Genomic DNA, 60,948 nt, shown 5'->3' with positions numbered 1-60,948 from the left:
CACAGCAGTGCATTATGCCCTCCCTCCCCCACGGGTCTTTATTCACCACCTGCCCCTGTACCCCTACCCCCTTTCTCATTATCTGCCCCATCCCAATCCCATGGAGCCTCTGGAGCTCCAGGTCCATCCCTGGAATAATCTCCTCATTGTTATCATAGCATGTGCCTCTTAAATGTTGTGTTTGCATGTTATTCATGTTATGTATTGGAGCCAGGGATTTTGCCCGTGTGGAGTAATAACCGTGGTTCAGGTGTGGGTTTACGTGCCTCATTACACTAAATCAAAAGCACAGTTTGAGAGGGGTGAGGAGGGTCAGGGCTTCAGATTGAGCTATTATGCATCTTGCATTATATTGATGATGAATAATGTTGTGGAACAAAGAGCTGAGATCAATTTTTCATGTGCTGCTGCTGCTGCTGTCACAGCTGAAACAGTTGTCTGAATGCTGCGGCTGACATTGATTCCAACACTACACTCTGTGATGGCTGCTATTGCACCTATAACTGTCTCCACTTTGCAATATTAATGAAGTATTATCAGTCGTTAAAGTTTTATTTTATTATGCCCAATGTTAACATATGTTTCTGTGTTAAAATGTAACCGCTTTGCATGTGTCTTCATTACAGTTTCTGTCTTCCACAATGCCTTATTTTGTAACTGTGACACTGTGGGGAGACTAAAGGTGGGATTATCCTGGATTATCTTTAGGGATATATGGATTACCTCTACTAAATGTAATCTTCTGTGTATTGTAGCTATATTTTTGTTACTATGTAAAGGGGAATGGATGCCGTTTGTTTGCTTCTTCAAATAAATACTAAGTAATGTGGTTCCCAGCGTGTCCTTACAGACTATTGCAGACCTGCAACTGAATTGTTTTTTGTTTTGTTTGTTTTATTTTTCTTTAATGATAACACAGACACACAAAATACCAGAGGTTTAGGGATCATCTTTTATCTCTTTTTCCCTGTAATTACACTTGATTATTATTTTAATCCACGTATTGATGTTTGCGCTGTTGCTCATTTTTGCCCAAGTATCATCTCTATATTTTGGACATTTATCCCCCAACTATTCAATTTTGAATCCGCACAACCATCCGTCTGCATGATCCCCAGACACGGCAGGCTACACCAGCCAGCTGTTGGATTATTGCTACGGCACTATCTCATCGGGGAAGGCGTGTCACTCCCCGAATTACCCAGCGCCCCTTTGTCCTCGGTCGGTGCCCAGCCAGCGACACTCATGGCGGCTGCACCCGTCAGGCAGCGCTCCGGGCCAGGGGGACCCCGGGCGCAGCTCCCGCCCTGCTACTACGAAGGATACTTGGAGAAGCGAGGACCGAAAGAAAAGGTAGGTTCTCCCGGTGCAGATCAAGTGCCATGTTTTCGATGCATGCTGTGGGTAGCGGTGGTCAGTGTGGATGTGTATGCACCGCGCACCGGCTCATCTCCCATTCCCAGCGAGCTGTCAACTTATTGTGTTCGAATGGGCGAGGCGAGACTGCACTCTGGTGCTGGTGCGGATTGTTTCGCATAAAGGATCGCGGGTTTGTGCTGCTGTCTAGTCTGCTTTTGCAAGAATGTGACCGGGCAAGAATGCAGCAATTTATGAGCGAATCGCGATGTTTAAATCGTGGAAATCTCATGGCTGTCACAGCATTGCATGTCATTAAGTCATGACATGAAGGGTTTGCGGCTGTATCCAGGTATCTGTCACATACAGCATGTCTGTCAAGCCTTTTCATGGCTCAGAACTCAACGCCAACTCAGAAATGCTCAGTCAACTCTGATAGATTTGTTCTGACAGCCTGATCCCTAAAGTACATCTCAAATACAAAGTTGCATACAGTGGAACTGACAATATCCCTCAATAATTATTTAGCAGGTTATTTTTTTTATCTATATATAAGGTGACAAAGAATGGGATACCCTCCCCCCCCCCAGACCCACCCTCTCTCATTAGCCTCATTTCAATGCGATATAGACATGTAATGTGAGCCTGGCTCAGGTGCAGGGCATTGCACTGATCCATGGCCACAGATTGACAGCAGCTGTGGCTCACCCCTATCCATCTCTTGGGACAGGAAATGGGGGAGTGATCAAAAGGGAAATATCCATTACACAGATGTGGAAAAACAGCAGTGTTGTTGCCACAGCAGTGCATCCCCTTATTTTACATGTTTGGTTATGTCTGTGTGACAGGCATCCAGGCGACTGTGGACCTGCCTGTGTGGGAATTCTTTGTATTTCTTCAATAATGCCAAGGATGCTCATGTAAGTTCCACACCGTGTATGTTTGGGGGTTTTTTTGTTTTTTTTTTGCATTATAGTCTGTTGAAACATGTTTGTGTGTGTCACAGTATGTGGAGAAGCTGGACCTCGGTGGGTTTGTGTCCCTGAAGGACGACTGCAGCCGGGACAGAAACCTGGAGGCAGCCAGACTCATACTGCGCATGAAAGATGGAGAGACCAAACTCACAGTAATGCCCCTTAATTAAGTGTTCACTTTAATTAATTAAAGTGAACACTTTTTACATGGTGTGAAAGTGCCGTTGTTTTTTTCTAGGCACCAAACTTGGAATCAAGGGAGCTGTGGAAAGGGTTCCTCTACTCTGTTATAGATGTAAATATTCATCTTTTGCACTCCTGCATCCCTCTACTAATTTGCGTCTGTCTCTTGCTCTGTCTTATAAAATATTCTGTCCTGTGTCTCGATCACAGCTGAATGTCCCGTCCTGTCTCACGTTGCTGCCTGGCCAGCTACAGATGCTGAAGGAGGTGGTGGACAAAGAGAGGTCAAGGCGGAGAACTCGCACTCCCACACGCGCTCCTCCCTCGCCCCTCTCTGTGCCTTTAGTGGGGGAGATCCCACCGTGAGTTCTCCTCGTTGCTGTGTGGAGAGGATGCACAGCAGCATTTTTATTGTGTGTGCAGAATTACATTACTGTTATTTGTGTGTGGCATGCAGGTGTTTTCGCCCGGTGTCGCGAACAGAGGCTGAAGTCCTTCTAGAGAGACACCCAGACTGCGGCAACATGTTGCTCCGTCCAGGCAGAGATGGATGCTCACTGGCTGTCACTACTCGACAAGACCTCAACGGGTAAACCTCAACCTGCTGCACATCTGCACACCACAGCTGCAAATCTCACAGTGGAGACGCAACATTCACTGGAAACACTCACAAGCTTTCTGTTCCTCTCTTTCGCTGTAGGTCAGTGTTCAGACATTACCGTGTGACTCAGAGGGACCAAGGTGGATATGTTATTGATGTAGAAAATCCTGTAAGTGTATAATACACAGATCAAGTCTTATTATGATTGACTTATATTATTCACAGTTTCTAATGTGACTCTATCATGACTGTGTTTTACAGGAAAAACAGGATGCTTTAATTCATGGTATCTGCTGATAACGTACTGATAGCACTGCTGTCTTTCAGCAGATATAGTATCTGTGTGCCACACTGCTTGTGTCAGAATCAATGAAATGTAGATAACGTGAGTCCACAGTTTGCTGTAACAGATTGCAAAAACAGGATTTTATACCATTATTTAAAAGACTATTTTTAATATGGATCAGTCACATCATGATAGATCCCAGATCTGCTTAATAGTATTGACGCTGATACAAAAGTGGGCATATTGGATGGATGCATCGTGGTCATGTGGTTAAATATTTGAAAATATTGAACAAATTTGTTAAGTGGGAAGTCAAATATTCATAATATAATAATTAGCAATCAACAGTGTCTCAGCCTGTATGTAAAGGCCATTAACAAACCCGTTTGCAGCTTTGGGCACATAATACAGCAGGCTTCTTCTTCCAGATTCCCTGTGCTGACCTTCACGAGGTCATCGACGCTCTGGTAGAGAAGACAGCAGGGACTCTGCAGCCTTTCCTGCTGGAGGAGCCTTATGAAGAGAACATCAGTGAGGCCATCATGCAGCACACACATACTGTCACAAGACTCCTGTTTTATCTTCCTATGTGTCTCCCTGCAATGAGGCTAATTTCTCTTTGTGTCATCAGCATACGTGTCCGCCAATGATGAGAATGGAGAAAGGATCCTCCACACTGCCCCCTCCAGCCCCCTGCCAAGGGCTCCCGCCCTGCCTCCAAAACAAGGTTTGTCTCGGCCACACCAACCACACGCAGACAGCCGCAGCCAGACAGCGCTAATGATCACTGCTTTCGTTCTGGTGCAGATCGTTGGCCCAGCAGCCCCCTGTCCAGGTCCCCTGCCCCTGACCGCCGTATCCTGACCTCACCAGTGCCGGCCTCACCCACCAACCCAATGAGACGACTCATCCTCTCCCCTTCACCTCTCACACAGAGTGAGTACACTGCAGATCTCACCTGCTGCAGTCAGCCCTGATTTATTACCTGTTCTGTTTCAACTCAATGGGTCCGTCCAAATACCCACATGTGTAGTATTTGTGAGTAGCCAAGTGTCTTCTTGTGTAACATTATTTCCAGTAATTGCCACAGCGCCCAAGTGCCCATTGAGCATGTGTGAAGAGTTCTCTGGGACACTCTTTATTAATAAGCACATCACTTACGCTTCTTCATATCTACTGATTAATGTCCCGAAACCATAGGTGCATTATCCCCAATAACTGGACTGGTCTGGCGCTGTAGACCGTGGTGAATTGTGGGATACACTGGCCTCTGAAGTGGGCATCGAGCGGTGGGTTAAGTAGACAGTGTGTTTTTCCAACACGGGATGCCTGCTATGTGGCATGTGAACATGCACTTAAAGTGCTCCAGACCTCATGTGTAGATATTTGGATAGACCCAGTATGTTTCCTCTGTCTTCCCACAGCACTCAACGAGGAGCTCAAAATGAAGCTGGAGAAGAGACGAGCCAGTCAGGAGTGACCTCCTCCTGAGGGCAGGACTTGCCACAGCATACTCACTCTTCAGTGCCAAACCCCTTCTGGCCGCAGCTATGTATTCATCCTGTGCCTTCTACATGGAAGACGAGGGACTACAAACACCACCACTCTCTTGTAGGGGGATGCAAAATGCTCCTTTCATTCTTTTGGTCTTTGCTACATGGCTATTGGACTTAGATTATTAAATGGACTCTGATTAGCTCTGTAAGAGCAAGACTGGCTGGTTAACACACTGGATTATGTTTGTAAAACCTCATAAATTGCTGCCGGCTGTGTGGGGGTAATAGTCCATTCGTGCTTTGTCCAGCTGTTTACAAAGTGACTCTCAGCAAAAAGAATAATGCCAGTCCTTCAGACTAAAGTACACAAAAACATTGAATCCATATGACTGGCAGCTACCATCTATCAGAGCAGCGCCGAGTCATGCTGGACCACCAACTGAGCCTGATGTTTTCCTGTCTGAGCCCCTGAGAGCTGCAACACTGGACACTTAGAGCAAACAAACCACAGACTACCAAGATCAACAGCAGAGCGACACATTCTGACCTGAGACACCTGATCAGCTCTGATCAACTTCCAGCTCAGCAATTCTCTTCATTACATGTAACATGACTGGAAAAAAAAAAAATCAGCTGAAACTGAAAAGTGCACAATCTATGCCTGCTGCTCTCGAGTGCCATTTGTGATTGATAAGCCACCATTAATGTACTGTTGATTCAGTGACACTGCTGTGGCTCTTTTATGACTCAACTTTGATTGTACCGTTGGTGCTTATTTTAAAGTGTTTCCTTATCCTCTGCTACTGTGTACGTGTTGGTGCTATGACTCACCAGTGTTCAGACCTGCCTGGAAACTCCAGCTGATTTCTGTTCAAGAAAATCTATCTACTGTACTCACTGTATGTGAGGTCGCCCACTAGTGGAACGGCTGCCAAGTAAAGGGACAGAAGCCTTGGCAGCACTCGAAGCAGTCTGTGGGTGTGGACTCAAGTACTAAACACTTGGCATAGACTGTCCCTTTTATGTTGCAGACTGAACCTGGCAAAGACTTCTGGATTTTTAACAGTATCACACCACGCCCTACCTCTCTACCTTTCATGACAAAATTATCATTTATTACAGATGTCAAGGTGTTTCAACAATGAGTGATTTCACATGGGAATCTCATTTAGTGACAAATCTGTCAATCGGCCACTCCTTGCAGATTTGAAGTACCTGAGTGCTAGTGGCAAACTGTGATCAAGTGTCTTCTTCCAAAGTTTCTTGTATGTTTGTACTGTACACAATGTGTTGTGTCTACTTGATCACTGTCACAGAATAGTGTTTGTTAGATATCAAGGGCATTAAATTGTTTTGCATGGATGTGATTTGTCCTTGTTGTGAATTGATAGCTTGTGTTTTGTTTGTTTGTTTCCCAAGTGTCAGGTAGTGAAGACCCAGTCATTGATTGGTGATTCAGGAAACTGAAGGAGGACAGATAGACTAGAATAATCTGACCTGTTGCTTAAGATGACCCGCCATCAAGTCTTCATAGTGATGTGTGCCACAGAAAAATAGAGGAAGAGAGAAAAGGTGTCATGGTTGGCAAGAGTCCAACTGTTTGTTGCAGTTTATTGGAAACTTGAACCCAGTTTGAAATATCAGTCCCACACATTTCTCTTTTGTTTGTTAATCTGGAAAACTGCAACATGTATTTCTTATTGCAACAGCTAACCCGCCTTTCTGTTGTTTGTGTATTTTTCTTTTATTTTTCCTTTTGTCTATTTTTGATTTTTGAAATTTAAAATTTGAAAACAATATCAATAAAAAACAAACCAAAAAAAATCAAGAATGTGAGCTGGAAGGACTTGATGTCCACACATTAGACCCAAGATATGTTTGATGAGGCCTGCATAAGTATAAGAGAAGGACACAGGTGAACACATGTTCAATCCATTTGAATCCAATACTGTTTTATGCTAATAAATAATTTTGTGAAGCTCATATCAGGTTTTTGCTGATATTCTGCCATCGAGGTGTTGAATTTTGATTTTATCTGCTGGCCTTTTTTTGTTTGTTTGTTTGTTTGTTTTTTGGCTGCACTGTACCATAAACCTGTGCTAAAAATAACAAGCACCCGTGGATTGCATATTTTGTTATATCAACCACATACAACCTCTATAAAGTATGACCCAACATATCCATATATTTCATGATTAATATTAGTATCATTCGTTGTAAAATATAAAGTACGTTATATTTCTGTGCAGGTTAAACGTTATTATTATAAGTGATACGAGAACAATCAAAACATCCTTTCAACTGACACCATGCAGAACAGACAACTCCCACAACACACCACTAGGTAACGTTAGCCCATCACTCCTGTTTGAACATGCTGCTCAAGTTAGAGGAAAAAAAACAACCTGCCGTCCCACAAACTCTCTCCAGCTGCTTTTATTTTTCGCCTCGTCCATCTTGAATCAGCTGTGCTCTCAATCCCACAGATAAGAGTAAATCAGAACAACAAAACCTCAATCAGATCACAGATCAGCGCCTTCCGGCTTCTCGACGGCAGTTTGAAGGTGGTAGCAAGCAAAAAAAAAAAAAAAAAAACCTGCCGGAGCAGCAGCAGCCATTCAGGTCCGTGTCGCCGCGGGATGTGAACGCTGGGAGCTCCTCTACAATAACGGATGACCGCTGTGGCTTTGAGAGGACTGGGACAGGCAGAAAACGGGCTGCTGTGCCTCAGGAGAAGTCCCTTTTTTCCCGCGGTCTCTCAAGCGAACCTGCGGCGATGTCGCAGCTGCTTTAAAGGACTTTGTAAGCGAGCGCGAGCCCGAGTTTCTCATCTCCGCGCAAGTTGGGCGCGAGGGGTTCCCTGCACTTCTCAACCGTTTGTAAATACTACGAGTTAGCTTTACTACCAGCCGGTTAGTTAATGTAGAAGAGGTTCAGAAATAACGCTTCGACAGGTGTTTGGAGTATTTTAATGGAAGCGTCCACAGTCTTGGGCGTGTCGCTGAGCAGGTAAGTGATTAACTTTTGACAGCAGTGTTGACGGTTAACCTGCTCCAGTTTGTGCCCTTTGCCAGTACGTTTGTCCAGGAAGTTTGAACTTACTTACATGTAGTAGAAATAAGTTAAAATAACAAATTATACTCTAAATTAAGTTCAATCACTAGCTTACTCTTAAGTGGCCCCAAGCTGCTTTATTAACTCAATAACTGATTTGCTCGCTTAACTGTACTGCTTCAAGATAAACGTACACACACTTGTTCTTGCTAATGGACATTTGGCGCATAAGTATGGAAACTAAGGTGCGGTATGTGTGTTTGCGTGCGTGCGTGCGCGCGTGCTCTCGCGCTGTGGCCCCGGGGACAAATATGTGAAACATGTTATCAGGGCTGCATTCTCTGACATGCCGCAGCGCATCAGTAAAACACACCTCTGCTGGGGAAAGAGGCACCCAACACAGTACACACCCACTGTACAGGTTGTAGTAACACTGCTGGATGAAATCAGGGCCGCAACTAACCATCAACTAACCAGCAACTATTTTCTCCGTTAGTTGTCTCGACTGAACCCAAGATCACGTTCTAAAATGTCTTGTTTTGCCCACAACCCTAAGATATTCAGTTTTCTGTCATAGAGGGGTAAAAAAAACAACAACTAGAAAATATTAATATTTAAGAAGCTGAAATCATATTTTTTTTCTTCTAAAACTGCTTAAACTCCTTAATTATTAAAATTGACATTAAAGTTGGCAGTTAGTTTAACAGTTGACAACTGATTAATTGTTGCTGCTCTAGATAAAATCACAGAAATGCTGCGCTGTTGTTATGACAGCAAGTCAATTAAAAGAGAAGCAAGACAAGGCTACTTGTCCCTGTTCGTAGACTGAACTGGGTGAGGAGGAAATGGTCGGTCAAACCTCTGTGTTTCCTGTCACTGTGTGTGAAACAGCTTTCGCAACAAAGTTGGTGCAGGAGCTCCTCTTTCATCTGCACCAGCCGTTGGCACTCTCTGCGAATCTCTCATTGTGCGCTGTGTGTTTGGTGCTGTAAGACAGCTGAAGTTGATGTCCCTGCACCCTGCTGAATGCCTTTCACAGCCCTGCATTAACATCACTATGGCACTGACAGAATTACTGCCGCGCTGACTTTAGCTCACTCTGGCCCTTTCTGGCCACCCCTTCACTCTTCTGCTTTGTTTCTCTCACTTTGTTTTAAATGCACATCTTAATTTTTTTCTCCTTACTCTCATTTTTTACTTTTTGTTGTTTGGTGTTTTGATATACATATTTGAAGCGTCTTTTCTGTCAGGTCTCACATCCGGTGAATTGATTGTGATATCCATACAACCTTGTTTCTTTCAGCTCTCCTCGGCTTTGTTTCTTTGGTGTGCACCATCCATCTCACCATGGACAGCCTGCTGAGCGGGGCCAGTAAAGGGGCCAGTGCCCTTCAGTCAGCGCAGACCTCATCGCGTCATAGATGCCACTTGCTGTCTTTCCCCTTGTATGACTGACTTTCGGAAACAATAAAGCTTAAATTCCCTGAGCCTGAACAAAAGAGCCATGCGTCCACTGTTGGCCCTCAGTGTCTTTTGGCTGCTGCCGCTGGCCTTGACGCTGCAGGAAGACTCACCGCTGGATTGTGTCCCCCGCAGATCTGTGCCCTATCAGAGTGAGTGTTGCTATCTGTCTCGCATAACCTTGCCTTACAATGTGTCAACCCATGTTGGCTTCCCCACTCATTGGGAAACAGAGTTTAATCACCAGCGGTTGCTCAAATAATCAGAAATATTCCATCTCTAGGGGACAACGGTCACATGTTTCATGAAGAGGGAGTATTCAACTACTCCACCATGCTGCTGAGAGAAGATCTGGACCTGCTAGTGCTGGGTGCCAGGGAGGCAGTGTATGCTCTTGACCTCAACGACATCTCCAAAAAACTTGCCTCAGTAAGAAAACACTTGTTGTTAATGCCAATCCCACTGTTGAGCAACACCCATTAACTGTTAGTTTACTTTAAAAGTTTCTTATCAGAGCTTTCTTGGCCCAGGGCTAAGAAAACTTTAAGAGCAAGCTTGTGTAGGATGCCAGGTTCTCCGCCCTGGATCGAGCCTTACAGGCAGCACTTGTTTATGAGCTCACTGTTGTGGAGTTAGACCAGCTTTACTTTAAGTTATTTGCTGATTTCAACTGCAAGGACATTTTATCTGCTTCTATACACTAATACCTTCCTAACAACTGCTTTGTGTGTAAATGCTTAGAAGTGTTGTTTCGGGTACCCCAAAAGCTGAATGGTCAAGACAAATACCTCATATTACACAATGTCCCTGGCTCTATGTTTCCTGTCTCTGTCTACACTGTCTGTTAAATAAAGGCGTGGCAAGAGTGTGGTTTTTCTCCATTTCTACAAGAAAAAAACATTTCAAAACCATATGACGAAAATTGTATTTCACTTCCTTAGGTTAAGTGGGAAGTGACACAACAACAAAAAGATGAGTGTAGGAACAAAGGAAAAGATCCTGAGGTGGGTCCCTTCAGCGTCTGGTTTCTAAAATGTATTGCATATTGAGCAGATGTGGTCATTGCTTTTTAAAATGCATTTACAGATGGACTGCAAGAACTATATCAGGATCCTGCATAAGACAAAGGATAACAGGATGTATGTGTGTGGAACCAACGCTTTTGATCCTGAGTGTGATTACATGGTGAGACAAACTCAGAGCCACTCTGCTCGCTCGTTTCAGTCCATACACCACACTGTATGAATTGATACAATGTAGTTTGTTATGTCAAAATCAGTGTTTGTAAAATAACTAGGATTTAAATGTGCTTGTCTGTGCAGTCCTATGCAGATGGAAAGCTGACTCTTGAGAATAAAGCAGAGGATGGCAAAGGGAAATGTCCATTTGATCCTTTCCAGAGATATGCCTCCATCATGTTAGGTTAGTAGCAACTACATAACAAATAAGAAACAGAGGAGCATCGGTTAACAGAGCAGAACGTTTTCATGTGCATCTCTGTGCTGCTGTGTCTTGCCAGAAGACAACCTGTACTCAGCCACTTCAATGAACTTCCTGGGCTCTGAACCGGTCCTGATGCGCAGCTCTCCTACCTCCATACGCACTGAGTTCAAGAGCTCCTGGCTTCATGGTGAGCTTTGATAGTGTGTAACGTGTGTTTATGCCTCCGCATTGGCAACATGGCCGGAGGTATTGTGTTTTTGGGATGTTTGTAGTTAAAGACATCCAATTTTCATGAAGTGGTATCTCAGGAATTTCTTCAAATTTGACACAAACATTGACTTGTGCTCAAGGATGAAATGATTCAACTCTCCAGACTTGCAGATTGGTGGAGGAATACAATTGCAAGGTGGTATTTTTGGTCAAAAATTCATGTTTCTTCTCTCTATGCCAGAGCCCAACTTTGTTTCCATGGCTCAGATGCCTGAGAGTAATATTAGCGAGGTGGGAGATGATGACAAGGTTTACCTGTTCTTCAGCGAGACAGCTGTGGAGTGTGACTGCTACAACAAACTGGTGGTTTCCCGTGTGGCCCGTGTCTGCAAGGTGAAAGAGTTTATCATGCATGTACTTATGTGTTGTGGCTCCATTTCCCAAAACGACTATAACACAAAAGCAGAACTTCCTTAGTTGTGCTCATTCAGTCCTTTCCGCTGCCTGATTGTGCATCCCGTTTGTCTTCATGTTTTTCCACATGTCAGTGTGGTGTTAAAGTGTATTTCTGTGCCCACAGGGGGACGTTGGAGGTCAGAGGACCTTGCAGAAGAAATGGACATCCTTCCTGAAGGCCAGAATGGACTGTCCGGTGCTCGAGTCTCAGCTGCCGTACATTATACAGGACACTTACCGCTGGTGTGACCCCCAGCGGCACTGGAAGGAGTGTTTGTTCTTCGCTGTCTTCACACCACAGTCGTACGTTTGAATGAACAAATGTGTTTGTGTTAGAGGGAGGAGGGTCTGCTTTCTCTTTAATGGACTTTGGCCACACTACTTGGCTCACATTTTCTGCGTGTGTGTGTTTCAGGGACACATCGGACCTGTCTGCGGTGTGTGTGTACCGCGTATCTGACATCAGCAGAGTGTTTGCAGAGGGGAAGTACAAGAGCCCGGTCCCCGTAGAAACCTCTTTTGTTAAGTGGGTGATGTATAGCGGAGATGTCCCTGTCCCTCGGCCCGGAGCTGTGAGTCTGCCCACTATTCAACGCGTGTGTGCGTGTGTTGCAAACAAAGACAAAACTCAAAAGGCAACTCGTTAACGAGTGGCCCAGCAGGAAGCCGATTCCTTTTGTCTTCTGACTCTGTTGTTCTCTCTTTTCTCTCTCCTTCCCCTCTTCCCCCGCCAGTGTATAGACAACGAGGCTCGTAAAGAGGGCATAACTCAGACTCTGGACCTCCCAGACCGGACCCTTCAATTTATCAAAGATAGGCCCCTCATGGACCAGGCTATCCAGCCAATAGGAGAGAAGCCTCTACTGGTGCGAAGGGGAGCTACATTCACACGCATCATAGTTAACCAAGTGCAAGCCGCAGATGGCGAGAAGTACCATGTGATGTTCGTTGCCACAGGTGTGTGTGTTCGGGATTGCATCAGTGCAGCACTCTGCCACTTCCTGTTTATATTGTACTGCACTGCTTTTGCTAACATGACAACATCGGTGGTAAGCATTAAGACGTATGTGTCAGCACGTAAATATACTACATTTTTATGTTTTTATATGAAAAGAGGAAGGCACAATGCTGAAAGCAGTGAACTACGGTGGAGAGATGTTCATCATAGAGGAAATACAACTGTTCGAGCCTCCGGAGCCAATCAAGATTCTGAAGTTCTCTAATGTCACGGTAAGTTTAAACTCTATCTTAGATTAATCAAAATAAGAATCATCTTATTTTGTGTACCTGCCACCTTTTTTATTGTTTTTGCTGTGGTATTGAAAGAGACCACATTAGTTCATTGTGTATCTGTCACTGTCATTGCTGTGTGTTTGTGTGTGATGGACCCGTGGGGTACAGGGTCAGCTCTATGCAGGCTCAGACTACGGAGCAGCACAGATACCACTGGCCTCCTGTGAGAGGTCTTCATCCTGTATGGACTGTGTGCTATCCAGAGACCCATACTGTGGCTGGGATAAAGTTGTTGGGAAATGTGTTCTCCTCTCTAGTTCACAAAGGTAGGCAGCTGTCTCAACATGTAGAGCAAACCATGTTGATATCTGTTCTATCCAAACTTCAATTATTGTATCTTGTGCTTTAGGGAGCTAATCCAAAGTGTGAAAGAAGGCGATGCCTCTCTTTGCCCGGATGCTGGTGAGTTACTGCAAACTGTCACTTAGAGAACCTTAAGTTTGATCAGTGCATATTTATTTTTTGTCATTCAGAAGAAAAAACATTCTCAGTTTTAAACTTCAAAGAACTAGAATTGAGGGTGATTGTGGGTTGTTCAAAGGGACCTCTGTTTTATTTTCAGCTCCAGTTAAGCCTCTGAATCAGTCCATCTGGCCCGGAGGAAACCTGAAGCTCCGCTGCCCTTTGCCTTCCAGCCTGGCAAAAACCACCTGGGAGCGGGACGGCAGCCCTCTGACCCCTGCGACTCGCCTTCAGCTTCTCAGAGATGGACTGCTTATCCTCAATGCCTCAGACTCGGACACTGGTCAGTACCGCTGCCTGTCTGTGGAGCGCTCCAAAGCTGGCGAGTACACCACCACAGTGGCCGAGTACCAGGTTAGCATGGCCCCAGCAGGCTCTGGCACTGGGAATCAGATTCTTCCCCAGGCTCAGAGAGATGGCCCCTCTGTGGCCGGACTGCAGGCTGTAATTGTCCTCCTTGTCATTTGTCTTCTTGCCCTTTTGGCCTGGAACTTTTACAAAGGCCACCTACCCCTGCCTTGGAACTGCAGAAAGAAGAATAGAGAACAGTCCCAGGACCACAGGGGGCTGAACTCCAGTGCAACCCACCAAGAGGCACCGAGGCCTGCACCAGCAGAGGACAAGCCCCTGGTGTCAGGAAGAGACAACGGTACCAGTAATAACAACCACACCGTAGAGGAGGCGGGGCTCAGTGCTGCAGAGGAGGACAATGCCCCGAAAGTTAATCTTCCATCTCTGCAGTTTATTGATGACGAGTCAGAAATTTGAAAATGACGAGCGGATTCACTGCCACTGGAGTTTGGGAATGGCCCAAACCATGTGATTCAAGGCAGAATGGACTCATCAGTTCAGCTGTAATAGGAGCTGAAATCTCAGTTTATGGGAAATTTACAGCAAGTTGCTGAAACTTTGCTTGGAGAGACAAGCACAGTTTAACACACCAAAAGATTTTATAAAAGGGTTTTTTGTACAAGTATGAGACACACTTGACTTCCTGCTTCACATTTCTGTTATAGTACAATTGTGTGTACATTTAAAAAGTAGATTTCAGTTTCCTACGAATGGGTGTAAAGCCCATTTTAGATTGAATTATCTTGCAAAGATGGGTATGATTTTCACAGGGAATGTACAATAACCGAAATCGAGCCATTTTACTTTTAACTCCTAGCTTTTATTGTATTAAACCTTTTCTACCTGCTCGTTGTGTTCTGGTGTATTCAATGTTGTCAACAGGGTTCACTACTTTTCTGCAAGACTGGACTTGCAAAGAATGTAAAGAACAGATGTGAAACTTAATGTGCCTGCACTCATCATTGTATGATCGTCTTTGGGGATGACAGCTGTTTTTTTTTTTCTGTAGATGAACCAAGTTTCAGATGTTCAACTGTTGTGTTAAACTCTGTAATTCTAAAGTAACAGGTTTTAAACTGGGGTTCAGAAAAGCATCGACCAGTAGCAGCTTGCAAATAGTAAAAAGTGGAAAAAAAAACCTTTAATGTGTAATTTTCAGACTACATTACAGTTGACTTTTTCAGACAGAAGTAGAGTGATTTGAAGCTTTAACAAACTGCTTTTTGGTCTGGAGAGCAGCTAAAAACAATGCATCAAAGCACACTGACTGCACAGCCTATATAATATACCATGAACCCAGTGACTGGGCTCTTGGTACATCTTGGTATGTGGCCTCTATCTCCTGTAGCGGTACCTCTTGAAGTGGAACCACAGCTGGAAGATGCCATTGGCAAACTGACAGCGGAAGCCGTGTCGGTGCGAGTACTCCCACTCTCTGTTTACAATCTTAAAGGCAATGTCCTCGTACGGAGGGCCCGCATGGAACCTTAAAATGCCAAAGTCCTTGTTGTCAGGACTGGGCTCTAGGAAGTACTGTGGGGTGGAACGCTTGTCGATCAGGTCCGGGTAAAAGATGTTGAACTTGTAACCCTGGACGATCTTGGGGGGAGGGTTGTCGAAGTCATAATGTGTCTGGTTGTATTTGTTCCACTCGAAGCCCGTGTGGACCCTGTTGAAGAAGCGGGGTTTCCTGGGACGGTATTTGTCCGCCCAGAGGTACATTTTCCCCGTGACAGGAAACTCCACACTGAACTGGGCCTCATCGTTGCCCATGCCCTCTCTGGCACGCCGTACGAAGGCGTCCTCTGCGCTCTCGTTGGCATCACCTGATACAGAAGTCAAAGAAGCAACAGTGAGTTTCGAGGAGAAATATGCGTCACTTATAAATCAACACATTTTTTTACATCAACGATTGGTTTCATCAAGATGAGACAGAATGTGCTACTTTTACACATTATTTGTAACTGATATCAAAGCTCTGTGTGTGTGTGTGTGTGTGTGTGTGTGTGTGTGTTTTAATAATCTCATACCAGTAACTTGTAGCTGTCTGCGTGCTAACTGCAGCCTGTGTGTGTCCTCTTCCGGCGTGATCGTGTGCGAGTCCAGCGGCAGCTCAGAGGACGTGAGCAGCGTGGGACTGTAGCGACCGGAGTCGTACTCAGCCTGGCTTTGCTGGATCAAATCCTCCTCCGTCAACACGGCCTCCACCACCTCGCCTTTCTCCTCGTCATCCTTCTTGTCACCCTTCTCTCCTCCATCCTCATCTTGGTCATCTGCTGTGAGTGTTGATGGACCTGCCTCCTCCTCCGCGTCCTCTTCTGTGTCTCTGCTCTTGTGTTTTGTGGAGGAGGCTGAAGACTGGCCAGGCTCTTCTGATATCGTCTCCCTTGTTTGCTCTTCTGCTCTCTCCCTGATGTGACAAAAACATTTGGGTTTTAAGTTTTCTCTAAAAGACAAGTCCATATATTGCAGGTATTTTACATATTTTTGCAGTTATAATACACAAATCCTCAAAAGAAACACAGAAGTGAGAATAAACATAGTGTGAAGTGAAATTTGAACCCCAGGTCAGCGTGCCTGAAAACATATGCAGTAACTGATGGAACCACCTCGTCCCACGGTTTCAGGATGTTTGTGGTTTCTCAGGTAACTTACTCATCGTCGTCACTCTCCGGCTCCTCTTTGATGATGGGGAACAAAGGTTCACTCTCCACTCCTTGTTCCTGTTTCAGCTTGAACAGCTTCTGACGCAGCACATCCTGATGGCGCTCTCTCAACCTGAGACATGAAATCAGTTTTACACACACATTTCCACCGTCTATCCAGATAAATCACGAGCCACAGAAGCACAATAAGGATTCCCACTTTTGTACCTTGCTCTGGCCATGTAGACTCTGACTTGCTGCAGCAGACTCTCCCAGTAACCGATATCGAGATTGGACCCTCCAGCCCGAATCTTCGACTCGATGTTCAGGTGCAGTGCCTGCAACTGGCTGTAGGTCTTTCCTTTAAACACCATCTGTACATCTGTGCTCACAGCTGTGTTGATGCCCTCACGACGATCACCTGCCAATCAAAAAGATTGCACTGAAGATCAAAAGGAGAATGTGATTGAGCAGAGCTTCCAATTGAACATATAGAATGACAGACACACACACACGTACGAGATGAATTATGTGACTTCATGTGTAAAAACAAAGCAGGACGCAAAGAGAAACTGAGTACAGAACTGCTTCAGTGATGCTGATAACAGTTCAATGTATTGAGACTCTGGGACCCACAGGTGCTCATTTGAGTAGGTACCAAATACAATTTGTGTTTTTGACTAATTGCAGTATTTAACTGATGATATATAGTCATAATTAATGTCAGACTACAAATGTCACATTGTCACATTTATTTGTATGATTTGTTCTTGTTATCAGGGAAATAAATAGAGTATATGCATACCTAGCAACATCTAGTGATGCTGTAAGAGGAAAATGATGTACCTGGTCCTTTCCCAGAGGCCTCCAGTTTTCTCAGTTTGCTGATCTCGTCCTCGGTGATGGTCGTCATGTCTCTCCAGAAGTCCACGTTCTTCCCTTGCTCCAACTCCATGTACACCTACCAGCACAACAATACTCACGCAGTGAACAATCCATGGATGGACTTCATTTGAAGGATAAGAGGTGATTCAGACTGTCATCTTTCAGCGAGGTGATCACCAAACATACTCACTCACATTTCAGCAAGTGGTCCAATTGCTAGCTAAGTGAGCCAACACGACTCACAATCAGTTTGTTCATTTTAAAATGGCATGTTTTACTGTGTGCGAGTTCATATTTCCAAGATATTTTACAAGACTATAAAAAAAGCTGCACTGTTTTTAAGTTCTTACTGGTTACTCCCTGACTACATCCTGTGTGACTGCAGCTATTCTAAACTAGTCATCCAGCTTTTACACTTGAACATAACCACACCTTAATATCCTCCAGCAGGTCATCCATGTCGGTGACTGTCAGCCCGTTGAGGAAAGTATAAGGCTCGTGCATCTCCACAGCAAGATCGTCGTCTTCTGCACTGATGTACTTTGCCAGTAGGTCAATAGGCTTCGCACGACCATCGCGGATTCTAATCTTAGACCTGGAAACACAGCACACACAATATTGTCAGACAGTGCAGATATATATTAAAGAACAGTTCTAACAGCCTGGAACTTAACTTACAATTACAATACCACAACAGAAATCCTCTGTGACATGATTAGAGGAGGCTGACCGGGGGGACATGCAGTAACTGTTGATGCACACTCACCTCAGTTTGGCCTGATGCAGATGGAAGTTGTCTTCCTGTTCAGCCCAGGTCTTAAAATGCTCTGCCTCCTTCTCCCTCTGCAGCATCTCCAGCTCCGTCTCTCTCATGGCCTTTTCCCGCTCCCTCTCCAGACGCAGCTGTTTTACCTTTACACACAAAAGTCAGTATGATTAATGGAAGGGCTGCTACTCATAACTCTGGACAATTATACTGCCAGTGCCAACAAATCAAAATGTCCCCACAGCTCATACCTTCTGCAGCTCTCTGCGGTTCTCCTCCTGAATACATTTATTCCGCTCTTTAAGCTCTTTTTCTCCGAGATGGCCGATGCCTTTCTTATCCAACGCCTGAAAAAACACACAAAACAAGAATCTTGGATGACTTTCAATACTCAAAGCCAGATTATGACAAAAACTAATCAGAAATTTGCACATTTTGAATTGATTTGATAATAGAAACTCAGGAAACTGCTCTTCAACTCACCTTCTGCCATTTGAATGTGCCTAATAAGTTGTTGTCACCAAAGGGATTGTCTGCGTTGGTGTATCCCATGTACTCCTCACTCCAGCCCATCTTTTCTCTCCTTTTCTTCTCCTTTGCTTCCTTCTTTGCCAGTCTTCTGGCCCTCTTCTCCTCTGGCGTTTCCAGAGCTTTCATCATCTCCCTCTGGTTTTTCTTGTCCTCCTTTTCTTTGGCTGCACGGCTCAAATGTTCGGAGCCTGAGCTTTCAGATGACTCCGGTGAACTGGAGCGTTGCCTCCCCCTGTCTCTGACAGCCCCCTCTCTGCCTCTCGCACTCCTCCCTTCCTCCCTGTCTTCACTCCTCTTCCTCTGCTCTCGGCTTTTGTCTCTGTCTGATTTTCTTTCCCTGTCTCTGCTGTTGCTCTTCCACCTCTCTCTGTCTCGCTCCCTCCTCTGTCTGTCTCTGACTGGACTCCCCCTGTCAGGACTTCTCTGTCTCCTCCTTTCTCTGTCACTGCTTCCATCACGGGAGTCAGAGCTGTGCTGGGACCTTCCCCTTCTACCCTCTCGAGACGTTCCCCTGCGATTCTCTGTTTCCTTTCTCCTCCTCCTCACTTTGGGATCATCTGAATCAGAGCTGAGACAAAAAAAAAGGGCTTTACTACGTTTTTGCTCCTGGATGGGCAACCAAAGGAATACATTTATTATTTACTCTCCAGCAAGAATGACCGTGAATGTCAGTGAACTGCATCGACAGGCTATGTAATGCTACTATTTTATACATTTCAAGTGGTTTATTAATTGTTTTATAGGACTGAGGACATTGAATTGAGCTCAACTGCACGATGGGGTGGTATGCCTGTCGAAGTGCTTGAGTTGTGGAAGTGTAATTATGTACATGTTGTTTCACAAAATATTCAAGGCACCAAGAATACAGTGGAGCACATGGACAGGTTTATTTTACTTTCCATATGTACTGTTAAGTTCACATATGAACACGGGTTCTAAATTCATCAACTCGTCATGTGGCCACCATAGCTATTACAGGCCGAATCGAGCCGTAAAACTTGTCAAGCGTCCCAGCAGCCATACCAACCAAGTAGTACCAGAAAGCAGAGACATTTACCTTGATGACCGACCCCTCGATCTGGTCCTGGACCGCTGTGGTCCTCGCCTCCTGTCGCTCTCCGAACCGCTCCTGGATCCTGACCGTTGCCTGTGTTGAGGCCGACGTCGGCCAGGAGAGCCGTGGCTGGAGTCTCTGCTGCGAGACCGTCCCCGTCCACGGGCAGCTCTTTTCTTGTCCGCAGACCGACTGCGGCCTCTCCTTTCTTCCGGGGATCGAGACCTGCTGACTTTGGACCTGTTTCGCCGATCATAGCTCCGACTTCTGGACCTAGAGCGGGACCGACGTCGTGACTTCGAACCCATCACGAATTTTCTGTTCCTATGGGGTCCGAAGCGCACTCTGTCGCGTAAATAAGAGGTAACAACGAAAACTGCTGCTGTCCTCGCAGTTAAAAGTATATTGAGTATTTGTAAAATATTTGATTAAGTAAAGGAACATTAATGTCGGCCTAAAACACCAACCTTTATTAAAATAAATTAATTATCTGGTTTCAGAAATAACCAATTGTTCAGGCAGCAGAAAGCTGGTTTATATGGGCTTTCTACAAAACCGCGCACATTTACGACGTCACAACTATAGCTCCAGAAAAATAAGACAAAATACAAATAAATACTGTTTGCTTCACTGAGGTTATTATATGAATGACACGGGTCATCCTAAACTAAATTAACATAATAGAGATTTATTACTGTGCTCAAATATTTTTTGAGCGAAAATAGGTCAGAGCTGCTCTTCAGAAACACAAACAATATTCGCGTTTTCGTGACGTCAGGCAACTGGCAAATGTAGTTGTCTGAATTCACTCTTAAGCCATTTTTAAAAAAAATAATCGCCGAAACGTAACCAATTCCTCCTTGTTTATCTTTTCCGTGTATGATCAGGAAATTGTGTTCGTTATAGTTTGGCTTCGTGATCACTTTCGATGTTTAAAGCCATGTTTACAGGTGAAAAGTGGACTACAAATTCCAGACAACACACGGCGCCATTGCCTGTGTTGAGGCTGGAGGGGACTCCTTTCAGCAACATTCCTCTTTACCCAGCCTTCTGTTAGGGCGATAGCGACTACGTTTCTGACTTTATCGGTAGGGTTTCTGTTGGCTAGCATTTTAGATCAGTAGTTGTGTTTTCATGCCCAATCTGGCCCTCGTAGGGAGATAGAAACTATTCGCGCGACCGTAAACTCAGCTTCAGCTTGTAGAGCTTGTTAGCTAGCTTACTTAGCCAGCAGCTACCAGTAGATTTGCGGCTTATATCCGTGGCTGCCCTGTCAGGTAGATCAACTAAAGCCCGAGGCGCTGGTCAGCCACAATGGTTTGGTCAGTTCACCAGTTCCTGAATACTGACACTGGTAAATAATTCATCTGATTCGGGGACAGATCAACGCAACCTTTGTTTGACTTGTGCGCAGCCTGGCTGGTTTGGCCTGTTTCATTGTCTTCGAACATCGAAAACACACAAGTTGTTTTTCAGCGTCTGGAGGTTGTTTGGCTGTTTAGGCGAACTCAGTCAGCTGTCGACTCCAGATCATCCTCAAAGCCACCTGGTCCAGTATGGCGCAACACGACCACTCTCATGTAGCCAGTTCACAGAAAGCACTTATGTTGGAAATGAAGAGCCTTCAGGAGCAGCCTGTCGAGGGATTCAAAATAACACTGGTGGACGAGGCTGACATGTACAACTGGGAAGTGGCCATTTTCGGACCTCCAAACACTCACTATGAAGGGGGGTATTTTAAGGTAAGGATACAGTAGAATAACTAGTCCATCAAGGAAGAAAATTGTCTTTTGGTACATCAGGCAGTGTATTTTTATTTATTTATTTTTTAGCAGATCCATAGTCATACAAACATAATCAACACGAGAAACTAGGTTTACTGCACTACTTGTATGACCCCATTATATGCAATGAGTAACAATCAAGCCTTTCAGTAAAAATATGTCATACAGTACATTTATAAAACATGACCTTTTTTGTGCTCCAGGCTCGGATTAAGTTCCCTATAGACTACCCGTACTCCCCACCTGCCTTCAGGTTCCTCACCAAGATGTGGCACCCCAACATCTATGAGGTGAAGTATCACCCTGACTCCCTATATGTCTAATATTCAGTGTAATGCATTTTCTTTCATTTATCACCATATTTAATATATTTAGATGTCTTTAGGTGGTGATACGATGACAGTGACAGATCTGACAGTGAAATGAGTCCATTTCTCCTGTTTTCAGAATGGAGATGTGTGTATTTCTATATTGCACCCTCCAGTGGACGACCCGCAGAGCGGAGAGCTGCCTTCAGAGAGATGGAATCCCACCCAGAACGTCCGGTTAGCACTGTCCCTCATTATCCCTCCTCACATGTCTCTCCTTTCTCGGCACCTTCCTTCTATGTCTTCTCTCAAACACAGTTGATCTTATAACATGACATTGGTCTTCAGTGGAGTCTCCTCAAAAGTTCTCAGAAACTAACACTGAGTTCATATCCAGGCATTCAGCACCAAACATGTTATGAGGTTTTGGGGTAGTGAGTAATTAATTATTTCGTCCTTGTTCTTGAAAAAACTTGTGGGTTATAGACCTTTTTTTCGCAGCAGTCTTACTGACTTACCACAGGAGCAAAAGCACAGATGTATGGCATAAACGATGGCTACTTACAGTATAACGCTGTTGGGAAAGCGTGCCTTGTAACTGAACATTTTTGTGTCCAAACCTTTTTCAAGTCAACATCTAGGCCATGAAGTAGAAGTGTGACTGAAGGCACTTCCACATTTGTATAAAAACTGCCCCCCATGGCCACTTCATATGGTAAAGTAGTAAATCTGATGCAGTCCAATATAACAGCTAAGCCAGAAATTCTGTCTTTCGTAAAATGATCATGTTCAATTTTTATAGGTGCTGCCAGAGAGGTGTTGATTTAGCTCTCCAAGGCTTGTTAGTATTCTGTAGTGGTGGTGTACTTCACTGCCTTTTATTGAGGCCCTCTTAATGTTTTTCCCACCCTATTTACAAACATGAGGGGGGAACACAATTATAAAGACATGTCAAAATAATGTAGTCCAGTCCAACGCCACTGCTAATAGCCATCTCTGTAATAAACCTATAGTTAAATTAACACCTCTTGGAAAGCTTTAACAACAAATGTCTATTACGCAACCATAGAATTGTTGATGAATTTTGGACTTTGATCAACACTTAAAGGTGCTGTGTGGAGCTTTCAGAAAATCCCTGTTTTTAATGACACCGGTGGTCGTTACGTGAACTGCCGTCAGCATCCTGCTGCTCGGGTGGATACTGCATAGACACAAGGAAGCATGTTCCTGTGCATCGGCCCAAACAGTGACGTGATATACACAAGACTGAATGCTGAAATGAACACTCAATGCTGGAAAATTATAAGCATAAGCATATATTTTGATGAAGTAAAATATATAAGCATATTTAGAATAATACCATCTGTAATGTTCCTGTATTTTATTTTGCTTGCTTTTTGCAAATTATTTTCTCAACTAACATTATGAAGCAACCAGCATGAGGTCTGTGCCGCATAGCAAAGTTATAGCTAGCTGGCTAACGTTAGCTTAGCTTTCTTTAGGTTACAGTTATGTAGTTGACCGCCCCTGCCTCATTCTTGGCAAGTAGAAAGCCAGTGTTAGTCGTACACCTTTGCTTTGTACCATTATGTCATTTATTGTTCAACATTGTTTGTCATAATGCATAAGTTAGCGTCATCAATCACATTTGCTGGTGAAGTAATTTGGCAAGCTAGCCAACAAACATATCTGCTCAGATATGTTTCAACTTTTGATTGCAATAATGTTAGCACGCAAGCAAGCTAAGCCATTTGCAAGGAGCAAGCTGGACAGTTTACCATCATAAACTGAATATCTTTGGCCTTTGGACTGTCGGCCAGAACAGCACATGACTAATCAGCTAATTGAGCAAATCATTGTGTAATAAATCAGTAATTGTATTATAAATCAAGTAAAAGAATCATTGGTTGCAGCTCTAATTTGCACAGCCGCTGTGAATAGCTGTAAAATACAGTCTATAATAAAATGGACAGAGGGAGAGGATAGATCAAATATTCTGCATTTGTTGATCAAATGAATGATTCAGGTGGTTATCCTCACATTCGTGTTTGCTTTCAGGACCATTTTGCTGAGTGTGATCTCCCTGCTGAACGAGCCCAACACCTTCTCTCCTGCCAACGTGGACGCCTCCGTCATGTACCGCAAATGGAGGGACAGCAAGGGCAAGGACCGAGAATATGTAGAGATCATCAGGTGAACAATCGCACTCAAACTTTTCTTAACAGGAGTAGACCGATTTTGAAGATCCTCTTTGCTGAGTGTCAGTTTTGACTTGTCATATAATGTCTCTCTCAGGAAACAAGTTTTGGCCACCAAGGCGGAAGCTGAGCGTGACGGCGTCAAGGTGCCCACCACACTGGCCGAGTACTGTGTCCGCACACGTGCCCCAGCCCCCGACGAAGGCTCCGACCTCTTCTATGACTACTACTATGATGACGACGATGCGGAGGATGGCGACGGCGACTGCTGCTATGACGAGGATGACTCGGGCAACGAGGAGTCATGACGTGCTTTCTGAAGGCGTCCCCGATCTAGCTGACGTACGCTACCCCCCCTTTTTCTGTCTGGGCTGCCAGAAATTCTAGGTTGACAACCAAGAAAGATTTGAAGTTTCCCACTTCTAAACCAATGAAAAGAGCTGTTTTTTTTCTTGAGCCTCTGAATTCTTTTTCAGAGGCAAAAATGGATGCACCGTTGTGGAAGGGTCAGACCTGGTAAGATTTGCACCAGCACAAAAGTCACCAGTTTCTTCAGTTTTCGGCAACAGTTTTCATTATCACCTAAAACCTTACTATGAGAGAATAACTTAAACTATTACTTAATCCTCCTGACTTGTTCAGTCTCCTGTACAGTGTATGGTATGTACGGTATTGTGGGGTTAATACCACTGTTAACAATAGCAACATTTGCACTGGTGCAAACACTTCCAAACTGTGCTCAGCGTCTTTCTCGCATATTTTTATTTCCCTAATTGTAACTGGGTGTGGCTTACCAGCAGTTGCTCCCAGTGACTGGCAGAAGATTGAGGACTTCAAGCAGCCTGTTTGCATTGAAGAGTCTACTGCAAATGTATTGAATTGGACATTTCCACGTTTCACAACCTCGCTTCAATGGGACGGGATGTCACAGGACGATGTTTTCAGAGTTCTTGTGCATGCCAGAACATCGTTGGAAGCTTTTTGTCTCTTTTACAGGTGGACTGTTGACCCACATCGTGATCTGGTTCAGCGCGCTGATAAGAAAGACTTGTGTTGGTGGAGATCCCAGAGAACTTTGTATCTGGAGGACCAGCTGGCACTGAGTCAGTGGGTCAGATCCTCATGAACATTTTTGGCAACATGAAATTGATATTTGCTGTGTTTCTTCTGATTACTGTTGGATGTGTTTCTGTTTGAGTGTTGGGATTACGTTATTTGAAGTAGCTCAGATTTAAGAGTCGTATAGGATCTTTTTTTTGTGTGTGGGGGGGCGGAACTAATTAATCGTTGGATTTGTATCTCTCCTCAGGTTTGCTCTCTGAGAGCCCTGTTGGAGCCAAAGACCTAAAACAATGTAAAAGAAAGCCCAAAACATTTTATGACTGTTGTATTCTTGTCTTTGTTTGCTCCCTTACGAGCTTTGTTATCGTAGTCTCTTTCTTTGGTTAGACATTATGCCTGCAATCTTTGCTTGAGAATGATTTATGTGATGAGATTATTAGGTTTGATTGGCAAAAAAGAAAAAAAAAAAAAAGTTGTAGGACAAGTGTCTGTCAAAAGATGTTGTTGCAGTATCAGTCGGGATTATCAAAGTTTTTCAGCCCTGGAGGTGAAAGAAAACAAGGCCGCCGTGTTTTCATTTGAGTTTCTATTCTTTGCGTCAGTGGAGATTGGACAGGTTTTGATATCATTTTCAGAGCGCATGAGTGTCCTCTTTGTGTATTTTTGCATTAGCAATATTGATTGTTTCATTAACTCAAATTGGCACTTCATACTGAATTTCTCAGGATAATGAATTACATATGACAAAACAATTAAGACAAGCAACTATTTTCCTCATTTAGGTGGTCTTCAGAGTTGGTTTACAGCTTTAACAGGAACCATAGCTGATATGCACATGTAGCTGTATGGATGATCACCGTATTGTTCCTTTCACTGGTCTTTATTTTTTATTTTCGGCTATTTAAAACTGAAAAATAAAGATTTATCTGGAAAAAAAAAATCTTGGAGTAATTGATGTAACAGTTTCACTCAATTTTCCTGTTTGCTATAGTGTGTTATTACTGATTGCAACATATTTACTCTCACAATTAGCCTTACAATTAACCTTTGATTTTATTTTATTCTATGACTTTAAACTGAATATAGATCTGTTTGTGAGCTTTCCCTTTGTCTCTAAGGATTATTTCTCCCCACCCAAACTCCATGTTTAACATTACTACAATATTGCTTCTTTTATGGAGTTTTTTTTGTTTTTTGTTTTTTTTTTTATCTCTCAGATGGATTTGAGTTCTTCATTGGCTCTGTTGCATATCTGTTTATAATAATAGGCCCGTTTATCTATCACTTTTACTCTTATGCCATCCTTAGATATGACCATTTGTCATGTTATTGACTCTATAACGTAGGAGTCCACACTGAGAACACAGGAAAGAATTCTTTGATGACGAATGACTGTGCTGCATTCATATCACACGAGAATATCGGGCAATGTAACACAGCCTTCTGAGTGAAGAGTGTTGGTTTTAGTTGTTTTGCTAAATAGAATGTCCACCCTAAGTATCAAAGCTTCACATGCTTTAATAGGGTTAATGTAGAGGGTAGAAGCATGAAAGAGGGCCTCTGTGATAGGCGGTTCATAAACTTAGAGGGTAATAAGATAGAAAATAACGTACATTTTGGATATCTTAGCAGACATTAACAAACCAGACTTTTTTTTTTTTTTTAAGAAAAGATACCCTATAGTTTGTTGACCAGCTTTACATTTCATTTGCAGTTCCACATCTATGTGTAAACGAATTAGACACTTATTCTTTGGACACAAACGATATTGGTGGGGATTCGGGCTGGACGAGGAGATATCGTGATGTGCAATTTTCCGCTTTAATTGAACACAGCATACGTCGTCGCTGGGATATGACGTAGGCCAAACGGTACATTTAAAACCTGATGCGCTACTGTTGCCTGTAGTCTTCAAAATCCAAAGAGAATATAGTGAAAATCCATCTGGGAGATCCGTCAGCGTTACAATACAGGAATATCTCTGTAAACCAAACAATAAAGACACGACACCAACAACAGCAATGTCTGTGGATTATGCTGCTGGGCTCTCGCCGTACGCAGACAAAGGTGTTTGCGGACTTCCCGAGGTAAAAGAGAGCTACCCTGGCTAGGTAGTTAGCTTCCTATCAACCGCTAACGTTAGCACGTTAGCCTAGGATGGCTGCTCCATGTTCGGTCTTAAAGGATGTTTGGGTGGAAAATTGTTGAAATACTTCAATTTAAAATACTAATTGACAATTATAAGTTCTGCTTTCCAAAATGTACTGTGGAAAAAGTATGTTAATAATAGAAAAGTATCAAGTAACGTTAACGTTAGTCGTTGCTGTCTCTGTTCGGAGGTTTACATTGATTTTACATCGTTACCCTAACGTTAGTTATTGTGTGAACAGTTTGTTAGTATTGTCGCTGGTTCAGGTGGAAGAACGTCTAACTTCTTTGCAAATAATGGAGTCATTAAAACACAGCCATTATGTATTCACACAATGAGTCTGTATGTTATGTGTTCGTTCTTCTCTGCAGCGCAGCCACCGCCCCCATTTTGTGTTGTCATTAACGTCATTGGTTGTACATGTAAGACTTGTACTGACAAGTCGAGTAAATTAGCTGCACAAACTAGGGCAAAACAGGAGGTTTTTGTGATATTTGGCAGCGCTAGCCAGCTGTTCTTAAACCCGATGTTTTCTGTTCTGTGGCAGACGTTTGATAGTCCTGAGGAGCTAAAGACGAAGGTGGAGACCCTCGCTCAGTTGATAAAAGAATCTCAGTACTTGGTCGTCCACTCCGGAGCAGGAATCAGCACCTCAGTAGGCATCCCAGACTTCAGGTGAGGCACAGACAAGTACAGCTCTTTCCTTCTGTCAACCATTTCCACCAACACACGCTGCTTTTCTCACCCATCCATGGGCCACATTCATGAACATGATGAGTAAGGCAACACTGACTTGCAAAGATGAAGAGAATGGCATCAAGAAACAAACAAAGCTTTGAAATTAAGGGATGTTTAAAGGTGAGCCGAATACACCGTGGCATAGCCGGACCTGTGGATCTATGATATTATTTATTTGTGTATTGTTTTATAATTTCTTAAGTTTTTTTGATGGTGGTGAATCAACCGGGCAATCTGATGAAATGGACAAATTGCAGTGCAGGTGATTGTAGATAGTAGCAGCCATTCTGGAAACTGTCCTGTCTCTGTAAATGCTGAGGGAAGACAAGAAGAGGACTCTTATTCATTTTTTGCAGACTTGAAAAGATGGATTATAATCATCTATATAAGTCATATATAAGTTTTAGAAGTTGCTGTCCACCTCCCCTCAGCACTCACCTGCTTCTTTGCACGTGATCTTCAGCATTCACATCAATTTCTTGATACATCTGTCCAGACTGAGCCAAATGCATCTGCACAGTTCTGTGGTTTATCAGTGAGGTGTATGAACTACTCTGCAGGCTTTGTGTCTGTGAACAGTGACAAACAGAGAGATAGATCCGTTCATGTAGACCTCTGTGTTATGGTTAATGTGCTGATTGTGGGCTCAGTAAACCGCTTAAAATGTTGACTTGGTGGTGCTTTGAAGTTGTTCTGGCTGATCTAGACTGTGGATGAGTAATGTGATGTTGATCATTTGTTTTTGTGAACAGCCAAATGGTGCATCACTGTGAATGTTTCTGCTGCAAGGAATTGTGGGGCAGCATTATCTCCTTTTCTTTTGTAAAGGATGGTCCAGTGTTTCCTATGCTAAAGGAGATACAAAAGGAAGCATTGAAGGCATTAGCATTTAGAGAATTCAGACAGCTCTTATCATGGTTACCACTTAGATTCTTCTTGGTCAGTTCACTCAGTGAGGAAGCCTCCTGAGTAAAAACGACTATTCAACCGCAACCATAATGTGGACCGCTTGGCTTAGCCTCCTGCTGTCTCTGGTAGTACCCCTGTATGAGCAGATGAGGGCGCTGCTTGCTTATTATTTGTCAGATTGCACTCTTTGCAGTAACACACTGAAATAAATCCCAGCTCCTTTCGTTTTCTTCCATTACAGTGTGAGAATTTCCTTTGATATGGTGCAAACACACATTTTGTCTTAATAGTTAGGCTGTGGCAGGTAATAATATTAGATTTTTGGAAGGCTTTAATTGAGTTTATGCTGGTTTGAATGACAGATATGTGCCTGTGTGAATTCATATATATGTGCTTGGAGAATAATTCATGTTTGATTGGTCTGCCTGTCAGTCAGTCGACCTTGGACTGCAGCATCATTAAAACCAAGGTTTCTATATACACATCAGGCCTCCTAACACAAATTATATTCCCACTGCTGCCCCACACACACACACACACACACACACACACACACACACACACACACACACACACACACACACACACACACACACACACACACACAAATTCAGCCCATCAGATTGATATTATTGACACCAACACGTGACTCCACCAGCTTCAGTGATCCTCTGTGGCTTTCATGTCCTGTGGCATCTTTCTCAGGGTGATAAGCGTGGAATAAGTGACATGCAAGGCTCTCCATTAATGCTGCTGCGTCTTTGAACTGGTCTTGGCTGAGCAGGCTATGAATCATATAGAAGTGGGAGATGGGGCTTTTCAAATTCAGATAGAAAGATGAGACTGTTGTGCCTGTGTTGAGGATTCACAGGACATGTTCCCTCATCTGATGCATAAAGAGAAGTTGCGTGTCCTCGAAGGGACTCGGCAGCTGTGAGGATGTTAGACAGCACCAGTGCTGACTCTGTGTTTATCCTTCTCTCAGACACCCAGAACTGACCGGTTAATCCATGAAGCCTGAACAGAATGATCTCAGATTGGACAACAGATTTTTTCACATTTTAATCTGAAAACGTGTCACAGTATGCAGTATTTCTCTCATACTTCTGATGTTAAATATAATTTCTCCTCTTTGTAGATTTCATTTGTCAATAGAATTTGTGCACAGTGTTTTTCATTGGTCCTCCGTATTTTCAGTGGGCACAGACTCGCAGCACTTAACAGCATGTTGTCAGTTTGGTTCTCTAACTTTGCAGAAATCTAATTAATCATTAATATTCAACTTTGAATAAAAACTTATGCACCAGCTTTAGACATGTAATGTCTACAGTCTGTCCACTTCACCACAACCTGTCAACTCCTGATTAACAACTACTATTAGCCTGTTTACCACTATATTCTCTTTCAGGGGTCCAAAGGGTGTGTGGACATTACAAGACAAGGGTGAGTCACCTCACTTTGAAACGACATTTGAGGATGCCCAACCCAGCTTGACTCACATGGCCCTTCTGGGACTGCAGAGGGCCGGGTACCTCAAGTATCTCATCAGCCAGAACGTGGACGGCATACATGTCCGGTCAGGTTTCCCCAGGTAACTCGGCCCTGTCCCCTGTCCTGCAGCATGATATACACAGCAAGCATTTTCCACACTCAGTAGCGAACTCAAATCATAGTTGTCAGGAGGCATGATGCTATACGTTATCTCACAGATGGGACACATTAAGTCAAGTTTCACTTAAAGGTCCATTGTGTAAGATTTAGGGGGATCTATTGGCAGAAATGGACTATAACTGAGTCTGCCATGTTGCACAGCCATGTTTCTACAGTAGCCCAGAATGGACAAACCAAACACTGGCTCTAGAGAGCACCATTAATTTTTTACATTAGTTTGACAGCCAACACAGGTTGTCCTGCACCCTTGGGAAGGGAGGGGTAAGATGAGGGGTATTTCAGTTTGCAGCCTTACTGCGAGATGCCACAAAATCCTCCACTCTGGTCCTTAAAAGCTGTATTCATTGTTTTTTTTCCCACATGGAACAAGCTGCATGTACATCACTATATGGCTGCAATGATTATTTTCCACATTTGATTAATTGGCTGATTATTTTGAATTTGATGAATTTCTGTGGATTTGTCACTACAAGTATTCGCCTGTGCTACATGTAGTTAGTTGACCTATTGTTGATGCAAAAATATTCACAAGTGCAACTTTAATTTAATCATCCTCTTAAATACTGTATGACCGAATACAGCAACTTTCCTCATTTTCACACAATTCACATGTAGATGAAAATGTTTCCATATGCTAATACAGAGAACATTTTCAGGACATCACTGTGCTTGAAGCCAAGTATGTGGAGAGGAAAGGGAATGAGTCAGTGAAGAGGGGACGTGAGGTACTTACAGGAAAAGTTAACTTCTTCAGAATATGCAGTGAATTCCTTATTGAGGACGAAACAACCACATTAGAGTTTTGTGTATTTTTCATCATTTCTAATATTGTAAAGACACAAGTAGACACAGCATTGTAAACTGTGTGACCACATTGTTTCGTGCCAATTTGTTACATGTTGAATTGTGACTGATTGTTTTGAAATAAGAAGCTGCTGCTTTCTGATAACAGCTGTACCAGCACCGGGAATGAGTCACTATTCAAATACGACCCAAATAACTGGGATCAGTGTAATGGAAAATGTTTGGTAGGACTCTGGATTATTGCTGTTAGTAACAAAGGAAACACCAAACTCTTATGAGCACTGGGGGAAAAAAACACTGGCATGTATAGGGTTACTTTCAAATAAAATACATAATGCAGTCCTTCCCTCCATTGAAAAAAATAATGAAATACAATAAAATAAAATAGCTATTATTTATTCATATTCTTTTGTTCAAAGCTACAGGGAGCCACGGCAGAGGGATGAAAGAGCCGTGGGTTGCCGACCCTCTATTAGACCAACCCAAGGCCAAGAATCCAATTTTTTATTCATTGCATACATCCACCCTTTACACATAGTGAAAGACATTCCCTGGAAGCCATTTCTTAGCTTTCCCACTACACTCCATCTGTCAGTTTGGCTTTTCAAAGAAGAGGCTTGACAGTGAAGTTGTAATTCTCTAAAGAAATCACTGAGACAGCTGATGATGGTGAAGTAAACCATTTTGCTAATCTGCGCAGGTGCCAGGTGAAACACAAATGTGAATATGTCCTCAGAATGTTATCAGACTGTGAGCTGCAAAGAACAGAAGAGAAAGAAGGAAAAGTTTTGTGTAAGAGTCTTGACAGTGATCTAAGTGAATATCATCTTTGTGATCTTTGTGCTCTTGCTCTGTTAGGGACATGTTATCAGAGCTTCATGGAAACATGTTTGTGGAGGAGTGTGAGAAGTGTGGCAGGTATGTTCACACATGCACCCTCATTTTCATCTTGAAAATAGAAGCCGTTGTCTTTCACCTTGAGGCCATTTTATTAGGTAATACAAACAGCAAATCAGGTGGCTGCAGCACAACACATAAAGCATACACACACATTGTCAGATGTGTGCCAGATGTTGTCTTTCTAGCGTCTCAGAAACTTGCATCCCTCCTGGGATTTCCACATACTGCAAGTTCTGCAGAGAGTGGTGAAATGTGCATTTGGTGGCAGTTCTGTGTTTGAAAACACTTCATCAATAAGAGAGGTCGGAGGAGAAAGACCAGGCCTGTTACAGCTCACAGGATGGCCAAAGATACACAAATAATAGGCCAGATGTACAGAGGACCAACTCTGGCCCCCCTCTCTCTGAGGAAGACAGCTTTGCAGCAGCTACATGAGTATATGATATACCTAAAGAGCACATCTAGGATGTCTTGTCTGGTTTATCTAATAAAGTGGCCACAGAGTGGACCTTGTTATGTTGCTTGCAAGCTGCTTCTTAACTGTAACTAAACTAAATCTGATGATCGGACAGAGAGATAATCTGTAAGAGTCTTGGGTTTCCAGGCAGTATGTGAGAGACAAAGTGATCGGCGTGATGGGGCTGAAGCCGACGGGACGTTACTGTGACGTGGTGCGATCCAGAGGACTCAGAGCCTGCAGGTAACACACGCTTTCGCCACATGTTGAAATAATCTGTCATGATCCGATCATCAGTGTGACTGTGTGCTCTTTGCTGAAACAGAGGAAAGCTGATAAGCACTATACTGGACTGGGAGGACGCTCTCCCTGACAGAGACCTGAACAAAGCAGATGATGCCAGCAGGTGAGACAGCAGCTTGTGCTCCATTGTTTTAAAACAGAATGTGATAACATGCCAATCCTTTTTAACATGTACTCAATTGAAAACAGTACAAGGACACTAAATTTGATGTTTTACCTCATCAACATCATTGATTTTTGTACATATATGCTCATTCAGCAGTTTGTTTATGTTTTTATTTTACGTTTTACACAGCATCCACTCCAAGCACTTTTACAACACCGTTACCCATTCAAACACACTCACACACCGATGGCACAGCATTGGGGGCACTGTGACCTGAAAGCTGTAAAATTAAGTCTTGGATCTATTTGCTTTAGCTTTGGCTTTGCGGTCAGTGTCCTGATAGGTGTACTGTAAGTTACCCATAAATGATAATCACGTAATCGCCATTTCCGTCACAAAGAGGAGATTTGGAACTCCGATCATTGAAGCTTTTTCTTTGCAGCAGTTGAATGTTGAATGTGTTTATTTGTAGCGACAAAACTGTGACAAAGAACTGAGCGCCAATATAAGTTGTGTTTATGATGCCCTGTACTGCAGAGCTGTGAGTTTTGATTCATAGTTCAGTGTGGAGTTCGCTCTTTACAGCACTGCACAGATGTGTCACACGCAGTCGGGCAGTGTTGTGCTTAATCATATTCTTTCTTCTTTCACTCTTTCTGTTACTCTGATGTGGAGAGCTGGAGGGTTCTTCTGTTCCGCCTTGTCTCATCTCTGAATAGGAGACTTGCTGTGAAATCACTGTTTACACTGTTTCATTCATTATGACGGGACGCAGATTGTTTGCAGTGGAGATGGCTCTGCTCGATGTGAGAACAGTTTGTGTCTCTAAAATGAACCTTCGATCTTTGGAAAACTCAGCAGGCCCTTTTACTCTACTTATGGCTGTTCTGAAGGTACAGTCATCACAGTCATCCAAGTCTTTTCTAACCATCGGGAAGAATAAATATTTTGGTTGTTGAAGATAAGAAAAGATTTTGAACCTGTTTTCGTGGTTGGGAGCTTTTTCCGAACCCACTCAAAGATTACAGCTGGAAAGGACAAAAATCTCCCTACTCAGTCTGTAGAAAGTGAACCAAAATAAAAATATGTTATCCACTTGAATAGTATATATTGACATTTCTTTCCAATATTTTATTTTATATTCTAACACAACAAAGTGTCTGATTTGATTGGACATTGGACATGTGCTTGCTTAGCACGGTGACTCACATGTGATGCCTTTCGTCCTACTTGGTTTACGTTTTCCACACTGCCAACAATAAATCCTCCTTATAACGGGCTCATAAGAAGAATGTCGTGACTATTATCTGTGACATACTTCCCCTCTGTCTGCACCCAGACGAGCAGACCTGGCTCTGACGCTCGGCACCTCCTTGCAGATCAAACCCAGCGGAGACCTGCCACTTCTCACCAAGCGCAAAGGAGGGAAAGTGGCCATCGTCAACCTGCAGCCCACCAAACATGTGAGTAAATACAGTGAAGAAATTAGAGGATTGACAATTACATCTTCAGGTTCATCATTTCACACTTGCAATTTTCTGCCCCGCAGGACAAGCATGCGTACCTGCGTATCCATGGTTATGTGGATGAGGTCATGAAACAGCTGATGGAGCTGCTGGGATTAGACATCCCCAAGTGGGAGGGTCCGACCATCTGCGAGAGCTCCACAGCCACCTCCGAGGCCACGGCCGATGTCAAACCACCATGTGCAGTCAGTGTAAAGGAAAAGGTGAAGAAGGAGCTCATAACAGAGGAGAGGAAAAGAGAAGCAGCGGCACTAACGGACGATGGGAGTGTTAAAGAAGAGACGGTTTCTGTAAAGAGGGAGAAAGCAGACTCCCAGTCCAGATAAAGCAAGAGAAATGGACTCAGGTATTTTTTATCACAACACAAACCCGTTCAGAAACAAACTCTATCAGTGAGGTAGCTCTGTTTGATCCGCTTCACACAGGTTCTTCTCATCAAAAACTCCTCTTGAGCTGTCGTGTTTGTTTTTTAATCCCAGATCTCTTACACTCCCTTAACAGCCACGGCTGTAGGTCGACCTCGTAAAACAAATTTGGTGAAGTGATTCTGTCCAGGGTAGGTAGAGAGGACCTGTGGCTTTGCTTCACTCAGAGAGCCGGTCTTTAGCACACAAGACGAGACGAGATGTGGAGCCTGCAGTTATAAATAAAGCTTTTAATAAAGTCTGTAACATTGCTGCACGTTTCATTAAAAGCTTTATTTATAACCTCATGCTCCAGATCTTATCCCTGCAGATTGAGCCTGTGGAGACACTCAGTTCTTCTCAAGAAGCCTTTTTTATTTTTAAAGATATACTACACATGATTTTCCTAAAAGAAACAGCGTATAGACAAAATAAGTCATCACTTTTGACCTAAAGAAGTGTGTGGCGGTGTATTCATCTACCCTGCCGTCTGCCTGTATTCTCTCATTTTCTTCTTATTTTGCTGTTTGAGACATTTCTGGCCTGCAACCTTTGGCCGGTGGGTGTGTCGCCCCCCAGAAAAATTTCCTTCCAAAACAAGAACGATTCTGGGATTTGCTTTCACCTGCTGGTGAGCACTGAAGAAGAGGAAGGGGATGAAGAGTGACGCAGACTTGGCCTGTTTTCTGTTGGACACGTGCCAGCGGTTAGCTTAAATGATACAAAAGGTAACCGCCAACTCCTGCATAGTATATCTCTAAGTGCATTTCCTGGACAAACTGTCCTCTCTGGGGACATTATGTTGCATCGTGAAACAGTTCAGTACGGAGCAATGTTTTATCTTTTTTCTCCCAAGCAATTCAAATGCCCACTTTGTACAAAATCGTCAAAGAGCTTCTCTGATTGTGCAAGAGATTGTCCTCTGGCGAGATGTGTAATTCCCCCCTTTTTGTGCAGAAATGGAGCGCCTGTTGCATATTGGCTACTAAAGGACCATAATCACACTGTATAATAGTAGGAAACCGATTTTTATCTCAGGAAAATGTCACCTTACTGTTTTTTATGCACATACTGTATGTTTAGACAATAAACACAATACGTTCCTGGTGCGTATACGAGCCATATGTTGCGTCAAACAGCAGTGACCCAGTTGCAAAGGAAATGGAGGCAGCATGTGTTTGTTCATTTGACCTAATGATCTGATTCTTTGTGTTTAGCCTGATTAGCATCTATGTAATCAGCATTTATATACCATCCATTTTCTATGCCACTTATCCCTTTCGGGGTTGCGGGGGGGCGGAGCCTATCTCGGCTGTCAACGGGCGGGAGGCGGGGTACACCGTGGACCGGTCGCCAGCCGATCGCAGGGCACATACACACAACCATTCACACTCCCACTCATACCTAGGGGCAATTTAGAGTCACCAATCAACCTAACGAGCATGTTTTTGGTCTGTGGGAGGAAGCCGGAGTGCCCGGAGAGAACCCACGCATGCACGGGAAGACAGCATCTATATACCTTTGTAGTTAAATAAATTCATTACGCATCACTTCATTGTGATTGCACATACTGTAAACATGGTCAGCAAACCTACTTTCTCCTACAAACAGATGTCAGTGGGAAGAGGGGCAAAGGATCTCCTGCTGTCCCAGTCTCCCTAAATAGCAACAAAACATGATCCAGCACCTCAGTTTTCTCTTTTTAAAAGCAGGAACATTCATGTCAGACACTGAAACTGTGCAATGGGACAAAGTCTTTCAAGGCACTTTATAAGCAACAGACATAACAAGCAGCAAACAGCTGCTCCTCAAGCACAGCCTGCTTGGTGAATGGGTCATTACCCAGTCCTCATTACCGCTGTTCCAGTGTCGGTCTATACATCAGTTTGTTTTTATTGTGTCTGCTCTGTAGCGCTCGTTAGTGTCTAAACCCAATGGCGGGTGGGTAGGCTGAAGAGTGTTTCAGGGATTCGTAGATGAGGTGGAGCAGTTTTATTATTTAATTTCAGCGCATTTTGTGTGCGATTAAGTACATTCACTTCCAGGACTTGCACAACAACACAGAACAAAGGGATTGTTTTATGTCACCTTTTGTTCAACTTGTTTGTTCTCCCAGCAGGAGTGCGTGTGCTGTCCTTCCTGCCTCAGGTGTGATCATGTGACCTTTGGAAGGAGACAGTGCTAATGAGCTAAATGTTCTCACTCTGTACTCAGCATCTGTTTATCATTATTTTGTGGTGTTGTACCTAAGGTCAGGTGGTGATATGTACACTGTGGTGTCTCTTCTCAACCTTTTTGGCTCAAGACCACTTAAAATTAATCATGGACACCAGCAGTTCAACAAAAGAGGGATTTTTCTGTCTAGCTTTTGATTAGTTTCATAAGAAAAACACTTACAGGGAAGAGGTGAAGGAAGTCAGCATTTCACCTGAAAAACAGCACAAATGACAAAAAAGAATATTTTCGTATAGATTTTTCTTCTTCTAAAGCTTTAATCCACTGTGGATTACGAACGTTATAAATCAATGACCTTTGTTTTCTCTTGCAATATTGGATTTTTCTATCATTGCGATAAAGTACCTTGATTTGTGAGGTAGGTAGTTTTCTGGATTTGTCAATAAGAGACGTTTCTGTCTTGTTATTTTATCTATCAACAATTTCTCTCTTTATGAGAAAATTTGTTATAGTCCAGAATTAGACATACTGTGATAAAGGATGTTATCCGTAATCACCTTCTGCCCATTGTAGCCCAAATTACCGCACATTAATTACCGTTGTCTCACTCAATAATGTAGCTTTTCTGTCAAGACAGACAACGCTGATGACATCGTCACAAGATAGTTACCACAGTTAATGCAGTTTGACTCCTTCTGGATCTCTTATTGGAGTGTCTTTGACTATGAAGTGGTTGTTGGTGCCAGATAGCATCATATGAGTAAAAACTAAAAACATCCAGTGAGCGGCAGTTCAAGCATCTTCTTAATGAAAGAGATCAGAGGAGAACAGCCTGAGGAAGGCGACAGAAACTCAAATATGTTTCTGTTGCCTTCCTTCTCCACATCATGACTTCTGCTCTGCAGAAGAGCATCTCTGAACACTCAAAGTGTCAAAGGCTGGTTGATAGCAGCAGAGACCATGCCTGGGTCCAGTTCCACTCCTGCAGGAAACTGAAGCTACAGTGGGCACAGGTTTCCCAAAACTGGACAGTTGAAGATTGGAAAAATGTCGGCTGATCTGACAGAAGAAGCATCTAAAGATTTCCAACATGTCTGTGTTTCTAAGGCTCCATCATTCGAAACTGGGGATTTTATAGAGCATCAGACAGACTCTCTCTGCAGCTGCTCATCCTGGTGAAGTCAGCAAGAAGGACCTTGGTCAGAGAATCAGAGCTCTGATGGCAGTGAAGGCAGATCTCTGTGGGAGAATGTCCATAAGTAGCTTGTCAGTGACAGCAGGCCTGGATTTGGCACAAAGAGTAGAAGACTGAGCATCAAAGATGTTGTGGTCTGATGAAGCCTTAATCAAACTCCTCAGTTATAATTCAAAGTGCTGCGTCTGGAGGGAAGCAGGCTCAGCGCATTAAGCATTTAACATGAGTCCTGCTGTGACATACAGGGGTGGCTGCTTCATGCTGGCAGTCACTGGGACTCTTTAAAGGAGAACAATGAATGGAGCTAATGAGGTCAGACCAACCTGCTGCAGAAAGTCAAAAACTTTATGGTCCATGAGTGCCACACCAAGGGAATCATTCAGTGAATCAGGAACCAGAGTGTGGTTCCTCATCAAAGTGTGTGCATGTGATTGCTGTTTGTTTACAGATGCTCCCCATTCAAGTGTAAGACTCTGAGGTAGAAAGCTGAAGATGTAATCACAGTTTACACTTAAAATGAATCTCTCAACATGGCAAGCACATGATTTCCTCCCGTTTGTTTTCCCAACAAACCTCCTGATAACTTCGACTCTGTACTGAGTCATCCCCACGTTTAAGTAACAATTTTTAAAGAGAACTTTTTCTCTGAACATACGGTCTAAAAAAAAATCTTCATCCAGTATCGGTTTCACTGAATTGGCCCTTAATTTGGCTTCAGGAGTTAGAGAAGTGTCATCGTAACATTTCCAGGGAGCTCAATTAACCAGAGATGAAGCCTTGTAGCGTGAACTCAAAAGAATTTAAAAGAGTTCTTAAAGTTAGCAAGAGCCAGAAGAGACCATCTGGGGTGAGCTTGAACCTTTATGAAGCAGTTCTTCATCACTTGTGAGCTATCTCAGCTGGTTCAGAGGCACAATGAGCCAACAGTATATAACATCAGTATAAAAGAGAGCAGTCAATAAAACCGTTTTTTCAGCTGCCCTCTGTTGTGTTCTCTCTGATGTCCCCATTTCATTTGGCATTTTTAACACTGGCCTGACACTCCAGGCCAGTCAGCTTGCCAAACCAATCATGGTTGTATTTCTGTGTGTCGAGCCGGTAACCCTCTAGTGTACGTGCATGTCTTGCCATTAGGCACCAGGCAACCGGTCAACAGAGAGGATGCCAACATCAGAGAACAAGATGAGTGAGATGAATTTAAATTGGTGAGATGTCTAAGTTTGAATGTGGTGCAAATCTTTTCTCATCATTATCTTTGTGATAATTTCTCAGATTAATCGAGTAACCACAGCCCGCAAAATAAGAAAAAGGATGATGAGCAGTTATTTTCAACGGCTCTTGAAAAGGAGACACAATTCCCATCGCAACCTCCGTGCCTGCAGAGAGAATAATAAGCTGCTATTTACACCTAAGTGTAAAATGCTCAAAAAGACTCTGATTGAGCTGCTACTGCTAAGTGGAGCAGAGTCTGAGCTTGCTTTTTGTCCTGATTGGTGATAGACTACAATTGGCAGCAGTCTAGGCTTAGGTTGGATGAACCTCTTCAGTCAGTCATTTTGAAAATTATCTCTGAAATTTTGGGCCTCTTGAAAGAGGCCGTGACCACATCTGTGCTCTTCGAGGGCACTTCAGTTTTATTTGTAATATGACTGAGTCGCGTGTCTCACAAGCTCCGAAACATCACTAATAACTGCAACCAGATTCATCACCGCGGTTGATGGAAATGGTTCTCTTGAAAGAGGTCAATTTTTGTTCTTTCTGGTTGTGCTGCAACACAGTGTGCATCACAGTGCAGCAAAAATGTTCAAAACATTCACCTTAAATTACTGCCAACACATGTTTTTATCTGAAACTTCATTGCATACATTTACCTCTCTTACTCAAAGATCAATTAAAATTATCTGATCTGAGAAAACAATATTACTTAAAGACCAAAGCCACAGTTGTGACTACAAAATTATAGAGGAGGAAGATTAAATTATGGGTGCATGAACATGAAGTCACCCATGAAGAGAAAGTGGACTTTGGCTGTAGGTCATTAGATCGACCCCTGGAGCAGCAGGATCAATCTGTGTGGGGAAAATTAAAGAGTAACGCTTGACCCTCACTGCCACAGCCGAGGTGCCCATGAGCACCCTACTCTGAAATATTCTGAGTTCATGATTTCTCCTTCAGGAAGGTCTTCATAATGAGTGCGATATGGTTGAAATGTCAGATTAAATGGTCCTGGAGTTAGATTCTATTGCTTTTTGCATCTTGTAGCCCGTGAACACGTAATGGAGAATAAACTAGCAGCACTTTCTCAGGTGAGTCAGCCTTCAGAATGTGTACAAATTGTCTTGTGGCTCGCTCTTGGAAATCTCATGCAGTCGAGGTTCTTAATTCCCATTTGAGACCACAGGCGCTCTCAAAGAGATGAAAAATTTATCTATAAGTCCTTGCATATAAAAATAGCTCCTCTGCTGCATTTAAGAACAGACTTCATTCAATTGTGCTGTTTTCCACACAGCTTTGTCTCCTGAGACATAAAGATGCTTTATGACCTTACAGCGTGCGTGACGCATGGCCTCCAAGTGATATTGACTTTGACCCATTTCCATCATTCGCGCTCATCTCATCCTAGAAAGCAAACATCTTGAGCCTGTAATTGCTTAAAATCAGTGATCCCTACTAGAGTTTCCTGAAGTGGTTTTCATCAGTGGGATTATAAAAATTGCCCTCCTTGATGAAAAGCAGGGCAAACACAAGATTGCATCACTTGAGTTCATCAAATATTGTTTGTTTTCTGTGAACTGGCTCTGAAATAGAAAAGGGCCATCTAACTAAGTGGATCTGCTGTGTAGCTGCGCTTTTTCAGAGCTTGGTGGAGAAAACAGTCAAATTATGAAGCGAGTCCATTTAAAGGAACGATTAAATCAAAGAAAGCAATAACAGATGTCAGCGACAGGCGACTTTTGATAACGGTAATCTGAGGAAGTAAAGAAATCACACTTTTGATTGTTTTCACAGCTGGAATTTGACCTGCTTGCTGTTCAGCGCCATCAGAGCCTCCCATGCAAAGACCTGCTGAATGAGCCTGTGATTCTGATTGGAGAATTAATTACTACCAGAGTGGCACCCAGTGGAGGGACAGTGTGGGATTGTGTGTGTGTGTGTGGTATTTGCTTGTCAGCCGCTGTCTGTGGGCAGCTGAAGATGGTCATCCATATTCAAACTTTAAAGGTTGCAAAAGGGTAAAAAAAAAAAAAAAAAAAAACGTGCAGCAGCTTTGGTGCGGCTGACCCATTTTGCTCATCTTTGTGGTTTTGTGGCGGCTCGGACTGCAGATGAGATTAACTTTCCAGAAACATCATCAAACTCTTTTGTCCCCTCATTTAATTTAATGTCACATTACATAGTTATAATTACAAAACAATTCACTGTGGTACAGCAAGGCAGACAGAGAGATGTGAAAATGAAAGTTTCATGCTGGCATCAAACACTGCCTACACCGAATGAGAAAGTTTTACTGCATACGAGGAGTAAAGATTTAGCCTCCTGACAGAGTTAGCAACAATACCACAAATAAACATTTAACACATCAATCCCAATGAAAATGTAACATTGTGGTCCTGTTGATTGCCTGTGTGTTTGAAATGCAAAGTACAAAAATCACTTCTACAGGTTGAACTAATCAAACATCACACTTGATTGAGTGAAGTAAAAGGTGTGTAAATGTTTGATGATCTTTAAGACTGTGCTTGTAATTCACCCGGGAGATCATTTCCAAAGTGATATAAGTTCACAAATGTACATAACAAAGCTAAAACATAGCAGTTCAGCTTTGTCTGGATGAGTCTACTTAAGCATGTGAGGCCAGTTTGAAAGTTGAAATAGATGTGGAGGGATAACAGTGAGACATGGGAATGTGCTTAAAAAACGAGTCCAAAGAAAATATGGCACATAAAGTAGCCTCATAAAGGAACATTTCCTTCAGTATGATAGATAGATAGATAGATAGATAGATAGATAGATAGATAGATAGATAGATAGATAGATAGATAGATAGATAGATAGATAGATAGATAGATAGATAGATAGATAGATAGATAGATTTGACATTAGATCAACATCACGCTCGTGTCTTTCCAATAAATATTAAGCTACAGCCAGCAGACAGCTAACTTAGCTTAGCACAATGACTGGGAAACAGGGGAACACAGCTAGCCTGGCTAACAGCACACACTAATGAACACCATGGGCCTTGGCAACCAGCTGAGACTTCAGGAAGTCCACACATAATACACCCTTTGTAAACTTCCTAATCAATGAGTTTCACATGATTTGATAAGCAGATTTGATTTCCTTTGGACAGAACCAGGCTAGCTGTTATCCCCTGCTGCCAGTCGTTGTGCTAAACTAAGCTATGCTAACCTGCTGCTGGCTGTAGCTTCATGTCTAAACATTTGTGTGGTATCAATCTTCTCATCTCACTCTGAGCAGGAAAGTGAATAATTGTTTTTCTCAAATGTCAAACGTTTCTTTTTCACAGAATAAAATTATATATTGATGTCTTTGTTTATCATAACCAGGCCGGGTGGTCCCTCCTCTACTCTCCTCCCTCTCAGAGCCAGAGTGAGAACATGTTGGACGGAGTGAGACACTCGCAGCAGCAGCGCCTTCAGTCCGGCTCTGTACTCTTTTCGGATCAGGCAGTAGAGCACCGGGTTGAGACAGCTGTTTGCATGAGCTAAGCACACAGTCAGAGGGAAGGCGTAGGCCTGGGCGTTGTAGAAGGCTTTACTGAAGGGCACCAAGTCAAATTTGATTAGCACCCCCCACAGGGTGAGAGCCTGGTTAGGCAGCCAGCAGATGAAAAAGGACAGAACTACAATGGTGACGGAGCGGGTGACTTTGGAGCGGCGGCGGTGGCGTCCTTTCTCAGACTCTGACCTCTCTGTGACACTCCCGCTGACCATGCTACCTACGATGCGTCGGCTCAGGATGAACCTCAGGAGGAGGAGGTAGCACACAGAGATGACAATCAAGGGAACCACAAATCCCAGGAGGACTTTCTGTGTTTGATAGAGTCCAAGCAGGACTTGAGGATCCCAGTGGTCTGAATCGGAGTCAGAGAACCGCACTAAGCACAGCTCATCGTCTGTAGACACCTGTGAACACAGCAACGACATCTGCATAAGAGCGTGCCAAGCCAAAACAGAAATGTGTTTGAGTAAATCAAATCAGGGACGGTAGTTCAGTCTCATTTCAAAGAACCTGCACTGTGGTGGAGTAGAACGCATGAGGCAGCGTCGCCACCAGTGACACCCCCCAAATGGCTAAACTGGCCCATTTTGCACGAGCCGTGGCGATTCTAGGGCTGTGCATCTTCAGGGAGGTAACCAGGGAGCGGTAGCGGGTCACGCTCATGGCGGTGAGGAAGAAGACGCTGGCGTACATGTTCAGGGTGGTGACCGAGCTCACGATCTTGCACATGACCCGGCCAAAGGGCCAGCGGAAGTCCAGTACCGTGTCCACAGCCCAGAAGGGCAAGGTGAGGACAAACTGGAGGTCTGTCATCGCCAGGCTCATCACGAAGCAGTCAATGGAGGAGTGGTGGTGGCCCCGGTGCCGGGAGTGGAGCAGGAAGAGTGCCAGGAGGTTACCCACAAGCCCCAGAATACACACCACCAGGTAGACCAGAGCAATGACAACTCGCACCTGTCAAACACATGCAGCGACATTTTAATGCTGTTTCACAGTAAACAGGATTCAGCTTGGAGCTTAAGGGTCACAAAAGTGCACACACGGACATTAAAGTGAAAACACAACACCTTCAAGCACTTTCAGCATATGTTGAGGTGATCAACAGTCTTAACAGAAGCGTTAGGTCATTTTATCCATCTGGATTGGTTTATATTTTTTTTAAAAAAAGGGTTGATCCTTAAATAAACCTACTGCCAGGTTGGCGCTGTCACCATGCAGGTCCAGTGAGGACTCTTTGGACAGGATGTGAAGCCAGCAGTTCAGTGACAGGTTAAAAGCTGGGGCTGCTCCTGTGGGGCTCACAAGTTTGAAGATTTCGCGTTCATCGTCTTCCCCTCCGCACTCACTCAGCGCGGTCAGAGGTCCGGGGGCGCTGCTGTTGCTCTGCATGACGCTGGAGAGGAAAAGGCGACTTTTACTGTTTGAATCAATTCCCCCCCCCCCCCTCCCTCTCAGACTAGCCTCCACAGTATGGGTGCGCGGGGGTGAATGCAACAATCCCCCATCGTCCTCGTCCTGTATTCACTCTTGTTCAAAGTCTCAGCGGGAGATCAGAGTTGCGTGATTCATCCGAGAGATTTCTAAACTTAAACGCGTCTCTGCGCGCAAGATACAAACGAGAAAAAATATTTCTTGAATTTCAAAAGCTGATTAATCCGCATCAGCCTACTTAGAGCGTTCAGGCTGAAGTCTGTAGTGATGCAGCCGCTTCTTCTGTCAGTGATGCTGACGGCAGCCTCAAACTGGAGGCTTTTATACTGAGGCTCTCCTCCACCGCTCGATGGCGCGCTGCCGGGGCGCGCACATGTTTTACTATACTGGTATGATTATTACAGCAGAAACAGGGCAGGGATGGAGCTCCACTGACCACACTTATGGTTCCAAACTTTCCATTTTCCACAACAAACAGGGAAAGGCTTGTGTTCTGTTGTGTGGTGCAAAATGATTCAATAAGCTGTTCTGCAGAGGAGTCAGTGTTTTCTGAATTGTCTTTGTTCCCAAATGAATGGATTGTTAGCCTTAAAAAGAGTTCAGAAAAACACATTTCAGACCATTCTTCTGCTTTCTATAAATAGAAGACTATCTTAGTTGTGCAGTCAGTCACTAATACAGTATTTGTATGCTATAATCTTGCCTTTGATTGTATTTTCCCCCTCTATGATGGATCCATCCGATCACGGCCTCTGATGTCATGTCCAAATATCATCTTTAATTTCCCAGGCTGGTATTTTCAGAAAGGTTACCTTATCACACAAAGGTTTGCTCACATGCATCTGAAATGATGCACATGGGGGGTGGAGGCGTGGGGGGTGGGGGTGTTTGATTTCTTATAGGTCACAATATTCACACAGTTCCACTCTCTGGCCAGCTGTGTGTGCACAAGAGACAAAAGAAGTGGGGAACTGGAGGCTAGAAAAGCAAAAATTCTGTCAAAGTCTTTTTCTCGAACATCAACAGTCCAGAGTGGACTCCCTTGGACAAGTCTTATCAAGCACTTTGGTTGAGTCTCTCACCTGCATTTGTCCCTTGACTCTGAGCAAACCGCAATGCCTCATCAAAGAAGTGTTACATCGAACTCTGATTTAAAGTCCAGTGATGGCAGTTTATTGTCACCCCTGTTTGTTTGTCTGACTGCATAAGCAGTCAGGAGCAACTTCATGTGACAGCTTCCTTTATTTCCTTTCATATTGCAACCCTGAAGATCTCTGTGAAGCCACTCATTTGCATTCTGTTGATCTTCCCAAAACTCTTAGAAACTTCTAAGTCCATTTTCATCAGTTTGTCATTGTTTGTCTGGACACTTAGAAAACAAAGGCTTCCTGTGCATTGCTGCAATGCACAAGATTCAATGACTCAAATATTCTCTATTGGGAATCTTGTCTGTAAAACTTACACCCAACCAAGGTGGCACTTAGCATCTAAAAGGAACAGTAATGATTTTTGTCTCACAGAGAAGTAAAATGTGCCGCTCATGATGGCAGAATTAAATATTTTTCTCCTTGTACTTAGCATGTAAGAATATTTGAATTAATGATCCTTTCCTCTTGTGAATTGTGCCTCCAGGTAGCAGCACCTCTGCTCAACTCCGACATGACTGATTTTCTGATATTCAGAGCTTCTACTTTTATAAGACTCCCTCACACCACCACAGCACACTGCTTGGAACGGTCTGATTAATAATTCATTTCTGACTCCCAGTGTGAAAACTGTACTTTGGTTTGGGTTTGCTGAAATCATTTGTTTTTTTTCAAAGGTGAATTTTTGTCTGCCTCTTCAGTTCTTGTAACAGCTTGAAGAAGCAGCGCTCTGGGAGGACTGATAAATGTAAATGACACTTATTCTGCAAATAAAGCTGCAGCCTGGATTTCAGAAATACTGAAGTCACACTTCCAAACTCCCAAACACCCAACAGAAACCACCTGAGACATTTTCACCAAAGTCTGAGAGCATCAAACAAAATCACATGCGATATTATGAATACAAATACAGAAATAAATGTTATCAGGGACCCACTGTTAGCTACAGCCCTGTCTACAAACTGTATTGCAGTAAAATTTTAATACATACTGTATGCACAGAGCATCTTATGGGACTGACCTCAAGTGAGTTCATTTTATTGCAGTGCCTTCTCACTCCCCTGTGTCCACTCTGTCACTGCCCTCCCTCTCAATAAAGGCAAAAAGCCAAAGAATGAATCTTGAATAAAGAAATAAAGAAATCGACCTCATAAATCCACATTGATGTTTCCTGAAATAGCTGCAAAGACATCAAGATCATAAAATATACCATACTAAATGTACTGTACGTGTGATGAATACAGACAGAGATGAACTACTGTCGCCTCTTCGCTTTGTGCTTTGAGATACACATTTTGTCACAGATTTACAGCTGAAATCCTGTTTTATTCTTCTGGACATTAGACATTATGTTAGGTGCCACACCAGTGAAACAGAGACAAAGATTAGGACTGAAGACTTTAATGGATGGACTCCTTAGTTTCAGTCATGATCCCTCTAGTGCTTTACATTATAGCATGTTTTACAACATTTTCCTTGACTCTGCTTGATAAAAGCACTTATTTGCACTTACTTGATCATATTTCCACATAAATAATAACAACAAAGAAACTGAGATATGATATCTACATTTCCGTATTGACAGCTGACATTAAAGTGAGGCTTACAGGGAAGTTTTATTGAAGTGACAAGTCATCCAGCAACTTCTGCTTATGAAATAAGTTAAAATACTGCCTCACTAATTTTGTTTGTGTTCAGAACTGGACACATGACATTATTGAAAATCCTTCCGGTGTTTCCAAAATTAAGTAAACTTTGTACTCTCTAATGCTTTGTCAGTATTACACTGAATTGTTCCAAAATGCAACTCAAATCATTTTTGACAAAGTTTTTCAACATTTACATTAAAAGCGAACAATAAAATACAGCAGTTAATATGCATTTGTGTTGTTTTACAGATCGTACACGCCTACATCTTGCAGTCTTGCGTCAGCTACATAATACATGCTCCCCTCCATGTCCCTGAGGCTCTGTTTTCCAAAGCAAACGCAAAAAATTGCATCTCTTTGGAGTAGCTCCTAACCGATATCCATCTGAGTGGATGAGTTTCAGTTTGAAAAAAATCTTTTAACTAGCTGTTTGTGGGCTGAAGCAGATTCCAAACATGAAACCTCACTCAGTTGCTGAAGATGCAATCAAACTGCTCATTGAGATGCTGCACTTGCCAGCAAGCCTGCAGGCCTTTGCTACATCATTCCTCCCTAGGGCCCCCAAGGAAATTACTGATTGTCCCGGTGCCTGCCTTCCTGTGGTGATAGAATGGGAAGTCTTCTTTGGGGAGCTCTACCCAGGGTCAGAGCTTCTTCATCAGGCTGCTCAGGTCCTCAAATCCCCTGGAGACAGAGAGGAGAGCAAGAGGAGGGACATCTTGCACGTCATCCGTCGGCTGCAGGGAGTGTGACGGCACTGTGGAGTGACACCGTGAAGAGGAGTGAGTGTGGGTTTGTGTGTGTTAGAGAGAAAGAAAGTATGAGTGTGTGTGTGTGTGTGTGTGTGTGTGTGTGTGTGTGTGTGTGTGTGTGTGTGTGTGTGTGTGTGTGTGTGTGTGTGTGTGTGTGTGTGTGTGTGTGTGTGTGTGTGTGTGTGTGTGTTTATGTATCTGCAAACCTTTGGTCTGTGTGTACTCTCTCCGGCTGAGTTGGCTGTAAGGTTCTGGCTGAAGATTTGAGGAAATGAGCAGGGAGAAGGAGAGGAGAAAAACCTGGACATAAATACAGACAGCAGGACAAAAACAGGCAAAGCACAGAACATGGAGGACAGAGGGGAAAAAGAAGAAAGGGAAAGGGATGTTAGACATAACCTGCATACAAATTTGTACAAAAGATTCATACAGGTGCTATTCAAACATTTGACTCTATTAAAATCTTAAAAGCAAACACACCAGAGGAGCACAGGCAGTGATTTTAATGATGTGCTCAGGCACTGGCCGACATCTATCATTTAGCTGCTGCAGAATATGCCGTCTGAGCAAATTCTCCATGGTGTAAATTAATGTAATGTGTAATACATCTCACCAGGATGCAGGTCCCTCTGTGCATTGTTTTGCTGGAACTGTTAGGAAGGAGAGCCTGTAGCCGATTTAACTGCTCCAGTAGAGCACTGCAGCACAAATACAGACAAGAAGATGAAAGAGACTGTCAAATTTCCACAAGAGTTCCTTGAAACATAGACATCATCTTTCTGTGTCTGTGATCACTGACAAGTAAAACAACAAAAAGAAGAGCAGCACAGAGTGTATTTACGCAAAACCCTCTTCCTGCCTTTTATTTCAAAGCACTGCAGAAGTCTGCCAGCATCAGGAAGAAGGCAGCGTAATGAGAAAGTAGGATGGAGAGGAAGTGAAGTCTGAGAACGCTTTGTGAGGTTTTAAATGTGGATGGGCTTCGTATTCTGCTAATTTTGCCATGAGCCTCCTCAGTCCTGATTTTAAACAACTAGGATATTTTTAACCAGGTTGCCAGCATCTGAGGGGGAGGGCATGGGCGCAAAATTACTAATCAGGATCAATTAACCACTGACAGACATACACCAACAGACAGCAAAGGCACAAAAAAGGGAATGAGACTGACTGATATAAACAATTTAGCCATGCAAAAACCAGTCCAAAACCAAAAACCAATCCAGATGAGATGAAAAGGCAAAAACTGAGACATTAAAATATTCAAGGGACCACTTTAAAGGGTGTTTTGTTGGGTTTATTTCCTGTGTTTGAGATTATGCCCACAATTGAGCCCATAACTGGAATTATAAATGCTAAAAACATTTCAGCGCTGCCTTTGTGGTGCTGCTGGTTCAATATCTTAACTTAGTGTTCATTAAACCCCTCCCCTCTACCAGGGATTAATCATAGCTTAGCCACCGTACCTGGTGACAGCTGTCAACCTTTGGGTTATAGGTGAGCGATACCACAAAATTGATCCAATCAAAGTTAGTATCGATATGATACTCTACTCTGGATTTCTCCATATGTTGAGCTGCTGTGTACAAGCAAAAACGATACTGGCCACCATTCAAAGAGTTTGGATGGAGGCGTCTGTTATAGCCTCTCATAAACCAAAAAGCACAAAATATAGCATGTCCAGCTAACTACCTACAATAGCAGCTAAGAATTACCCCCAAGGCCAAGGTACATCATTGATTAATTACACTAAAGGCTTACAGGTTACAATAAAAAAATGTCTGTTCACAGGTAGCATGTTCACTGTGTCACTAGTATTTCCTCACTGTGTGGAAGCCATTAATGCATGCTATCAGAGTTCAGCTAATGATAGCGGCGTTTACACTCCAGTAACATTACCTGTTACATGTGCACATTTGTTTTCTCTTGTGAAGTTAAAAGTGGAACCCACTGACTGGGTGTATGAACATGTCCAGCAGTTAAGCTAAGCAACCAAACAGGCTTATGTTACAAATGTCAGTCCAATCTGCCATTTCCCTTATGATGGGCCTGCTTAAAATACCACGAACTCCACATTGCAACACAAGAACGAAGCCATTTCTTAATGTCTTCTGCATGGATCATTACCTGGTGAGGGGCTACCTTTTTGCCTGAGACTTTCAGCTTTAGCCTCAGTCTTTTAGCACTATATTAGAGCTATATGTAACCATCAACTGCATGCTGAAGACCCCTTTTTACACATTTCAAAACAAGTCAGCTGGAAACATCAAAAAGTCAGCTGTGGACAGCATTATTAGCAAGACATTAGATTCACTGGCTACAGCTGCCGGTGGTGAGTTATCATCTCAGATGGAAACATCATTTGACAGTGTCATTGTAAACTTTATTCATGGTGTATGAGGGCTTAGCAAGGTCAACTGATTAACTCTTTAATTAATTAGTTAATCACCAGGATTTTTTGTGTAAACCATGATTAAACATAGATGACAACGTTCAATGACTGCACTGTAAATTGAGTATCTTTGTGTTTTGGACTGCTGGTCAGACACACAAGCTACTTGAGGACATCCCCCTGGGATAAACAGATCAAACACTAATGGAAATAATAATAGTTATAATTAGTTTAGTTTAGTTTGCAGCCCTTGTGGGCTCAGCGGAGGACTCACGTGTTGGTCTTCTCCAGCTGCTGGATCTTCTTCTGCAGCTCGAGGTTGTTCGCACTACATGCAGACATCCTACAAACAGAGAGAGGGAAGAATCCAGAGAGACGAGGAACATAGATAGAATTAGAAGGGAAGGGTATCAAATAACGCTGTGTTATGATGTTGCATTGTCTCTCTTTGCCAATATCCGTCTCCTGAGTGTTATCTCGCACCCCATTCTGTCATCCAGCGTCTCCACCCCCACCCCCACCCCCCCACACCGACTTCTTCTGCTGTTTCTCTTGTTTATTTTAGTCACTATGAGTCACCCTCCATTACGGCCCTCTGACTCAGCTGAAGAACCGTGACTGATATCCTGTTGATGGGCTCTGCTTGCAGCTGACTTGATAATCAATAACACTTGAATGAACCAATGAAGAGCTAAATGCTCTTGGCTGACAATTTCACCCCATCAGGAAACTTTTGTTGTCCAGAGGCAACACACCTCAAGCTTGAATGAGATGTCGATAGCACGCTATTGACGTTTGATATTTAAGGTCCAATCCAATAATCAAGGATTTTGAAAAGCAAGGATATATGCATGGGTTGTTTGGAGATTTTGAGGCTGTGCTGTAAATACATAATCAATTTTTGTCTTCATGGATTACCACACAGTGGTCACAGCTTGTCCATCTCTGAACCTCCCAACCCCTCTGATTTCAAACTCAAATTTGGGTCTTGGCACCTCCACACAGTCAGATGACTTTCCTATTCTGAGATGAATCGGGGATGGAGGTTTGGAGGCCAGTGGTGCGATGAGAATCACCTGAAGCTCAGCATCAGTCAGATCAAGCAATCCAAAAAATAACCCATTGGAGGCATTGGGGGAATTGCTGCCCTTTTATGAGGAGTCTCTCAATATATTAATCCAACTACAAGCTCTACCACTCTGCATTGTTTGTGGATATGTGATGAGATGGAAGAGCCAACGTGGAGGAGGCAGGCAGGATTAACAAATTTGTGACAATGGCTGGTAGAGTGGTAGGGCTCAATGTGCCCAGCCTGGAGGTAAAGGAGGAGGAGGAGGAGGAGGACTAAACTGAGCTCCATCTTGGCAAAAACCTCCAGCCCCTCTATTGTGAGATGCTGTATGTACACAGCATCTTTAACTTCCATTTAAATCCCCCCCTCAGCTGCAACACAGAGCGGTTTAAAGGCTCCTCTGTGATGCTGGTTATCACAATATACAGTGTTTTTTGTCCGACTGACCCCAAATCAGACAATGGAAGCTCACAGCAGCACTGTTTATGTAAAACATGTGCTGGATTGGTGCTGGAGACCCTTCATATTCTGAGCCTTTTCATTCATGTACGGAAGTCCATAGTCGCCTATTTCATTCACATACACTAATATAAGCATGTTTGTTATGCCAGACATGACAGGATCTTACTCCTTTAATTGTCTGTATGTAGAAGGTCACAATGCACAATATGCGCTGTTTTACAATCAGGGTAATTACAATGATTTGTGTGTGTAGAGCTTCTGCTTTTGGTGATGTGTACAGTTATGTTTATATCCTGATCTGCTTCGTGTTGCATACACAATGGTTTCTCTAGAGAGAGTTTGAGTTTCTTATTAATAAAAACGTCTGTAGTCTTTAGTCATGTAAATACATGCAAATCTAATGATATTCCCATCAGTGCTAATTAGGAACTGTTTGCATGTTAACATACTAAATGAATACTAAGTACAGCCTCACAGAGCAGCTACAGTAGCTTGGCTGTAGACTCTTGTCATGTTTACACGTCCTGGTTATTTGAGAGTCAAAATACGGCCCTCTGTGGACACACCCATGTGTGATTTGACTCATCATACTCTCAGGGTAGTGTCATTTCCCATCTTCATAACCTGACACAATACATTTTTTATTGTTTGTGTTTGAAAAACAACAACCTTTTCTCCTAATAAAGGGTTTTACAGCTAGTAATTCTATAATCCACCATTCCTCAGTCAGAGCAAACAATATCAGGGGAAGTAAAAATCAATTTTTAGCAACATCCGTGGTAACTGCGCTGTTTCTGTGGTGTTTTGGTGCTGAATCCCTGAATTAACTTTGTGTCCAGCTCAGTGAAGTTCCTGTAAGACTCTGGTCTTTCTTTCTTTGCTCAGCCATGACAGCTTCCACAACTCAGCTCTTTGTCTTTTTATTCCAAACAGGCCCCTTTGGCTGCTGTGAATTTCCTGTGAGCCTGGGTTGCTTTACTGAGGAAAGACCTGATAAACAGCAGATATCAGTAAGTGAAAAAGCTCTCTGGAACTCCTCTTCATCAGCAATGATATGACGAAGTAAAATGGATCTTTACTCCTGATCTATGATCTATCCATGCAGCAGTTTATTGAAGTTAATAAAGTGCATGACAAAAGAGGCTTGTTATAGAGCGCCTCAGAGCACAACTAATGACTACAGATAAAAGTTTAATTTTCTCAGCTGAGGTGTGCAGAGATAATGTGCTGTGTGAGGATGCTGAGCTCTTACCTTCCCTCCAGACTATGGACGTATTCCCTCCTCTTCTTCCGACTTTCTTGAGCTGAGTGCTTGTTGCGGATTTTCCGCCGGATCTTCTTCAAAACCCTCTCTTCAAACTTCTCAGGGAGATGAAACACATGGGAGGAGAGGGCCAAGAAAGAATGAAATTGAAAAGGGTCAGTGAGGAGAAACTGGGTTGGGGGGGAGGCACAACTGGCAGAGGTTTTGTAACTGGGGATACAGATTTAGATTTAAATGTGTGGCAGAGAGAGATGAGATGGTGACTGTGTGCGTGTGTGTGTGTGTGAAGACATCTGCCCTACATACATGCAAGTGTGTGTCTGGCTCATGTACCTTGGACAGGGGGAGTTTGCTGGGTAAGTTCACCCCTTCTTTAGCCAGAAGCTTCTTCTCATCCTCATTAAGTACAAGTTCCTGCAGTGAATGCTGGGGGATTTGCTGCACCTGTGAACCAGATAGACAGAATATTTCACTCGCTGGGCAGCTTACCCAGACACTTCCACTTCTTTTTATTTGGGCCAAAGGCCTAACCCTCTTACGCTCAGAGTGGACTGTGCAATCAGATCAAATTCATTCAGAACACTGAGGCTGAATTGTTTTTCTTTAAAACCTCCAATTGGTTTCAAAATGTTGACCAGTTTTCATAGAAATACTCTGCTCTTCTCTTACTGTCTGTCCCAGGTTGGATAGCAGCAGATCCTTCACTGTGAGAGTCTGAGTGGACGACAGAGGGGAGGTTTGGTTCGTAGTGAGGCAGTATGTGATGCCAAGCTGCTCTTGGAGGTCAGAGGACTCCCAGCCTGCACATTAAAATAACAGGAATCAGAAAATCACCTTCAAGTGCCATTCAAACAAAACACGAAATGTTAGGATTGCTGCCTGTGTCTAAAGAACAGCACTCCTGGTTAACCTGGTAGTATATTTAGCATTGACCAGTCACTGATCAGCAATATGAAAAGGGGCCATTATTCAAAAGCCACCCTGAAAAGATTATTTCCTCTCATGATGAATGACAGTTCCACAACCTTTTCTCCTTTATAAATGCTCAGAAATGGGAAAATCAAATCATTTGCCCTTTGAAAAGGTCTTTAGCTGTCAAAAGGCTCTATCAATAGCTCTCATTATTCTGCAACAGAAAGTATAAATGGATAAATGTCTATTGCCCTGGTTAACAGCTATCCTTTGTGCATCTTAAGACATTTTGTGGTCAGTTTGGAAACAATTTTCTGTTTGTCACCTCACCCTGTAGCTAGGTTACAGAGATTTCTCTGGCCAGTATAAAATGTTAGTGTTTCACATTGTAATTTTCCTTTTTACTGTAAATCAAGTGTTACCTAGATCTATGGAAACATAGGCCCTTTCTGCATTCAGTAGTGGTTTGTTCTCTGGAGGATGAGGTGGAGGGAAAGACTGTGTGTCAAAGTCTGGTAAAGCCATGCAGGAGAGTGGGTTGAGGCTCTCTTTGGGATCTGCCCGGGGGTCGCCGTTGATGCCACTGTCATTGGTGCAGGATGACCACAGGGGGGACGCTGTAGCTGAGGAGGAGTCGTTCCCACTCAGCAGAGCATCCAGGAAGTCATCAGCAGTGCTTCCCTCAGGGCTCAGGCTCTGTGGAGCAGGAGGGTGTGTACACATCGTTTTGCCTTCTAATCAGACATAAACATTCCCAAACACGAGCACAGCACATCGACCACTCCATTCCCCAAACACGTTTGCTCTCAGCTTCATGGCTGATGGTCACAGTTGCAGCCATAAGGGAGCACAATAATAACGTAAAATGAGCTCCTGTATCTCTAAAGATTCAGCACAATAACATTTGCCCTTAGTTGAAAACACAGATTGCACTCAGCTGTCAGATTTTCATTTTTCAATGAATTTGTGGTTTCAGACACTGTTGTTCCCTGTGTGACTGCTCAGGGACAAATTGTGCCGAGTGCCACCGTACTCACATCATGAATCGTGATCGTCCACGGCTGGTTGCTGTGGCAGCAGACATTTTCATCTGTGTTCTTCAGCAGGAGGTTAGTGAGGTCCATCCCGCCATGCACCTGAAACGAAGAACTACTCTGAGCTATGGGTTTAAAAGTCAAGGCGTTCCTCAGTCTCTCTGAGGGAAACCTGTTTATGACTAAAATCTTCAGTCGGGGTGTTGTAAACTCAGCTTGCTCAATCCCACACTTGCCTTTTATCAACACAGGGCCATCTTTTAAACTGTTATTTGTCTTCAAGCACACTTGGTCTGAATCATTCTCCTACACACCCAGTGATCCCATTTCAGTTTGTGTCTTACCTTGTCTGTCATCAGCGCCATATTTCCAACATCAAAGCAGCATCTGATGAAATTACGGTGAAACGATGCAGCAGGAGTAAAAACATACAACCAGATCAATAAGTTCCTGTATGCAACTTTGACGTCTAGAAGGAATGCCTGAGTCAAGGGACAAAGTTGAAATGCCATATCTAACAAGTGCATTCCCCAGCTGATCACCATCCAATCCGCTGTTTAGCAGACAGCCAATCAGCACAGAAGCATGACTCACTGGCGCTTTAATTACGCAAAGTTGCTCACAGGTTTAGCCTACACTGACCTTTGATGTCATCACGACAAGTGAGGATTGATGACCTGTGTGGTTTCACATTCATTTTTTGTTGAGCGGCGTTGATTTGGAGCTCCTTTTTGTTGCTTTCAAAGGCAGAAGGTGGAGAGAGTGGAATTTGAACCGAAGCACCGAAAAGCTAGTGCTCATAGTTTGTAGTTTGTCGAAACAAATACTCACTGCTCCTTTCTCCACTCATCAGTTATGCTTGAAATCAAACCAATTGCATCACTTTTATGATTACTAATGAATATCAATGAGTAAAAATCACTCACTCAATTATCACAGTGGTTCCCAAATACACATATACATATACATATACATATACATATACATATACATATACATATACATATAGAATAGTATTCAATATTTGATATTCACTGGGGGCTATCTGTCCATTCTTTGGGTAAAAACAAGGGGTTGACCATGTTGACAAGGGTCAACATGGTCAACACTTAAAATCAACATTGTTGGCATTGTTAGCATGTTAGCATGCTGACATCAGCGTTAAGCTCAAAGAAATGCTGTGCCTCAGTACAGCCGCACATAATTTCTAGCATGGCTTGAGCTGTTCTTCATCTTCCTATTCTAAGAAAGACTTTCCTCTATTCTTTACTGTTTTACTAGTAAATTACTTGTAAATTTACCTCTTCAGTAAAATACAGAAATGTTTCTTTGTGGTTCAACTGGTTGCATCACCTGGTGAGTGGTTGCGAGTACATGTGTAGTTTTCAACTCCCTTTCACACTTTCAAGAAAGTCTGCAAATTTTCACTGAACTCTTTTACTCTGAATTCAGTTTTGGTTTTCTCAGAATTGGTCAGAGTGGACTTTTTTTTTTTTTTTTTTTTAAACTTTTCCTCAGTTTCTTTGTGTCAATGACTGACACACTCTCTGCTGTGCAGTTTCCATCAGTTATCCAAGTTGAACAATAATAAAATATTTACCTCACCGCACCTCACTGTTTGTTATCTTTATTACCGTAATTAGGGGCATTTGTTTGTTGTATTTCTAAGCATACGCACCATAAAGCATAGGAATTATGTAATATGTCCTGTAGTTACACAAGAGGAACATGCACACTTGCAAAGACCTATCTAACTATTATCATCACGAGGAAGGGGTTCTTTCAGCGCCATATTCAGCGTTATACTCCCCTTCAGTGCAGGAAAGGTGTCTTCAAGTTTCCAGAACAGAACATTATCAGCACAATCCTTCCAACACTGTGTCTATTTCAAAGCATTGCTCCACCTCTCAGGGAAGAGACTTGACCTCATTTGTGAATCCAGTAGCTCAAATATTTGAAATCCATATTTTTTACATTTTTATCTTCTTTTTCTGACAGGTGCATAGTTTAGCAGTGCTTAGAGTGGGAACACTGTGTTACATTAAGCATCATATGATCCCACAGGCCCTCATGTGTAGCTGTAAGAGAAACGATATTGAGTGAGGGGTACTGTGGTGTTTTGAGAGAACTCTTTTTTATTGTGTGCAGTGGAGAGGTGTGGGGCTGTTTCCTGTGCTTCCTTTTTGGCAGAGGGTGTGGGTGTGATTCCCCAGGTGGTTGGGAGCTGGCTCCTACTCAGCTGGGACTGATCATAATCAGCACAGTGTAAAGATTGTGGACTGCTGAACACTTGTCACCTAGTGTGGCTATATCAAGAAGTAGGGGACACAAGAGGAAAGAGCAAATTATACTTGGTAGGCTGAGAATTGGCCACTGCATCCTTAACTGTACACTTCTCATCATGAGAAAACATCCAACCGGACATTGCAATCAGTGTCTTGAGGCTGAGACTGTAGAGCATATTCTCATATCATGCAGGAAATTTACACATGAAAGACGAGAAATGGTGGCACAGTTATGGAAAATAGGGCAGGTGGAGGACAACATTGAAAGTATATTAGAGTGTGGGGACAATGAGCAAGGGAGGAAATAGATATTCTGTTTTCTAAGCATGACTGGACTGCACCGACGGCTCTAGGAGATGCTACAGTATTTCCCCTTAATGGATAAAGATGAAGGGCTGCACGGTGGTGCAGCAGGTAGTGCGCGTGCCTCACAGCAAGAAGGCCGCCGGTTTGATTCCCGGGTCGGGCCTTTCTGTGTGAAGTTTGCATGTTCTTCCTGTGCGTGCGTGGGTTCTCTCCGGGTACTCCGGCTTCCTCCCACAGACCAAAAACATGCTCATTAGGTTAATTGGCGACTCTAAATTGCCCCTAGGTGTGAGCGTGAATGGTTGTTTGTGTACATATGTTGCCCTGCGATCAGCTGGCGAGCAGTCCGCCTCCCGCCCGTCGACAGCTGACCCCCCGTGACCCCGAAAGGGATAAGCGGCATAGAAAATGGATGGATGGATGGATGGATGGATAAAGATGGAGAGTGAAACCAGAAGATGCCAGTAATGCAACATCATGGATGCCAGCTGCCGTAAAACCTCAAAGAAGAAGAAAACAAAGAAGAAGAAGAAGAAGAAGAAGACTTGTCACAAGATTGTTTCCGCTTCTTAGTGGTATTGTTGGCCAGTTACCAGTGTTACCAGTGTATGTTATCATCGAGTGCTAGTGTCTCCAGTGTCTCATCCTCTGTGTCTTTGTCCATTGTTGTGGAGTTCACCAGCATCGATCTCCACCACCTTGCTTCATCTGTGCCTCCATCACCATGTGCCCACTACACAAGTACTTACACTACCTGAGTGCTGTGCACTCCAGCATATCTGGGAACTGCACCTCACCTCTGTACCTTGTGCCTCACCTGCTATTCCCTGGACTTCTCAGCTACAAGTTTCCTTTTTCACATTCGATAAATTCCTATTTTTCCTTACTCCCCGTCTGTGTGTCTGTCTGCAATTCCTACCTGAAACATTACAGGTATGCTGTCGACAAAGTCTAAAAACGGGCCCAGGGAAGAAGTGTCCTCTCCCTGGTTATTAAGCCCTTCAAATATCTCAAAGAGGGGAAGGACATGAATGTGTGGGAAGAAAAAAAGGCTGCCCTGACACACAGGTCCCAGGTCAGATTTAGAGGCAGGCATCTTTTTTGATTATGTGTGGAGTAGGGCACGTAATATGAATAAATCAAAGATCTCTGGAGCCACTCTGAAGGGTTTGATTTCATCACTTTGTGGAGATAGACATTCATTTTACAGCTCGTGGGTTTTTCAGACTCTTTTTATACAATAAAAATACAATTCAAGAATGTTCCTTCTCATAGTACATAAGGGTATACTACATGAGGAAAAGGGTCAAGGTTATTCAACTCAATTCTTGTGGAGCCAGTGTGAGCTCTGGTTTCACTGATTCATGAAGGACCATCTCTGATGGTTGTTTTGGTAATTTATAGCTGAAAAATAATTCATACAGTGTGGCCCCTTTATGAACCCAATCTGATCGCTCTTTCTGAGTATTAAGCTCTTGCCTCTTATTTGTTGCATTAAAATCAACTTATCTGTGGCAGAGAGTCCAGTATTATCAGTGCTGTAATAAACCTAATTGCAGTGATATCTTTATTGTCGTTCTGTCATCGGATTAGAGGGTTTCAAAGTACATGCAGATATGACCTAACCAGGACATTTTAAGCACATCTCTGGATACCAAGAATGGGTTGCAGCGTAGCACAGATAATAGCTGGGTAATTGTATATGATATTATAAGGTAACTCCATATTATCATGTCCAACTAGATGCACGGAAGTGAGCGTGAAGAGGACTACGTCCACTCATGGGTATGTTTAGGATTCAGGGAAATTATGTGTGTGTTCGCCGTCTCTGAAAGTGATTCACTAAGTAACATGAAATGTACCATAAAATCACAAAGGTGCTGAATTCTCCTTCAATGACTGTGTTACACCTGCACTTATACAGTATGTACGAGTGTAACTCAAGTCCACCAAAAATGATTATGTTTCCTTGACGAGGAGGTATGAAATTGAAATGGCACCTGTTGAAAATGTGAGGTTGAGCTGTGAAAAGAGACCTGGTGGGTAGTGAAAGGTTAAAGCTACTGCGGTGAACCCAGATATACCTCCCTGTTTTTCAGATCCATAGGACAGATGAAAAGGAAAGAGTGTGCTCTAAGCATACAGCGTTATCACTCCACCAGGCCTGACATGCATGTTGGACGGCTCTTATCTGCAGCTCAGTGATAACTCTGGTGTGTATAAAATGATTCAATACCTGCAAGCATGTGGGAAATTCCCAGTATGTCCCAATTTAGAGAAATGAAAGCAACTGTGTGCTGTGTGGAGTGAAGTTGGTTGCTCAGGTTTGGAGTTCTTCTTAGCTGGTAAAACCCTCCGGAAATGAAGATTAAACACACGGCAACACAAAACTGCTCAGCACCATATCTCATAATTCTTTACCAATATAAAGATGAGATAACAGCCTCCCTGCCAGGAGGCTTATCCTTAAACTCACATAAATGGTTTCATGACTGCAGGACTTGCATAGAATGTAAAAATACAACTGAGATTTTTCCATTCGCTTAGGTTTTCCAGTTCTATGCATTTCTAAAACCTTTTGAGTTGAATGAAGGGAGCAGATTTCTCCTCTTTTGGAGTTTACAACAGCTTGTTTTCACTTGAAGCAGAAGCGCGACAGTCAACATCTACTCACCTACTTCAAGGAGACACCAGCTGCACAAAAAACATAGGAAATGTTTAAAACAGGTACCATTTTTGACATGTAGTAATCGCCGCACATCATGGTGAGTGAAAGCAGACACCTGGAAACAGACTGCATTTGCACCAAGCATCACTGTTTTAGTAGGTCAGCTCCACTGGTGGAAACCTCACACAGTGCAATTGCAGTGAAATGAAAAAAATCAGTATTAGCTGAAACTGACCATGAAAATTATTGGTTTGTGAATCCCTTATGTTCATAAATGTTTTTTTTTTTTTTTTTTTTTTTTTTTTTTTGAAGGCTTTTATTTTTCAAGCCTACATTTTAATTTAGTTTGTGTGCTCTCACTGAGATATGCTTTATAGGTTGCAATAAATGGGTTTTTCGTGGTTAAAAATATTTCTATAGATGAATAAATGAGTTTCTGGTCAAAAACCCATTCGACTGTTGGAGGGATAAATCCGTTTGAAAGTCTTCATCCAAGTCATTCAATTTTCATGACATATTTCTTCTAAATGTATCCCTTTTTTCTGAATTTCTCATCAAGCCATGCGTATTATCATAAAAAAAAAATCATTCTTCCAGCTCAAAGAAGGACCCATTATGTACCTGTAATGGTGAAAAA

At 43.1% G+C, this 60,948-nt stretch overlaps 7 protein-coding genes across 7 annotated transcripts; 4 read left to right on the top strand and 3 right to left on the bottom strand.

Moving 5' to 3' along the window:
• Positions 1-1,157: 1,157 nt before the first annotated feature.
• On the top strand, positions 1,158-6,879 carry stap2a (signal transducing adaptor family member 2a). The gene is made up of 11 exons (XM_070974485.1): positions 1,158-1,353; positions 2,205-2,276; positions 2,363-2,482; positions 2,569-2,625; positions 2,724-2,875; positions 2,971-3,102; positions 3,214-3,283; positions 3,829-3,931; positions 4,032-4,127; positions 4,208-4,336; positions 4,825-6,879. The coding sequence occupies exons 1-11, from the start codon at positions 1,246-1,248 to the stop codon at positions 4,878-4,880; spliced, it is 1,095 nt and encodes a 364-aa protein (XP_070830586.1). The 5' UTR covers positions 1,158-1,245; the 3' UTR covers positions 4,881-6,879.
• Positions 6,880-7,603: 724 nt separating this feature from the next.
• Positions 7,604-14,473, top strand: sema4e (semaphorin 4e). The gene is made up of 15 exons (XM_070973909.1): positions 7,604-7,905; positions 9,254-9,563; positions 9,695-9,840; positions 10,353-10,415; positions 10,498-10,596; positions 10,734-10,833; positions 10,931-11,041; positions 11,306-11,457; positions 11,645-11,823; positions 11,936-12,092; positions 12,255-12,477; positions 12,635-12,750; positions 12,922-13,079; positions 13,163-13,215; positions 13,376-14,473. Exons 2-15 carry the CDS (start codon positions 9,455-9,457, stop codon positions 14,041-14,043), a joined length of 2,334 nt encoding a protein of 777 aa, XP_070830010.1. The 5' UTR covers positions 7,604-7,905; positions 9,254-9,454; the 3' UTR covers positions 14,044-14,473.
• On the bottom strand, positions 14,435-19,841 carry cactin. The gene is made up of 10 exons (XM_070973907.1): positions 19,511-19,841; positions 18,406-19,021; positions 18,174-18,269; positions 17,923-18,068; positions 17,589-17,751; positions 17,118-17,232; positions 16,500-16,692; positions 16,282-16,404; positions 15,657-16,036; positions 14,435-15,452 (listed from the first exon to the last, which is right to left on the bottom strand). Exons 1-10 carry the CDS (start codon positions 19,813-19,815, stop codon positions 14,962-14,964), a joined length of 2,628 nt encoding a protein of 875 aa, XP_070830008.1. The 5' UTR covers positions 19,816-19,841; the 3' UTR covers positions 14,435-14,961.
• A 422-nt stretch (positions 19,842-20,263) lies between these two features.
• Positions 20,264-25,789, top strand: LOC139338681 (ubiquitin-conjugating enzyme E2 R1-like). The gene is made up of 5 exons (XM_070973913.1): positions 20,264-21,249; positions 21,495-21,581; positions 21,739-21,836; positions 23,658-23,792; positions 23,895-25,789. Exons 1-5 carry the CDS (start codon positions 21,064-21,066, stop codon positions 24,103-24,105), a joined length of 717 nt encoding a protein of 238 aa, XP_070830014.1. The 5' UTR covers positions 20,264-21,063; the 3' UTR covers positions 24,106-25,789.
• Positions 25,790-26,738: 949 nt separating this feature from the next.
• sirt6 (sirtuin 6) lies at positions 26,739-35,934 on the top strand. The gene is made up of 8 exons (XM_070974214.1): positions 26,739-26,946; positions 27,556-27,683; positions 30,064-30,246; positions 31,989-32,048; positions 32,635-32,730; positions 32,813-32,893; positions 34,236-34,359; positions 34,446-35,934. The coding sequence occupies exons 1-8, from the start codon at positions 26,881-26,883 to the stop codon at positions 34,746-34,748; spliced, it is 1,041 nt and encodes a 346-aa protein (XP_070830315.1). The 5' UTR covers positions 26,739-26,880; the 3' UTR covers positions 34,749-35,934.
• Positions 35,935-41,560: 5,626 nt separating this feature from the next.
• LOC139339125 (relaxin-3 receptor 1-like) lies at positions 41,561-44,669 on the bottom strand. Its single transcript, XM_070974603.1, has 3 exons — positions 44,134-44,669; positions 43,453-43,896; positions 41,561-43,346 (listed from the first exon to the last, which is right to left on the bottom strand). Exons 1-3 carry the CDS (start codon positions 44,329-44,331, stop codon positions 42,735-42,737), a joined length of 1,254 nt encoding a protein of 417 aa, XP_070830704.1. The 5' UTR covers positions 44,332-44,669; the 3' UTR covers positions 41,561-42,734.
• A 2,236-nt stretch (positions 44,670-46,905) lies between these two features.
• On the bottom strand, positions 46,906-55,142 carry LOC139339389 (cyclic AMP-responsive element-binding protein 3-like protein 3-A). Its single transcript, XM_070974980.1, has 9 exons — positions 55,056-55,142; positions 54,441-54,714; positions 53,776-53,906; positions 53,440-53,550; positions 53,095-53,201; positions 50,583-50,651; positions 48,533-48,617; positions 48,126-48,219; positions 46,906-47,924 (listed from the first exon to the last, which is right to left on the bottom strand). The coding sequence occupies exons 1-9, from the start codon at positions 55,140-55,142 to the stop codon at positions 47,812-47,814; spliced, it is 1,071 nt and encodes a 356-aa protein (XP_070831081.1). The 3' UTR covers positions 46,906-47,811.
• Between the last annotated feature and the right edge of the window lie 5,806 nt (positions 55,143-60,948).

Source organism: Chaetodon trifascialis, chromosome 11, assembly GCF_039877785.1.
Source record: "Chaetodon trifascialis isolate fChaTrf1 chromosome 11, fChaTrf1.hap1, whole genome shotgun sequence".
In the NCBI taxonomy this organism is placed as follows: domain Eukaryota; kingdom Metazoa; phylum Chordata; class Actinopteri; order Chaetodontiformes; family Chaetodontidae; genus Chaetodon; species Chaetodon trifascialis.
The sequence above is the reverse complement of the archived record's forward strand: the minus strand, read 5'-3'. Positions and strand labels throughout refer to the sequence as shown.

Bases quoted from the DNA above. Each gene is read 5' to 3' on its own strand.
- LOC139338681 (XM_070973913.1), top strand. From the start codon at position 21,064: ATGGCGCAACACGACCACTCTCATGTAGCCAGTTCACAGAAAGCACTT. The intron at 21,582-21,738 runs GTGAAGTATCAC...TCCTGTTTTCAG, and splicing joins GGCACCCCAACATCTATGAG to AATGGAGATGTGTGTATTTC. The intron at 21,837-23,657 runs GTTAGCACTGTC...GTTTGCTTTCAG, and splicing joins AATCCCACCCAGAACGTCCG to GACCATTTTGCTGAGTGTGA.
- LOC139339125 (XM_070974603.1), bottom strand. From the start codon at position 44,331: ATGCAGAGCAACAGCAGCGCCCCCGGACCTCTGACCGCGCTGAGTGAG. The intron at 43,897-44,133 runs GTAGGTTTATTT...TGTGTTTGACAG, and splicing joins GTGACAGCGCCAACCTGGCA to GTGCGAGTTGTCATTGCTCT. The intron at 43,347-43,452 runs GTTCTTTGAAAT...CTGTGTTCACAG, and splicing joins TCTACTCCACCACAGTGCAG to GTGTCTACAGACGATGAGCT.
- LOC139339389 (XM_070974980.1), bottom strand. From the start codon at position 55,142: ATGGACCTCACTAACCTCCTGCTGAAGAACACAGATGAAAATGTCTGC. The intron at 53,907-54,440 runs GTAACACTTGAT...TTTAATGTGCAG, and splicing joins CTATGTTTCCATAGATCTAG to GCTGGGAGTCCTCTGACCTC. The intron at 47,925-48,125 runs GTTTGCAGATAC...GTCACTCCACAG, and splicing joins AGAGTACACACAGACCAAAG to TGCCGTCACACTCCCTGCAG.
- cactin (XM_070973907.1), bottom strand. From the start codon at position 19,815: ATGGGTTCGAAGTCACGACGTCGGTCCCGCTCTAGGTCCAGAAGTCGG. The intron at 18,069-18,173 runs GTATGAGCTGTG...TTGTGTGTAAAG, and splicing joins ACCGCAGAGAGCTGCAGAAG to GTAAAACAGCTGCGTCTGGA. The intron at 16,405-16,499 runs GTACAAAAGTGG...TTCATGTCTCAG, and splicing joins GTCTACATGGCCAGAGCAAG to GTTGAGAGAGCGCCATCAGG.
- sema4e (XM_070973909.1), top strand. From the start codon at position 9,455: ATGCGTCCACTGTTGGCCCTCAGTGTCTTTTGGCTGCTGCCGCTGGCC. The intron at 9,841-10,352 runs GTAAGAAAACAC...TCACTTCCTTAG, and splicing joins TCTCCAAAAAACTTGCCTCA to GTTAAGTGGGAAGTGACACA. The intron at 13,216-13,375 runs GTGAGTTACTGC...TTTTATTTTCAG, and splicing joins CTCTCTTTGCCCGGATGCTG to CTCCAGTTAAGCCTCTGAAT.
- stap2a (XM_070974485.1), top strand. From the start codon at position 1,246: ATGGCGGCTGCACCCGTCAGGCAGCGCTCCGGGCCAGGGGGACCCCGG. The intron at 2,626-2,723 runs GTAAATATTCAT...TCTCGATCACAG, and splicing joins TCCTCTACTCTGTTATAGAT to CTGAATGTCCCGTCCTGTCT. The intron at 4,337-4,824 runs GTGAGTACACTG...GTCTTCCCACAG, and splicing joins CCCTTCACCTCTCACACAGA to CACTCAACGAGGAGCTCAAA.
- sirt6 (XM_070974214.1), top strand. From the start codon at position 26,881: ATGTCTGTGGATTATGCTGCTGGGCTCTCGCCGTACGCAGACAAAGGT. The intron at 26,947-27,555 runs GTAAAAGAGAGC...GTTCTGTGGCAG, and splicing joins GTGTTTGCGGACTTCCCGAG to ACGTTTGATAGTCCTGAGGA. The intron at 30,247-31,988 runs GTAACTCGGCCC...TTGCTCTGTTAG, and splicing joins GTCCGGTCAGGTTTCCCCAG to GGACATGTTATCAGAGCTTC.